This window comes from Anastrepha obliqua, chromosome 5 (assembly GCF_027943255.1).
Source record: "Anastrepha obliqua isolate idAnaObli1 chromosome 5, idAnaObli1_1.0, whole genome shotgun sequence".
NCBI classification, from domain to species: domain Eukaryota; kingdom Metazoa; phylum Arthropoda; class Insecta; order Diptera; family Tephritidae; genus Anastrepha; species Anastrepha obliqua.
In genome coordinates this window covers 70,271,608-70,343,696 of record NC_072896.1, presented here as the reverse complement: position 1 = coordinate 70,343,696, position 72,089 = coordinate 70,271,608, and the positions used below count along the sequence as shown (strand labels likewise).

The 72,089-nt window shown below is 37.6% G+C and overlaps 1 protein-coding gene across 1 annotated transcript; it reads left to right on the top strand.

Annotated features, from left to right (window-relative positions):
* The first annotated feature begins 35,610 nt into the window (after positions 1–35,610).
* On the top strand, positions 35,611–71,393 carry LOC129248039 (vesicular glutamate transporter 1). Its single transcript, XM_054887449.1, has 8 exons — positions 35,611–35,682; positions 54,934–55,258; positions 67,069–67,305; positions 68,107–68,300; positions 68,388–68,847; positions 68,908–69,093; positions 70,615–70,815; positions 71,088–71,393. The coding sequence occupies exons 1-8, from the start codon at positions 35,633–35,635 to the stop codon at positions 71,370–71,372; spliced, it is 1,938 nt and encodes a 645-aa protein (XP_054743424.1). The 5' UTR covers positions 35,611–35,632; the 3' UTR covers positions 71,373–71,393.
* The last annotated feature ends 696 nt before the right edge of the window (positions 71,394–72,089 follow it).

Here is a 72,089-nt window from a genome sequence, read left to right as displayed (position 1 = left end):
GAGTGTCACCATGGTTGGTGGAAAAAAGTGGCAACGGGTGAAAGCTTTCTTTTCAACAAAGCTTTTTTCTTTACAAGTGCATTCGGATTGTGTGCGAGGTTGGGGAGCGGGTGTGGTGAATTGTGTGGAACATCCCCTTGTAAGGACACCCACAATCAGCACGAAGTGAGGGAGTGGAGAAGTACTGCGCAGCGCCAACTTAGTTGGATACATTGTATCCAAGCGCATACAAATACACTCTTAACTGTATTGTTGCATAGTATATTACATGTACAGTGTATATCTGTATGTGTCTACTTATTGTACCAACAACACACATTCCAATTTATTTTTTAATTGTATTTATTTTTGGAAGTAACTGCGTGTATTCGAGATTTATGTATTTGTAAGTGGTTTGCGTGTGTATGGGTGACCTTTGCACTGACGTCGTTTACATGTACATTTGCAGCGACATCGCTACCCACGCCGTTGTATGTGTAAGTGCGCAAGGACATTTTGATTTGATTTATGCAAAAGGAGGAGCCAAATCTGTAGTCAGCTTTTTGACATTCATAAAAATTTGCGTTCGATAAAATAGCTCAATGAAAAGAATTGTGCAATAGAGAATGTTAAAATTTAATTGGTAAATATTTCGATGCTATGAAATTTCCTATTGTCTAAAAATAAATATTCTAATAGTACGGGATCCGGCTGCAGATTTGGTGTAGTCATCGAGTACATGCTGAAATCCACATTTTTACCCACATTTATGATTAGGAGAATAAAAATTCACCACGGTGCCAGTAGAAATGTGGCCGAAAGTATTTTTAATTAAATTATTGTTAATTGATTTTGCGGGAAAAATTTAATTAATAATTTATATTATAACTATAACCTGTATTTTTTTGTATTAAATTGAAATTTTACTTACTGTAAGTGTTTTGAATCTACCGAGGATTTTGGATATCATACAGAGTGCCATAAAAAAATTACAGTTTTAAAACAAAAAGATAAAAAAGAATTTGAAAATTTTTGCAAAACACTTACAGTAAGTAAAAATTCAATTTAATACAAAAAAATACAGGTTATAGTTGTAATATAAATTGTACAGTGCTAATTTCGAAGTATTTTTCGTTAAAAACTATTATTCTTATTTTCTTATTCTTAGCCTTAAAATGTCGTACAGCTGGCAATCGCTATCCTTGTTAGACTAGTGATGTTACGCGCTAGCTTCCTCTCACTCAACCTTCAATTTTTCCCATCTTTAACTGCTAGCAACCCTAACTTGCGGCCAGATTTAATTAGGTTGCCGTATATCATAATAATGAGAAAAAAATTAGCTATATTTTGATTTATAACAGATCAATATACGTTATGGATGTATAAATATATCGAAATCATACCTGTTTATACCTGGCTGCGGAGAGGTGCGGCCAAGCGCGCAACGGCAACTACGGTTTTTTTAAGTCTTTACACCTATTGCAGTAAACCGAACGATATTTTATCTCAAAACTTGGTTAATTAAATTTTTCCCCCAAAATCAATTAACAATAATTTAATTAAAAATACTTTCGGCCACATTTCTACTGGCACCGTGGTAAATTTTTATTCTCCTAATTATAAATGTGGGTAAAAATGTGGATTTCAGCATGTACTCGATGACTACACCAAATCTGCAGCCGGATCTTAGACTATAAAGAAACGGTAGAGACAACCATTTCTATGAAGGGAGTCTTTTTTTTATAAGCGCTTGCCTATAGAAAAATCTGCATTGTGTATATTGGCTGTTATTTATAGTAGCTACAATGCGGAGAGCCTGCATCAAATTCAACTTTGGATAGGCTTTAAATTTGGACACGCAGAAGTCTTAGATGGCATTCCGAGAAGCTTACGACGGAGAGTATTCAGTACAAGGCCGCATGTAGGGGAAAAAAGGTTGTAAAGGGGGATAGAGGAGTGTAGTCCCATGCTACAGCTGAAAACCGTATCCCTCGAAAGCTTATAGTTTTTAAGTAATTTATTGTTAAAATTGTGCATTTTAGGCCCTTGGTGATATCTTAAATCAGAACGAAAGCCGTATGCAGGTAAAATTTTACAGAGACGTTGACTAGGAAGGAGTTTGTAAATTTGTAGAATTCTTCTTTCAGCGTAGGCCGCCTTTGGCCACGCTTTAAATAAATAACCGTCATAAATTAAAACGTTATATGTACGAGGGGTGCCTTTTATTTGGCAGGATTTGGCAAGCCTGGTTTTGCAATCTGGCAACTGACAGCTGTATCGCAAAGTTTGACATTTTCTGGCTTTTACGTACTCAGAACGTTTTGAAATACGAGTACCAGCGCTATTTGTGTTGTTTACAGTAACTTAAAAGATTCATCTCGGTCCAAAAATGGAATTAAATCGTGAAAATTTTCGTGCGATTATTTTTTACAACTTTCGACGTGGATTAACTCAGCAACATTGCATGGATGAACTTAATTCATTTTTTGGCGATGAAGCTCCATCAAGGACCAGTGTTTATCGATGGTATGGTGAATTCAATCGTGGTCGTAGTTCACTCCAAGACGAATTTCGTGAAGGTCGTCCAAAATCAGTTGTTGTTCCGAAAACCATTGATGCTGTGCGCGGACTGATATTGCAAGATCGTTATGTGACCTATCGTGAGATTGAGACAATCTTAGGCATTAGTGGGACCAGCATACATTCAATATTGCATAAACATTTGACTGTCAAAAAAATTTGTTCGCGTTGGATCCCACACAATTTGTCAATCGCTCAAAAAAAGGCTCGTGTCGATTGGTCGAAGGAAATGCTCAAAAAATACGATCGCGGGGCTTCGAAACACGTCTATGACATCGTGACAGGTGATGAATCAAGGATTTACGCGTATGAGCCCGAAAGTAAACAGCAGTCGACTGTATGGGTGTTTCAAGATGAGCCAAATCCAACAAAAGTTGTTCGCGCACGAAGCACTTCCAAGCAAATGGTCGCCTGTTTTTTCGGAGAAACTGGACATGTCGCAACCGTACCACTAGAACAAAGCAGAACAGTAAATTCTGAGTGTTACGAGTACACAACCATTTGTTTGCCAGTTGTCTTCCAAGAAATTAGGAAAACCAATCGCCAAAGACGGATCACTCTTCACCAGGACAATGCGAGCTCTCACACATCGGCTCAAAAACTGCATTTTTGAGCACCCAGAACATCATAACATAATGGGTCATCCGCCGTATAGTCCTGACTTGACACCGAGTGACTTCTTTTTATTCCCGTACGTAAAAAACAAACTGAGAGGTCAACGTTTTTCGACACCTGAAGAAGCGGTTGCGGCATTCAGAATGCATGCTTTGGAGGTACCTCATTCAGAGTGGCAAAAGTGCTTCGACAATTGGTTCAAACGCATGCAAAAGTGTATAGATCTTCATGAAGAATATTTTGAAAAACAATAAAGTGATTTTCGATAATTAAAATTTATTTTTGTTCTCTAATCCCGACATATAAAAGGCACCCCTCGTATGTGTAAGAGGGTGGTTCATTAAGTACCATTTTGTTTTTTATTTTTCAACGTAGCCCCTTTTAGAAAGATACATTTCTCCCAACGCTCTGGCCATTTTTAACCCCTTCAAAAAATAGGATCGCCTCTGTCTCGGCGATGACTTCCTCGTTTGAACTAAAGGTTTTTTTTCGCGAGTCATTTCTTCATGTTAGGGAACAGAAAAAGTTGCAGGGAGCCAGATCGGGTGAATACGAAAGATGGGCAGCAATTTATAACGCAATCCATGCAATTTGGCGGTGATAACTCCGGATGAATGCGCTGGTGCGTTATCGTGGTGAAACATCACCTTATCTTTCGGCAAATGCGGCCGTGTCTCCTTCAATTTTTTGTGAAAATGGTCCAATAACTCACTGCAGTATTATCCAAAGATCGTTCTTCGTTTTTCTAAAAATTTTATATATATACTAGCGGACCCGACAGGCTTCGTTCTGCCAAATAGATTTTGAATGTGGCAGTTTATATTTCGACCTTAAGACGTTTTTACTCTGCTGACCCTCACACTCCGCCCTATCATCATGGTGACGCTTCTGTTCAGGAGAATTAAAGAAAAGGGTCAGCTCGGGTGACCTAAGTATCTTCGCTTCCACGAACTTTGGCCAGCCGTTTGGGACCCACTAAAAACTCCGACTTGGATGTTTGCCAGAGGGCTTCAAACTAAGTGGGGAACTTAAGGTTCAAACCTGATTGAAAAATAATCTAAAAGGATAGTGGGAGCCTAAAGGTGACAAATATTTATAAAGTGGGTGCTTTAATGACAAAACATTGAGATAGTTAATTATTTATTATTATTATTATTGTTATTAACATAGGGTTAATAACCGATGTAATAAAGAATAATGAAATAAAACATATATAAGTATTTTTAGTAATCGCTTTATTGTAAATCAAGTGAATTATAATTATTAACAAAAATTTGTTTTATTTTTATTGTAGTGCTTTATGATATGCAATGTTTTTTGTTTGATTACCTGGTGAATATAAAAACAAATGTGATGGTTTTCAAACACGGGAACAGGCAACATAAAATTGACCATGTGAGAAACATGGGTTTTCTAGATTAATTAATAATGTTTGTCTTTTGTTATTCGTAACATATGTTTATCTTCTGTTCTTCTTAAAATATGTTCGTCTGCATGATTATTCTTAGAATTTACTTAACTATTTCTATTTATTATTTATGAATGAAATCATTCCTTAACTCGTTCTGAAACTAAAACAAAAGAAAGAAAGATTGCGAGGCCAATCATCTGTTTTAGGGTTTTTTCGGAAATTATCCGAATTTTTCTCTCCGTAAAAACCATCCTTGGACTTCAAGGAACATTTTAAAAAAATAATTGTTAAGATTGGTCCATGCGTTGTTGAGTTATGCGCTTACCAACACATTTTGCGATTCATTTTTATATTATAGATATAAAAAGTAATCCGAAGAATTTTTGGCGATATATAAAATCGATTAAAAAGGCCTCTTCTATTCCTAATTCTGTTTTTTATAGGGACGTAACTGCCTGCTCTGTCAGTGATGCAGCGAATTTATTTGCTGATTTCTTTTCATCTAACTTCGTGTCTGATGAAGATATTCAGGAAGAACATTTGGCAGCCATTCGCCATAATTTCTTGGGGAAAGTGTCTTCTTCAGTTGACTTCGGTTCGCTTGTTCTATCAGATCATTGAGGGATTGCTTGGGATCTTGCTCTTTGGTGCAACCTCTTAAACTAATTTTTAACAAATTCTTGGCTGAAGGAATATTAATCGATGATTGGAAGCTGACTTCAGTCACTCTTATTTTTAAAAGCGGTAATAAAAGCGATATTGTAAATTACAGACCAATTTCGAAATTATCTGCTGTATCTAAACTTTTTGAATGCGTTGTTAAAGACAATTTATATTTTAGCGTTAAACATCTTATTAGTCCTCGCCAGGATGGTTTTGTAGCTGCAAGATCTACGTTATCTAATTTATCCGTTTTTTCTGATGATTGCCACGCAGGCTTTCAGAATGGTTTCCAAACTGACGCGATATACACGGATTTCTCTAAAGCTTTTGATAAAATCTCCCATACGATTTAGTAACTAAATTGGCTTGTCTCGGTTTTCATTTTACTTTCCTCATTATACTTTCCTTTGATTCAAAGCTTAATTTTATCACGCACCAAAATTATGCCGTTTCCAATTCTCTTGCTATGCTCGCTGTTGTTAGACGTCACTCATCGCACTTCACTGACCCATATACTCTTAAGATATTATACTCTGCGTTTGTTTGGTCCAAATTAGATTATGCCTCTTTTATTTGGAGACCTTGTCATGCAGTCCATATAAATCGAGTGGAGAGGGTTCAAAAAATCTTTGTGCGTTTTGAACTACCTTCACTCAATTTCTCAGACCCAAAATCATCATACGAATCTCGCTGTCGTTTGATTAGTCTCTTTCCATTAAGTGACACAGGTACTTTTCAGGCAGTATCATTTATCTTTGGTCTCATTAATGGACAAATTGACTGGCCGGTCCTTTTAGAAAGAATACAGTTTAATGTTCCTTGCAGAAATTTTCGCGTTGGATTTAGTAGGACATTATATAGTGCCAATGCGCCTCTTGTTAGAACGTTGTCTGACCTTAATTATCTCGCCACTCTTTTGGATAGACTTTTTTGGAGACAGAGCTTGGTAAACCTGTTCACGGATGACTCGAAGTTAGAGGAAAAGGTTGGCTATCAGACTCAAGCTCACGATACCGGACCACTGCATTGTGATCCAAGCAGAGGTAGTCGCAATCAAAGAAGCCGCTGATTAGCTACTCACTTGTGTATTAACTGTTACAAAAGTAAATATTTACTCCGATAGCCAAGGGCTCGATGACGTTACATTCGAAATTGACTATGAAATGCTTAGTTTCACTTTCGATCGCATCCGTATTCGTTCATAAAATACTCGTTTGGGCACTTTTTCATAGCGACATTGCGGGAAACTATGTGGTGGATGAGCTGACCCGACAAGGGACCCATGAGGTAGTTTCCCCACGAAAAGAGAGGATTGGGATCTCCTTGACCGCCTGAGGTCTGCTCCTGGAAGGGTGAGCTTTGTGTCAACTTGGTGAGTTCTGGGCAATTGCACAAACTTGTAAGGTCATCAAATCTTTCTGCCATGTGTGGATCGGAGGCATTCGAGGGATCTTCTGAGGTTGACAAAATCTTAGCTCTCGAATCCCGTGGGTATCTTCACAGGACACTATCTGGCTCTCATTTATTTGCTGTTGAGGGGCAACCGCTATTAGGAAAATGTTTTTCTTCATGTTAGTGTTTCACCGAGATTCGAACCTACGTTTTCTCTGAATTCCGAATGGTAGTCACGCACCAACCCGTTTGGCTACGGCGGCCGCCTAGACCTTGATACCATTTTTTTTATTTTTTTTTTTGCGGATGAGGGGGTGGAAAATGCCTAGTGCATCATCAATGCTGCTACCGCCGTCCCCCTCGTTTGGAACCGCCGCCCACTCTAGAACCGCTTTCGCATTCCTTCAGAGTGGCGTTCTATCATCCTCTTTACAGAGGTCTATACCTATGTGCCTGCGTCTAGATCCTGCTTTTTTATCTGGGGAGTTCTTTCCGCGAAACCACTGATGATCTCTCACGTTTCTTCGCTACTTGCTCTTGTCGATTTCATTTTTCTTGATACCATAAACCTGATGAACTTCATATCATCATAAAGGAGTTAACAAAAACGTATCTCAGACATCGTTCGTAATCAATAAATACTCAACTCATACTATTTGAAACTTGTGAAAGTAAGATTATAGGTGCAAAGAGTCTGGAATTATGGCTCTTGCGAGTTTTGATGACAAATACATACATATAACTAGTTAGTAATCGGCACTTAATTGTGAACTGCCCTAATATGCCTCATTTCTCTTGCCGATTTTTGCTCCACAACTTTATTTTCTCGATCCTTAAAGTATAAGTATAGTATTCCTGCATATCTAAATACCATTTAAAAAGCCCGTATGCTTATTCCAAATTCTCTCCATTTTTTTCTAAAATCGTGCCTACGTAGCATTTTGAAATAGAAATAGAAAATCATAAGTCCAATGACAATAACAACAACAGCTTTAGCTAAAGAATTGCTTCGTCGAGTGATTAATGCCATTAACGAAATTATCAAGGATTACGTAGATTTTCCAGCATTTTAATGCGCTGCCACCAACGAGTAGCTCTTGCCACCCGTCACTACCGAAGCAACGTTATCCCCGGCTGACAGGCGCACACTTCCTGCCTGCGTTGGGCAGAGAGTAGACGATGAGGGGGGTAAAGAAGCGGCAATGGAAGACAATACAATTTAGCGTAATTCTTTGGCTTCAATTAGTGGAGTGTTGGCGCGGTGTTGACAGTTTGCCACATTGGGTGGTGGTGCGAAAGGTGCGAGAGCATTTCCATGACGGTGCATGTGAGAGTCCCACAGCAAGTGCGTCAGGAAAGTTGGTTTGAGGGAGTATAACCCTTTGCTTTTAAAACAGATACTCGCCCACATTAAGGCCTGTGCTCACACATACGCACAAGTAGGTTTTTGTTGAGTTGCATGTGCCGTTTGTTTGGGCTTTAGCAAATGTATTATCATTGGCGGGGAAATGGAGTAGAGGTATAAAAAAGGTGTATGTACGCAGGGGGAGGTGTGTGAGACTTAAAATCTCATTTTATTAATTTGCATGAATACCAGCAAACAGCCTTAAGCCTCTTTAGTGATAATTAATAAAAGCTGCTTGCGAGCATTAAATTTTAAGTTCGCTATAAAATTATGCAAACTAGGCAAAGAAGTAAAGGTAAATTATATAAGTATAAGTAATGAAAATCCGCTATACGCAATATGAACTAACAGATGCTTTGTTCTTAGTCTGTAATGACAAACGATTTAACCTGGAATTCTTTAAGCCGCCATATTTAGGCTCCACCCTGATAAGATGCTTTTGGTCTTTTTCGCAATGAAACGTCAGTGTTTTCCTTCAAATCTCAATAATCGAGGAAGGAATTGGAAACTAAGAGTGCCCTAAATATGTATTCTTCTTCTTCTTCTTAATTGGCGCGATAACCGCTAACGCGATTGTGGCCGAATTTAACAAAGCGCGTGCTAACCGGCGCCAGTTGGACACACCAAGTGAAGCCAAGTCCTTGTCCATCTGATCTTTCCAACGCAGAGGAGGTCTTCATCTTCCTCTGCTACCACCAGCTGGTACCGCATCAGATATTTTCAGAGCCGGAGCATTTGTATCCATTCGGACGACGTACCCAGCCAGCGTAGGTTAGGTTAGGCTCAAGCGGTTGTCCTGTTGGACACACTCAGGCTCATATCCCATTGTGATGCCGCGTGGGGAGCTTTCCCTATTTTTCCTACAACTAGCGGGTGCTCTTCAAAAATTTTAGAATACCTCCTATTTCTGCGGAACTGAGATCTTCCAATTCATTAAACAATTGTCTGCCTAGAATAGCAAATCTCCGTCTGGATAGAGCAAGACAATGGCACAGAAGGTGTAAGATTGTCTCCTCCTCTTCCTCATCAAGACAACTTTTACAGAAGTCATGTGCTTGCACACCCATCCTACGTATTGGACAGTGCCCCGTTATGACTGTGCGTTTAGCATTGAGAGTCGGCCATAGTTGATGGGCGATTTTGCCGGTGGCTTCATTACGCCATCTTTCGTTTGCTTTCCTTACGACTCAGCCATCTCGTTAAGAGATGTGCGGCATTTCATGGCTACCTTGGAGGTTGTTGACTGCTTTGTGGGGATTTTATCGCCGCCTGGCTATCAGATGTCATTTCCGGATATCGCATCACACTGTACCAGTATCGCGGCTTTCGTTATTGCCATCAGTTCGGCCTGAAAGACACTACAGTAGTCGGGGAGCCGAAAACTGAATGAGATCCCCAGATGCTCGGAGTATACAACTCCACCCACCCTCCCCTCGAGCTCTGAGCCATCTGTGTATACATGGATAGACTCGCTCTGTCTTACATCGTCCCGTTCCCACTCTTTCCTTGAGGGTAAGAGGGTCGTGAACGTTGTAATGGCAAGTGTGGGCGGGAGTGTATAGTCCACCAATCCGGGAATCTTCGAAGTGCCAGCCAGGATTTTGCCGTGACCGTAGCTCTTATTTGACCACTTGCTTAGAGTGTTCAGCCCTATTGCCATGCTACGCGCGATATATTTTGCCTGCAGATCTACCGGCAGGAAGTTTAATGTCGCATACAATGCTTTCGATGGTGTGGTTGACATCGCGCCAGTTATGAGAACAGATGCTTGTCTCTGAACCTTGTCAAGTTTTTTGATGTTCACCCCCTTCTCAAGGGCATTCCACCATATTACAATACCATAGTAGAGAATAGGCCTAACCACTGCTGTGTACAGCCAGTGTATCATTCTGGGTTCAAATCCCCATTTCTTCCGCAGGAGTACAACGCCATTATAAATTTGCGTACTCTATCTGCAACTGTGAGCCCCCAATTTAGCTTCCTATCCAGTACAAGTCCTAGATATTTCGCCTTTTCTGTCACTCTAAGTGATAGGATACCAGGCTAAGGAGTAACATGGGATCGTCGGTACGGTAATCTCCGCATAGTGATGGATGGGCCACCGCTACGTTTACCGGATGGGTGGCTAGCCAATACCCATAGGGAGCTTCCCTCTTCGTTCGTGGTGGGTTAACCTCCATGATATGGAAGTTAAAGCAACACTTAAGCCTCATCCCCGCGGCAAGGATACAGTCTTGATGAGGCCAGCGTAGCCGCTGGATCTTTATTCGCTGCGCTATGTCTATGCGGTCGTAAAGCTCATACAGCTCATCGTTCCATCGCCTACGATATTCGCCGTTGCCAAAGTGCAAAGATCCAAAAATCTTGCGCATAATTTTTCTCTCAAACCCTCCAAGCAACGCTTCATCGGTTATTATCATTCCGCGCCATGCGTTAGGACGGGCATGATGAAAGCCTTGTAGAGTGTTAGTTTAGTGCGTCGAGAGAGGACTTTACTACTCATTTACATTTTACTACATATTATACTTAGTCCAAAGTAGAAGATCAATTGACGATCATCAAATGGCAGTAGTAGTAACAAACAAAAAAATCTTGCTCCAGTTGGCGTCGGCAAACGATATTATTAGGGCTTCACCTCGATCTTTTCAGCAAAGAAATACAGGTTGACTACAACTATACCTTGGCGGCTTCGTAAGGCATTGTAAGAAATTTTTACGTCCTCTCGAAAAAAACCTTTGCTAACGACAACAATAACCTATGAGGGAATGATGAAGAAAAGGTAAGATTGACAATCTTCCACTAAAGAAAAGCAATTTTTCTTTGCTCAATTGCAAAACTAACAAATTGCATTCTTCCTATAGTGTGACATGCCATGTACATGGTGGCAATAATGATAGAAACAAGATTGCGCCCATCAGAGTGCGTGACGTCACGTTGGTCAAGTTGTACAGTGTTGCCAACAATTTGCTCTTCACAATAAATTTAGTCCTTTGATATACCCAAAATGCGATTATTTTTAAGTTTGGTGTTTGTTTCCTTTTGTTTTTAATTGAAAGCTACCGAAACTGTAAATTTTAAAAAATACTGTATTATTAAAAAAAAGAATATTGAAAAGGTCACTCTGAGAAGATTTTAGTGCTAATGAGAATTTGTTGGTTCTTATAAAATTTGATATTTTAATAAAAATTTAATTTTTTGCTCCTGTTAAGTTTATGCAAGAATATTAAGTGTTCTCTCAACTCTTCTTAACATTGAAAACCTTTTTACACATTTTAAAAATGTTTGAATTTACTGAATGCGAATTAAAACCATAGAGGTGTAATCGTTTCGTCCGGTCCTCCATCCTTAGTGGGACATAGGGCATCAAGAGGTGCACTCACAGTAAAAATAAGCAACAAAATACCAGAAAATACTGAAAAAACCATAACGAAATTTTTACAAAAAGAGTACCTTATTTTGTTAGATAACCTGAAATTGCTATAAGTCGTTCACTTAACAAAAGAGTTTCTTTTAACAAAAAAACTCGTAAATTAAATTGTACATATCCATAACATATTTATTTAAAAAAAGCGCGCATTTTAAAGACAATTTTTCTCGCATACAAAGTTCTTTAAGTAATTCAAAAAAAATTTGGTATTTTTTTCTTTGAATGGGCATTTTAGTGCGTTTTTATATCCAAAGCTAGGCAACACTGCAGTAGCGGGAGAGAGATTGGACTGCTGAAAGCAGAAGAACACGAACAACAACTGCAAACGCGGGCAATGCGACCAGATGTTAAAAAATGCAAAGCTAAATAAAACTGAGTAAATTATTGAACTAATTTAAAAAAAATGTATATTTTTTCAAAATTATGGTATAAATGTCATGAAGAAAGAACTAAAACTCCGATACTCAAAAACAAACAAAAAAAATGCTGAATCAAGCTACGAAAATGGTAATCTGGACATACTGGTGCTACGAGTAAAACGACGTAACTCGTTGTCAAATTCGCTGAGAACAAAGTAACGGTACCACGATAGGCGCTATCTCATTATTCCTTCCATTATCTCGAAAATCGAGTATTCACGTCGAGAAGGTGATATTGAGTGATATACCACCTTGATCAAAAAGTTCTTGGAATACATTCAGTAAGTTCACAATATAAGTTTATTGCTCACAATTGATATTATCGCCGTCAAAGCACGCCCCATCAACTGCAACTCACTTATGTCAGCGTTTGATTCAGCTCCCAAAACATTTCAGGAACTCTATTTTCGGTATAGTCGTTAGTCCGTCCTCATTTTTTCCTTTTGGCTGTTAAAACGGGGAACGAGTTACTTGGTAGGAATTTTAATCACAGATGAGACAACCTAACAAAAAAAACAGAACTTAAATCAATTGTCTAATTTGTTACGGGAACTTTTTGATCAAGGTGCTTTATGTATCTGAATACTTTTTATTATCATTATAGAAGTTTTGCAGATATTCTCCTGCATTTTTGGTGTGCGAATGTTGTTCCGCTAATGGTGGGATCTATAGTTTTTGAGATTTTTTTTCATGGCAGAAATACACTCAGAGGTTTGGTATTGCTTGGCGAGGAGTAACCGCTTTTAGAAAAAACTTATTCTTTTATTTGATGTTCATAACGAAGATTCGAACCCATGCGGTTGAAACAGAATGATTCTTCAGCAACAAGGTTCATCTCAACTGAATGCATAAATAATTTAAAAATGTTATTAAAATTATTAAAATTTCAGAGAGTTTGAATTATAGAATCTGCTGAACTATACACTGTTGTTCGTTGCGGATTTGTAGTTGAAACATATTTTTCCATAATTTGCTAAGTTTTTGTATTTTGACACATGTCGCGTGCCATATTCAGGTTAGGTCAGGTCAAATAGTTGCCCAAAGAGAGGGCCCACCTACAAGAAAAAATCTAATTTGTTCTTTGTGATACCATTGCAATGCCGGTGCAAGTTTTTTGTATTAAGGCGATAGTCTGGCACGGTTGGTTAAAAATGTTATGGGTACATATCCATATGTGAGATCTTACAAACCCACACGCTTCTCTACGCCGAATACAAAATGCTACTTAATTGATCCTGCAACGAGACAACAGTTCAAAACATATCAGTAAAGTGGTAAAGGAATGGCCGCAGCGGAATACGATTGAATGGCTCAGCACAATCGCTAGACCTTAATCCCATGGCGAACTTATGGACTGTTGTAAAGAAAGCCGTTTGGAAATAAAAACTAACAAATGATAAAAAGCGCGGCAAAACATTCCATTGGAAAATGTGGCCGCCTTCGCCAATTCCAAGATCGAAGTACAGGCGTGTGGAGTTACAAAAATTATATTTAAGGCAATCAAATATTACCATTGTCAATAAAAACCCAAATACTGATATTTTATTGCTTCATCCATCATTCAAACAAAATATCAACTAAACAAAATTATTTTGGCTACATAAATTTCTCTTTATACTGTGATAAAAAGTTATGATTATAAAAGTAAGTAAGTTAAAAAAGTATTACGATTATAAGCACTGCTAACACAGCTTTCGAGCTTCGTTGGTGCCCTTACAGGGCACTGTTTTCCGAGTGCTTTTGAAGTCAGCTGTATGGAGGATGAGGACGAATAATCTCTGAAGTTTTGTTTAGCAGTCCTGCTTTACTGGGCTAAGATTTAGGCAACTCAGCTCACACTTCTGTGCTACACTTGTTGATGCAGCAGGCCTTGATACTAGCCACTTGATGAATTTCATCAGTAGTATGAAGCGGTTAACACAACCACAAACCAACAAAAAAAAACAGGTTTCAAAAATTTTTCAGAAGGGTATATGCTGAAATCATGAATATGCTGTTAAGAAGAGAAAGCTTGTATTTAGTGACGAAGGTGTAGTTTCAGTGCTACTATTTTTTTTATTACAAAGCAGATTTTCAATTCTCAAATATGACTTCAAAGAACTCTATAAACCGTCTATAAGGAACCAAACAATGCTGAAGTATGTCTCTATAAAGAGTGGGTCTTATATAAGACCCCAAAAGAGCTCCGAAGTTCACTGAGAATGTGTTATAAAACTCACCGAATTTATAGGATTTGCAGACGTTTTATGGTAATTTTTTAGATTGCTTTCAGCGCGCTTGCATAAAGGAAAAATCGCTCGTTTAGAGGTCCAATAAGAGCTCATGTATGAAGGAAAAGCTGTGATATAAGGAGTTTTATAGCTCATGAAAAAGCCGTGTTTTTAGCCGGGAATATATCACAAGGGGAGTTCCTCTACAGTTTGGAATGTAATTCGGCTACAAATAAAAGGCTCATTGACATTTTTCGATTACTTTTCTTCTTTTTTTTCTTGAACGAAAGGATATACAGGGTGGGCCATATAGCGTTTGCTTTTTGAACCACCTATTTTTTGAGAATGGTAACACAAATGACATGTCAAATGTGCTCATAATTTACGTAAAGGTTGACATTTACGAAATGGGACGCTATACGCTTGAACAAAATTGGGAAATACGAAATCAAAGTTGCCATTCATGAAATTGGAGCCCAAACAATCGAAAACGTGCTTAAAAATTAGGTTGATCGAATGGCCTACTGTAAAGCCAGTCGTATCAGTCATTTGAACGATACAATATTATTTTTCATTCATAAATGACAATGTTCAATCTTCAAAATAAAAAAAAAAATTTGAAAAAATGTTTTTTAATTTTTTTTTATAGCCGATAGTATGGGGACAATCAAAATCAAATCATAAAAAACAAAAACAAGCAAACACAAACCGATTTAAAGATTGTATGGAATTAAATGAAAATAATTTTAGAACCGTCAAAGGAATTCTAAAAGGGCACTAAACCATTATCTTACTAACTTGGGTATATACTCCAATAGAACTTGCAGAGTCTGTAGGGAGGAAAATGAAACTGCTGACATCGTGTCCAGCACTTATGCATAAGCGGCACAAACACCTGGGTAAACATATTTTACCAGAGGAGGAAATAAAACTCATAGGACAACTATTAAAATTTATTGATTTATACAAAATATTCTATGTAATGGAGTCAAATCGCAGTTTTAGGCAGCAAAAAATTTTGGAATTTTTCCTAACTTATTTCAAACGAAAAGCAACCCACTTTGTAAATATCTAACCATAACATAAATATCTAACATATCACGGATATTATTTTCACTGTGAAAGTCAAAAAAATTGTTATTTCAAATTCGAAACTCTAGGTGTACCAACCGGTCTTACATTTTATGATACAGAGCTGGCAATGCTATCAAATTAGCCTATAGACACACACATACTTCTACTCATTACTGGACATAAGCAACAATGTTTTCTGCATTTTATTTTTCCAAAGAAGATCAACATTTCTTTGAAAAATGTATTTATTAAATTTAGCAAAAGCATATCGTCTTTATGCTTCGAAACTATTTTGTACTTAAGCGGTTTACTTTGAAAGCCACCAAACTCCACCACCGTCAAAGAATTTCAAAGTAAAAAACTTTATTATTCAATTATCAAAGTTGCCGACTGATATGCAGATAAGAGCGGAAGGTGGGCGCAGGTGGCGTGTCCGTAACGTATCATGGCAACGGTTGCCCAGCATTCAAGGACAAAAGTTAATAATATACAACTTCATAACGGTAAATTAACTTGCAGACATTTTCATTTACGTCCGTGAGCGACGCCCACTTTACGAGCTTTGTAGCCTTGGAATGGAGAAAAGTGACGTTGGCTGAATGAGATGGCTCATTGCCGTCATTTATTGCGTTAATATATGTATGTGAGTATGTATGCGTAATTCTTGATAATAATCGGTCGCTAAGGATCATCAATGCATTGATAGCACACTCTTACTTTCATAGTAGATGTACATGTATGTATGTATGAGAAATGTATATCAGTCACCCTCTTCTACAATTATTTTCTGTTCGGTGGTGGCGGTTGTTCGCATTTATTTTTTTACGCTACTTTCCTTTTATTTGTGAATAGATGCGCCAGAGTCATTTTATACTGTAGTATCTAAATTTGCATCTAAATTTAATGAATACAATGCTTTAGTCTTTTAGTGCGGCGTAATCGCTCTACCTGAAATTAACTAGAGATGAGCAGGGAACTTTATTGGTCAGCATATATTATGTCTCGGAACTGATAGGGCATTTTTTTGGATTTAGTGTCAATGTAAAGACATTCACAATTCCATCAGCTGGTTATATGCGCCATAAATATTCCACAGAATCTTGCTCTATCCCTCTTTCGAGCACTACAAGGGCTGATCAATCAAATGTCGTCGTCCAAGCTTCTGCGTCGCTTAAACGCAAAGGTCTGAAGCGAGACTTATATAAACTTGTTTTTGTTCGACGGACTTTCGAGAAGACTTGACTGCCTGCTTAGTACAAAGTAGCACTTATAGAAAGAGATATTCTAATTACACTGTGCGACAGTGATAGAAATGGTATAGGAGAAATTTCCAATACACCCTTCAAAATCTCATTTTATGGCCATAAAACCGTTTTTCAGTAGGTTGATGTGAACAATCACTCCTAACTTCGCCAATTTCCATCCGATTTCGAATTTGTTTTTTTATTTCGAAAGAACAAAAACAAGCCTTTTTGACAGTTTGTTGACAATTTGTCTGAAATGACAACTGACGAGACTGTAGACGGAAGTATTTGGAATTTTTTTATTTTTTCTCTATTTTTTCAACTTTGACATAATTTTTACGATATTATCCGTTATTGAGGATTTTTTTTAGTACACTACTGTTATAGTAAAATTAATTTTGCGTCGTATGAGCTATATTTGACTGTAATTGAATTAAAATTAATAGAGTTGTGTGAGTTTTAAGATTTTTTTTTTTTTTACTAATTTGGTATGTAGGTAGCCGCCGTAGCCGAATGGGTTGGTGCGTGATTACCATTCGGAATTCACAGAGAGGTCGTTGGTTCGAATCTCGGTGAAACACCAAAATTAAAAAAAAAACATTTTTTTAATAGCGGTCGCCCCTCGGCAGGCAATGGCCGATTGTATTTCTGCCATGAAAAAGCTCCTCATAAAAATATCTGCCATTCGGAGTCGGCTTGAAGCTGTAGGTCCCTCCATTTGTGGAACAACATCAAGACGTACACCACAAATAGGAGGAGGAGCTCGGCCAAACACCTAACAGAAGTGTACGCGCCAATTATTTATTTATTTTTTATTTTATTGTTTCGAGTCCTGAGTCACCTGTTATACAGAAATTTCGAAAACATTTGATAGAGTATCACGTGGAATATTAATTAAAAATCCAGAGTTCGTTGGATTCATATTTGTATAATATTGTTGTTATAATTGTTGGTGTTATTGCTAGCCCGTGCATTTTATTTTCGGGGGTACCACAAGGTAGCGTATTAGGTCCACTTCTCTTCATACTTTTCATTAATGATATAAGTCGTTCACTTTCTTTTGCAAAATGTTTACTTTATGTAGATAATTTGAAGGTTTTTTTATAAATAAAACCATAGCTGAAGAAATTAGGCTTCAAGATGGTATTCATAGACTTCGCTTGTCGAACTTAAAGTCACGCCGCTCCTTGAATTTAGTAATTCTCTGCCTACCAGTTACTGTACATGTTAGAGGTTAAGGATATGAAAAATGCTGCTGAGTTATGAGATGAACGATTTCTTTCAATAATCATATTAGATAGTAATAACGTTAAATGCGTATTATATTCTAGGCGTTTTCCAAAGCTTTCTAAAGTAATGTATAACAAACAGATTGGAGTTTTCAGTGACAGTCAGGCTGCACTGAAGGCCCTGGAGAACGCGAAGCAAACCTCAAAGATTGTTCAAGAATGTAAGAAGAAGCTCAATTCTGTCGCAAGACAAAACAAGCTTGTACTTATATGGGTTCGAGGAAACGAAATCGCCACGAATTGGCCAACCGTGGATCAGCGGTGCCCACACAGGGGCCAAATCCAATAATCACAATCCGTTCCGCAGGAATCATGAATTGGATCAGCGATTATGTAGGTAATCTGCATAAAAAACGATGGTCCGGTCTAGAACGCTCCAGAACTGCAAAGTGTTTTGTGACAAGTCCGAACAGAAAACTGTCAAACTTTCTACTAAAACTTAGAAGGAAAGACATTCGGTTGATGGTCGGCATCATTTCAGGACACAACCCATGGGGTCGGCATATGACCACCATTGGAATTATTGAGGACCCAGTGTGCCTGTCTTGCTTTGAGAAGGCGGATAGCATTGAGTACTTTCTCTGTGAGTGTCCTGCCTTTTTTGTGAATGAGTAATATTCGTTCTCTAAAACAGGAGGATATTTATAGATTTGCGAAAGAATCTGAAAAATTCTCACAGGACTAACTATAATATATCTGTCTCTTTTCTTTCCTATCTCTTTCTCTGATACTTTTCTCCTTCCCTCCTTGACTATCAACCCCCTTTCCAGAGCTTTAAATACAATGGGCTTTTTAGCCTGAGTGTTTTAGGAGCCACCAAATATCCTGGTGCTCCTTGGACCGACCTTTTCAAATTTCAATTTCAAGTTACTATATTTATCCACCCTATTTAACCTATCCATTTATTCGGTAACATCTTGAGTAGGCGGTTTTTATTTGGAGGTCATTTATATTAATCGTCATGGCGCGCTTGATAGAATGCGTGCTTATAATTTTTCTTAAGGCTACCCTTCTTTCATTGAACTTTTCTGACCCTGTACCAACATCCAATGTGATTATTAAAAAATGTGAAAAGCAATTATGGTAGCAATTGATAGTGTGGCATGAACACACTAGCCAATTAAATAAAAATATTTGCAGTATCGTCACAGGAATTCTAGCATTGCATTGGAGATGGAAATTATCATCTTACTAACCTGGGAATATACGCCTATGAACTTTCGGGTTCTGTATGGAGGCCGAGGAAACTACCAAACAAACCGCCGCCTCCGATTCAGAAATAAACTTTTTTCATAATTTGGTGTTTCATGCTCTCAGTAGATTTCGAACCCGAGTTCTACCGAACGGTAGAAGCTTTCACTGGTTATCAAGCTGCGTACCTTTTTGAATTGTGAAAGTATAGAATATAAATATCGCAAAACTTTCGGAGCACTTGTAATTGAGGTTTAATGGACTCGACTTTTGCAGCTTCCAAATTTCTCTAACGGTATAGAAATATATACCGGACGGATGATTAGACAAACAAAATTTAATTTTCATGTATATGGTATATTACCTTACAGTGGCTCACACAAGTAGTTTACATATAAAACCTATTAAGTAAATTTTTGTATTTTTTATAATCGTTTTTATTTTTTATAAACTATTTCTTAAGCTATTAAAATTTACGGTTAATATAATACTATGTAAGTAATTCAGAAAAACTGAAAAATAATTATTATATTTTATATAAACTTAACTAATTAGAATAAAATTAGAATTTACTGCTCACAAAAGTGATTTGTTTCTGACTCGTAGTAGTGTATAAATATATGTAAAGGCTATTTAATATTGGACATAGATTCTACCAACTTTCGAGGAAATTCGGCAGGTATTTTTTCCCTATTTCTCGAACGAAACAGCCTTAAGGTAATTTGCGTTCCGCACTTATCCTCTAAATAGTCCAAAGATTTCTATAAGGTTTATACGAGGGGTGCCTTGTATATGTCGGGATTTGGCAACCCTGGTGTTTCAATCTGTCAACTGACAGCTGTATCGCAAAGTTTGACATTTTCGTGCGATTATTTTTTACAACTTTCGACGTGGATTAACTCAGCAACATTGCATGGATGAACTCAAATCATTTTTTGGCGATGAAGCTCCATCAAGGACCAGTGTTTATCGATGGTATGGTGAATTCAATCCTGGTCGTAGTTCACTCCAAGACGAATTTCGTGAAGGTCGTCCAAAATCAGTTGTTGTTCCGAAAACCATTGATGCTGTGCGCGAGCTGATATTGCAAGATCGTCATGTGACCTATCGTGAGATTGCGACAATCTTAGGCATTAGTGGGACCAGCATACATTCAATATTGCATAAACATTTGACTGTCAAAAAAATTTGTTCGCGTTGGATCTCACACAATTTGTCAAACGCTCAAAAAAAAGGCTCGTGTCGATTGGCCGAAGGAAATGCTCAAAAAATACGATCGCGGGGCTTCGAAACACGTCCATGACATCGTGACAGGTGATGAATCAAGGATTTACGCGTATGAGCCCGAAAGTAAACAGCAGTCGACTGTATGGGTTTTTCAAGATGAGCCAAATCCAACAAAAGTTGTTCGCGCACGAAGCACTTCCAAGCAAATGGTCGCCTGTTTTTTCGGAAAAACTAGACGTGTCGCAACCGTACCACTAGAACAACGCAGAACAGTAAATTCTGAGTGGTATACAACCATTTGTTTGCCAGTTGTCTTCCAAGAAATTAGGAAAACCAATCGCCAAAGACGGATCACTCTTCACCAGGACAATGCGAGCTCTCGCACATCGGCTCAAGCAACTGCATTTTTGAGCACCCAAAACATCGAATTAATGGGTCACCCGCCGTATAGTCCTGACTTGGCACCGAATGACTTCTTTTTAGTCCCGTACGTAAAAAAAAAAAACTGAGAGGTCAACGTTTTTCGACACTTGAAGAATCGGTTGCGGCATTCAGAATGCATGTTTTGGAGGTACCTCATTCAGAGTGGCAAAAGTGCTTCGACAATTGGTTCAAACGCATGCAAAAGTGTATAGATCTTCATGGAGAATATTTTGAAAAACAATAAAGTGATTTTCGATGATTAAAATTTGTTTTTGTTCTCTAATCCCGACATATAAAAGGCACCCTCGTGTCATGACTTTGCGGAGGTGTTTACAAATGCTTTGTGTTGAAACGTACCCACATTTTAGCTTGAAAAGATATACGCTTGGGAGCGTTATCGTGTTGAAATAAAGAACTCGTTTCTTCACATGTACCATTTTTCCGCACTGGAGTGAAAATTTCCCTTGAGAATGGACAAATAAAGCTGATTATCCATCGAGCCATTTATAAAAACTAGATTTCCGACTTCTTGTGCTGCAACATGACAGAACCTTCGACGTGAGTATTAGTGTATTTAAGATTTTTGATTTGCTGCTCGTCATTTCCCTTCGCCATTCCATACGGCGACCATCTGATCCAAAATTCTCAAACTTGCTTTTGCCACTAAGGACTATGGTTACTGGACGGTGGATACTATTACTCTTGAGTACACCTCGAACTATATGTGACATCGAGTTACTGAGGAAGGCTAATCAAGGCAGAAGGAAATGGCAATAGATCGGCCACAGCCACTGAGGAAGAGTGACGGCAACATCGCTAAACAGACGTTGAAATTCAGCCCCTTCCAACAGACAAGACGAAATGTAGGGAGATCGCGAACCATCTGGCGCCGTTCAACGGAGGTGAAAATGAGGTCTTTGAATTGGATTTGGAATGATCTTGGAGCCCTTGCCACGAAACCGTGCTCGATTGCGAAGAGAACCCCTCGACGCCGTATGCTCCAACTTGGAGCTAGGGGTTCCTCAATGTCAGTAGCAGAAATCATCCGCTAACGCAGCACAAATCATGTTCTCTGTTTGACGAATCATACATACGGTTGATTCTCACCGCCCATCTCGCGTATTCTCAGTGCCTATCAAAATTCACAAAGCCAATGACTGAAAGCCTGTAGATTAAATCTGGCGAGTCCTTGTTGGTAGTTGCTGGTATAAATAAAAATTGATTCAGCCCGATGAACAGACAGATAGATTAATTTTAACTGTGCAAAGACAGTTATTAACTCTCAGCTATAAATATACCAACTAAAAATAAGTACAGCGTTTGAAGCTTTTGCTCTGTTAAACTATAGACAGCATACAGCTGTAATATATAAATACATGAATACATTTGTGTAGCTGTAAAAACTACTTTATATGCAATTGTCTTGTTTGGCAGTCTGCACACACGTAGACACAAGTTGTAAAAATCAGTAAATGCAAGCCCATAAAACATGAAACTAGCCATAAAAAGTTAAAAATTTCCAATATATTCACATCACAAAAAACATAAGTTACATAAATCAGCAGAGGGAGGAAGATCCGAATTCAAAATGGCCGATACAAAAATCAACAAGAGCCAAGCCATACAAACAAACAGGCACGCATTATGTAACTTCTGTTCAAAAAGTACCAGGAATTTCTCATTTAAATGCAGCGCGCTTTAATACATGGAACTTTTGAGCGCAACCCATCAAATAATGTGTGTGGTCTTTTGTTGTTATATTATATAAAATTAATTTAGTGTCCTTTGAGGATGATCTTCATCGCTGAGAGCAGAGGAATAATTTATAATTTTTCCTCAATGTCAAGGTAAATAAATAAGCAGCAGTGCGAGAGAAAAAAACATTTTCGGTAAAACGAATGTTGCTGACGGTTTTATTTCCCCGAAGTCACGTGAAAACTCGACAACAAGATGAGTAAAAAATACTGCGGACGTAACTTGGATGAAAATTCAGCGGATAACATTTCTAAATATTCCCTTTATAAGATGTTCTACAGAACATCTTTTGATGGTACCGAATATTTTTGAAAAAAATTTAAATCTTTAAACTGACAGAAAAATACTAAATTAAACCGGTAGGCCAGTGTTAGCAGAAAAACTTGAAGAAATACAATTTTTACTACCTTACTATATATTTCTCTAATCTTTCAGAATTTTTAAATAAATTTTAAGAATCTAAAAGTCAATAAAGATTAAAATGAATTACTTTTAAATTTTACAATTGATTTTGAGCGAATTAGGTATGAGGTGGTTTTGAGATATGTTGATTGTGATGAAATTTATTTTTAAGGATTTATGCCACTTTATTTCAGAAGCGAAATTGAGATTTAATTAAAAAAAAAGAAAAATAAAAACAAAAAGAAAATAAAGATTATAAAATACAAAATCAAAGCTTTATAAATAAAAGTTAGGATAAAGTAATAGAATATGGAATATGTATTGGGCGTATTGTTCATCAACTAATTCTTCAACTTTTTTATAAATAACTTTTAAATTTATATTGTTAAATAGTCTCAGAAGAGACGTAAATAGGATTTGTGTTATTTTTTAACTGTTGTTTTTTTCGTTCGTTTTGTTTTTGGTTCAGTTAAGTTTTTGTTTTGTTATGACAAGACGAAATATTTCGGCACATCACACTCAAAAGAGTAGTAGCGGCATTCTTTGAAGTGGAAGCTCTATCAGAGCTCTGCAGTCATCAAAAATACTGTTAAGATATTGCATAAGCTGGCCTTATGGGTTAAATAGCCCTGCCATACCTCATCTATATATATATAAAAAATTCATGCTTAATAGAGGCTCCGCACAATATTTGCCATATGCCACCGATAGATGAACCGGTTTATTAAAGAAGATGTTTCTCGGAGTGGCCTGAATCTGGATGAAAATGGACTTAATCTATTTAATCAGAAACCGAGATGTTTCATTATAAATTCAATTTTCTTCGATTAAAGATTTTATTTTTTTCGCCATAGAAAAGAGTGCATATACTATTCAATAAACGTCTAAGAGAATTTATCTTCACGCACGATTCAAAAATAAACGGTTGAGTAAGTGCGAGAAAATATTCCGCTTGTGAGTCTACGTGATTTGAAGATAACATCTGCCATTTGCGCGATTGTAAAATTGTTCTACCCTGGCTCTAGTTCAGAATTAGCATTGCTATCTTTTCGACCAGTCTGGAAGCCAGTAGTAAGCAATCTGGGTCTCTGGTAGCATAGGGCCTCGACAAGACTATTCTATCATACACGGTGCTGGGCTACTGTTTTTGCGCCGCCCCATATGATGTTAGCTAATTCGCGCAACATGGCGCGTCTCCAAGTATTCTTTATGGACGTGTAACCTCGCTCTGTAATAATGTCAAAAGCTTTGTAAAGCAGTGCTGGGGTAAATTACGAATTTAGCTTTTCGCAAGACTAAGGAAAAGTTCCCATTTATGGGAATAGTTGCTGGTGAACTGGTTCTAACTGGTCAACTTTAAATGCCACTTAGGCAAAACAGGGTATGTAGAGGATTGTGGCCTTCCTATAGCTGTGAAAGATCTTCAACTCTTTATTGTGAAAATGGGTAAGAGGAACGTATGCGTATGCCGATTAATCGTGACTTTAAAAGGGTGCTGCGTCGGGAGCACAACATCTACAGCAAATCGTTTTTGTCTTTGTTTTATATTTCAGTTATATGTATTTACGTGTATTGAAAAGACCTTGTTTGAATTATTTGGTGTTTTAAACACTAGTTATATCAACCAACAAACTATTAGTTTGTTCAGAAGTTTTTGAGGGAGAATGTTCGCCCCATACCCTAACCGCAACAGCTCGACAAAGTTCCACTTAACTATGTGATCAGGGAAATATTAATACGCTTTTCAAGCTCTATTATCACTAAACTTAGTTCCGTGAAACCTCTTCGTGTTACCACGACGTACATGGCGCAAAAAGCTAGACGAAAAAGGAGAATTTGCAGAAGGTGATTGGAAAATCACCCCTTGAAAAATGTTTTGAGGGTATGAAAATGTGTATTATGCATTGGCTACAATGGTGTTTAAATTAGATAAAAGAGATTGACAAATTGCGCACACTTTTCGAACAGAAGTTATACTGGAAGTGGGGAAAAATAAATACAGCTAGAGCGGAACTAGAAGTCAGACTCAGGAATGAGCGAGCACTAAAATGTTGTGAAAAACAATGGAATTTCATACCATATATCAGTGCCAAGCAATAGAGTGGCATGAATGGCGCTGGAGCTGAAACAATGCGAATTGCTTGGCAACAAAATAACTATGTTTCACGCACGATTGCCCTTCAATGGAGCTGGGCGAAGTGTGGAGCACAAACATTTATCTTATATACGCTTATGCAAGCGCCATATTTATACAGGAAAGCTGTATATGTGCGTACCTATGTACGTGGCCACATTTATCGTTGTGCGTTTGTGTGTGTTTTGATTTTAGCGACGCAGCTCCACCTTGTCGCGTTTCTGATTGGTCAGTTAAGCAGGTGGTAGCCCACACTACAGCACAATGAGTGTGATTCGCTATGCACGCGTGCGTTTATGTATGTGCCGAATATCATACTGAGACAATTGAAACTGTTGCCTGTGCGCAAGCCACCCTCGCCAGGCACACACACACACATCAGCATAAACACAAGCTTACCCCAGCCTGATGTGTCTGTATGTGTGCATGCAAATAGCAGGCAGTGAAAATTCCTTAGCATCACAGCAACGAAGGAGCCAGCACAGCTTTTCACCACACTAGCGCTGCACTGCTCTTACTAACTGGCGATAGTAGGATACGCACTGGTATTGCGGTGAATTTCTTATGCCCACTGAGATGGTCCATGGCTATGGCGCAGCCATGTGTGGCCCAAAACGATACTGAGGCTAGTTCTTCGTGCGTAGTCCTGCTGTGTGGTGTGAACGGTTGAAGCGGTGATCTCTTAACGAGAAAGTTAGTGTTCAGAAAAAAATATAATATACTATACTCATATATTAATTAATTTAATTAAAGAAAAAAAAAATATACCAAGTGCTAGAAAATATTAAACGCGAAGTGCTTGCACAGAGAAAAAGTTTCATAAATAAAAATATCAACTCATGCAAAAGGTCCATTGAAGTCCTTAAAAATTTTCACTTTCACAGCTCGATAAAATAGCTCTCTATATGCAATACATACATATATATTTATATACTCTATACGCGCAGCCATGTCTATTGGAATGCAGACTTCCATTGCGCTCAGCTAATGTTCCAGTGCATTGTATTTTTAGCAACTAGGGACCTGTAGTCGAACTCGCTGCAACGTGCGCTTAGCGTGTGTGAATGAGACCAACTGTACATAAATCACGACAATCCACTAAATTCCTAACCATTCATCTCTCCCCTGCATATTCCACATCCCACCCACACTCAAATCTATCGTTTCCCTCTCTCTCTCTCTCGTTTCCCCTCCCACTGCATCTATGTGGCTTAAGCTGAGATTGCTTCTTTGTATGCATACAGGCGTAAATTCTGCATTGTCTGCCTCGATCTTCTATTTGGCTGGACTGCAATCATCATTCGCAGCGCACACAGTCCTCAGATAGAGTTCCAAACGCGTCGCTCGCGCAGCTAAACGCTCCGTTTGCGAGATGTCGCCACTGCTGCTGTCAAACTTTTAAGTTCTTTTCAGTCAAAATTTTCTGTTTGATTTTTTCCGGTTCATTTTCGAGATTTTATTTGACTTTTATTATGTGGATTTGTGCGTGACAGTCGTGGGGTTTGTGTTTTTTTTCGGTCAACAATAATACAATTTTACTAAAATTTTAATCGATTTTCGCAGCGACACCCATTTAAAACTACGGCGCCAGTATATCTTATCAATAATTGTGTCAATGTACCTTGTTTGTGATAAATCTTAAGTGAACATATTTTTCGTCTCTCACAAAACAAAATTGGCTAAAAAATTAATAACAAAATAAAACTAAATTGGTTTTGGATTACGTAACGCAAGCGCTGAAAATGGATTATGTAAGACTTGCATGTAAGTATTGGTTTTTATAAACATAACAAATAAATTTGCAAGGTTGAAAATTCAGTAAAAAATCATAAATCAATATTTTTCTATGCTTGTTTACTTTATTAGTAGGAGTAATGGCCTATTTCCAGCGAGTTTTAACTGCGGTTTACCCTTAACTAAATATTTATATATTTTATTATGTAGCAATGCGTGTTAACTCGCTTTCAGAGTGAAGTTAACTCGAGTTATCTGGCCAAACAGAAAGTGTTATGTTAACGTTAATATCGTTAACACTTTGTGTAACATACTTTGAGGCGTTACCAGGGCGATAATTAAAAGTACAAGTAAAAGTGAAAAATTATATAAGTTTTGTGTGGAAAAACTTTCGTACAGAAAATGACTTTTTCCATTACTTTCAGCATAGATCTAAATTTTATATAATAAACGAAGTAAATACTACAATAATTTAAAAACAGCAAAAAAAACCAACCAAAAACCTGAAGCTTGCTTTGCTTTTTGTCCCTTTTCACATAAAAATGCAGGCAGCTCTATTCTGAACAAACTTCAAATGAAAACAAAAAATAGCTCTTTGAGTTAACTCCATTCCTGTGCAAATGCTTGGTCCTCATGGAACTTAACAGAGCTCTTCAATGCAGTTAAACACTTGCTGAAAATAGGCTATCAGCCCTCCGACAATTGGCTGAATTTAACTTCAACCAATTGAGTGCCTCGGCTAGGCATGCAGTTGCTTTAACTGCCAAACCAGTTTGATAAGACCAGATTAACGTTTTCTGGCTCTCTCTTACCAGTGACTCTGCTGCATGTCTTTTAAAGGCTGTATCGCTTATAAATTATACGCAAAGCCCCGGCCTGTAAGACATCTAACAAAGAAGGGCTCACGTAAAAAATATCTCTGCGATGAATTTGACAGATCACTTGCGGCGACTGAATGCTAATGTAGGCACTACAAACAACAGTTATATAAATAAATTTGGAATCGTATGAAATTAAATTTATTCTTTACAATCTCAATAACCATTTGTGCTCATACCTACAGTATAGTCGACACCGTTGGCATATTCCTCTTAGGTTCTTTTTGCTTGAATGTCACGTGTGCAAGATTCCATCTTGAAACTAATACGTCTTGGGTTGCGCCTAAAGGTGTCATGCAGTTTTTCGAAATATCTTAATTCCAGTGCCACTTAGTGAATCCATTTGGTGCTCAGATATTCCTTTCCTTGTGAAACATCCATCAAAATCGGCTCAGCCATTTAGCCTGAGTTTTTAGAATTTTTGTGGAATAACTGTGCATGGACAGTCATTGTAATTTTATTTATTTGCAAAAAATAAAGCAAAATCTTATCTAACCATCTCTAATATTTTCTCATTTAATTGAAGAAGATTAGAGGAAACCGATATTAAAATTTTGTTTTAGTTAAATATTGATTTTAACTATTTTAGTGACCTCCAAATACTAATTTTCCGAAGCCCGGTTTAACAATGAATCGACAAATTAAATTATTACTATGATTTATTTGCCATTGTTGATTGAATTAGATTTCATATTCAGAAGCTCTTGGCTGAGTCTAGGCACCTTGGCACCTTGACCAGACGATCTTTGTGCTCTCTACTCATCACAGTACCTTAACATCATAATGGAAAGAATAATTAGATGGCGCCTATCGTGGTCCCGTTACTTTGCTCTCAGCGAATTTGACAACGAGTTACGTGATTTTAGCTTCAGTATGGCCAGATTACTATTTTCGTAACTTATTTAGCATTTTTTTTTTGTTATTTAGTCTGAGAGTTTTAGTTCTTTCTTCATGACATTTTTCTAGCCTGTTCTAATTAAAAGTAATGTTTATAATTTTGTAAAATATACATTTTTTTTAACTTAGTTCAATAATTCACTTAGTTTTATTTAGCTTTACTTTTTTTAACATCTGGTGGCATTGCCCGCGATTGCAGGTGTTGTTGGTGTTCTTCTGCTTTCGGCAGTTAAATCTCTCTCTCGCTACTGCAGTGTTGCCTACCTTTATATAAGAACGAACTAAAATCCCCATTCAAAGAAAATATATTAAAATTAATAATAAAAAAGTTATAAACAAAATTACGCGAAAAATTAAGGGATGCATTGTTTTAAAGCGTAATAACTTTTTTTTTATTGATTTTATGGAAAATATACATCAGAGCTTTTTTATAGAGCATTCTTTTGTGAACATTTTTGTCTAAAAGTTTTTTCCGCTATCTTTATTTAGTCGTATGATTTTGAGCTGCTAAGCGGAGCAACCAATACATTAGCGAAGCGCGTACATGATTACACAGGCCGACAAAATTTAACCAACATTCAGACCCAGAAACCAGACTATATATTTCTAAAGGTTTATGATGCGCTAAATCCAAATCTGGCCTCAGAATTGCTCTATCAGCTCTTGTTTTCGAGATATCCTAACCTAAAAGTGCAAAAAACACCATTTTTGCCCATATTTGAGGTTATGTAGCCTTGCAGATGTTTTCTTTCACCAAAATTAAAGGATGGCATCTTTAAATACAATCCTTTTTTTTCAAATGGCGTTTTGTTTGCTCAAATACCATTTTTTTCGCAGAGATATCGCATTTTGAAATTTTCGTGTTTCGAAATTTTCCTACACCTGAAAATCGATTAAGATAACATAGACATGATATATTCGATTACTAATTTTCTTGAATTGAGTCTTATTTTTCTTAAAATTTTGTCTCACACCATAAGTGTCCTGACTCACCACATCCCTACACTATCTAACCTTTGGGTACCGAGTCACACACAGCCCCAACCCCTAGAAACCACCCCTATCATACCGCGAGCAGGCTTTCCCACAAACTCCAAATTTACATACTATTAATCCCTATATTTCAGGCCCTCAAACCCAAGAAAATTAGTAAGCGACTATATCATGTCTATGTTATCTTAATCGATTTTCAGGTGTAGGAAACATGAAAATTTCAAAATGCGATATCTCTGCGAAAAAAATGATATTTGAGCAAACAAAACGCCATTTGAAAAAAAAGGATTGTATTTAAAGATGCCATCCTTTAATTTTGGTGAAAGAAAACATCTGCAAGGCTACATAACCTCAAATATGGGCAAAAATGGTGTTTTTTGCACTTTTAGGTTAGGATATCTCGAAAACCAGAGCTGATAAAGCAATTCTGAGGCCAGATTTGGATTTAGCGCATCATAAACCTTTGGAAATATATAGTCTGGTTTCTGGGTCTGAATGTTGGTTAAATTTTGTCGGCCTGTGTAATCATGTACGCGCTTCGCTAATGTATTGGTTGCTCCGCTTAGCAGCTCAAAATCATACGACTAAATAAAGATAGCGGAAAAAACTTTTAGACAAAAATGTTCACAAAAGAATGCTCTATAAAAATGCTCTGATGTATATTTTCCATAAAATCAATAAAAAAAAAGTTATTACGCTTTAAAACAATGCATCCCTTAATTTTTCGCGTAATTTTGTTTATAACTTTTTTATTATTAATTTTACAATAAAACGTTATTTCACAAAATTTTCGTAACTTTCGAAATTCACGAGATAATCGCAAAAAACCAGTTGCACCCTTATTTCCAAGATGGCGGCCGCGGGACACAACCCCCGACCCCGAAAACTCAAATTTAAGTTCACAGTGATGGGTTTCACATAATAAAACCATAAACTCGCATACTCCTAAAATTACGAAGTTGGCTATTTTTTTCGTCTCTTTTGACTGGACTATACAGAATTTCTAGTTCTTGAGCGTCCCATAGATGAATTGATTAATCGACCAACTAGTTGAACAACTTTTTAATAATTTATTTAACCAAATTCAGAACAAACATTTAATAGAAATACAAATATTTTAAAATATTAAGATTAAAAAGTACAATTAATTATTAACATTAAACCATTAAATTGCTAAAGACGCAAACAAGTTTAAATTGAATTTTGACTAAATTAATAATTATAAAAGTAAAATAACAAATATTAACGAAATAATATTTATAAATTAAATTGTTTTACTTGCGTTTGAAATACCGGTTTGGCCCAGAAAGGACCAAGCCCAAAGCGATTGAGAGAAAAGTAAAGTCAGGTAACGTTGTAACGAGTGGCGCATTAGCTCTAAATAATGCCCTAATAAAGACAACGCGAAAAATCTTAAAACGACGAAAATTTCTGCAAGCCACATCAAACTATATTCTTTCTAGAAAAACCGGACAGTCAACTTCACGAATAACAAGATCAAAGATAGTGCCTGAAGAATTCCTCTGTCACTTAATGTGAAATACTAATCAATCGATAGCCATATTCGTATGATGGTTTCGGGTCTGAGAAATTGAATGAATGAACCCTCTCCACTCGATTTATATGGACTGCATGATAAGGTCTCCAAATAAAGCAGCTTAATCTAATTTGGACCAAACATACGCAGAATATAATATCTTAAGAGAATATAAGTAAGTATTCGCCGATTTTCTGCTTTTTTGGCCCTAGTTCTCTTGGAGTCTTCCTTTGAGATGATTGGGCTTTGGTTTCGATGTCATAACCATATACCCATGATTTGTCACCAGTTATGACCCTTTTAGGAGAATCTGCATCATCGTTGACGTCTTTCAACAATTCCTGAACGATGCTCATGCAACGTTGTTTTTGGTCACAATTCAGCAATTTTGGAAGGAACTACGCTGCCATATGCTTCATGCCCTAATTTCCGAAAAGATTGTATGGCATGAGCCAACCGATGTGTCGACCTCCTCAGCAACTTCTCTAATTATGATTCAACGATTCTCCATAACAATTTTCTTCACTTTCTCATTATTTTCATCGGTTGTTGATGTGCTGGGGCGTCCAGAGCAAGCGTTGTCATTCACATCTTCTCGACCTTCTGTGAAAAGCTTGTACTACGTGTAAACTATTTTTTGCCTCAGACTACTGTATGCCACTGTCAACATTTCAAGTGTTCTTGAGCACTTAATTCTATTTTTACACAAAATTTGATATAACTTCTTTGATCCATTTTTTCGATAGCAGAAAATTACCGAACACGCAAAACATTTGTCTTATTTGTGCCTCTCACAAACAAACTAAAAGTACGTTCACAATGCAGTAATTAGCAATACGTCCAGAAAAAGTAATCAACTCGTTCACATATAGCAGATTTCTCGCAAAATTGACAATCAGCTGTCAAGACTGTTTTGAAAGGTTTTCCTTCATAGAAATTGGATTGGTGGAATATTTTGGAGTTTTTGGTGTCTGGTTCTCAAATTTTCGAGCCGTCGTTCTTAAAGCAAATCTCTCAAAGCCCACTTCTCAGTAAGAACACAAAACCAGTTTTTGGTACAAAGGTTCCAGTCGTTGTACTTAGAGACTAAGCAATTCACTTTCTTGTGAAGGGTCATCCTTACAACTTAACGGCCAGATGTAGCGAAACGGCTTTTAATTACCAGCTTTCCAAGTCTAAGAGAGTAGTAGAGAATGCTTTCGGTCACTTGAAAGCAAGGTTTAGAAAAATTTCTAAGCCAAAGAAATTTCGAATTCAAATTTCAAATGGGAGATTTTATCGAATGCTTTAGGGAAGTCCGTTTATGCGTGACGCGATGTCAATTTGGTGTTCAAAATGGAAGCCTGCTTGGTAATCTTCAGAAAAAACTGAAAAGTTAGATAACGTAGACCTTGCAACTACAAAACCATACTCTCTAGGACTAATCAGATGTTTAACGTTAAAATATAACTTGTCTTTGACAACACAATCAAAGAGTTTAGAGACAGCCGATAATTTGGAAATTGGTTTGTGTTTCGCAATATCTCTCTAATTGCCGCTTTTGATAATTGGAGTGACTGAAGTGAGCTTCCAATCACTGAGACGTATTCCTTCAGCCAAGGATTTATTAAAAATTAGAAAGAGCGCCAATTTTTAAGCAATGTTATAGAAAGACCATCGACATTCGATTGAGTGTTTTTAATCTTTAACAATCCCTCAGTGATATCATCATCTGAAAGAACAAGTGAACCGAAGTCGACTGCAATTTCCTCGAAAAATTTTGGCGATTGGCTGCCAAATATTCCTCCGGAATATCTTCATCAGACACGAAGTTAGATGAGGAAAAATCCGCAAATAAGTTTGCTGCATCACTGACAGAGCAAGAAGCAACGTCTTTATAAAAAACAGTATTAGGAATACAATAAATTCTTCGAATTACTTTTAACGAAGTTTATTGCACATCAATGCACTTATAAATACATCACATGATTGTACGAGTTTGTTTCGGCAATTGCCAAGACTAGGCGAAGACAATTTTCACTAAAAATAAATTTTCAAGCGCTTATAAAGGCTATATAAAACTTAAAAAATGCTTTTAATAAACTGCAAAAAATACAAATAAATATTTATTTTCATCGAATAAATTAGACAGTATAAAGTAAAATAAAAATGAAGCTGCGTGAGTTAGCTGACATCGTAAAGATATCAAAAGAACGTTTTGGCTTTATATTGAATGAGCATTTGACTATGAGAAATCTCTGTTCAAAGTATGTAGGTGCCGCATTTGCTTACTGTTGAACAAAGACGTGTTGGTGATTCTGAACAATGGCAAAACTACATGAAATGAACTTCGATTTCGACCATCGAATTCGCAAGATTTGAAGATTTGGCTTTGAGCTGTTCATATAGGTATGTATATATATTAGGCCGGGTCGATTTGTGGGGAGGCAAAAAAATCGCCCATTGCTCTGTGAAAAACATATTCTAGGGATCAAAATAAGAAACTTTGCCGAAGGAATCATACCTCTAAAACGAATTCTGATGTCCCCCAATTTGGGTCGAACTTTTTAGTTTCTTTTCTCATGTAAAGGCCAAAAATGGTGATATTTTGAAATGACTGTATGGGGAACCCCCCAGGGGAGTTCCAGGGGGAGTGTCACTGGCATGGGTGGATCGGCCGTCTAAAGTTAGTGGGGGTCGTTCATATATTTGGGCTCGATTGGAGCACTCTAAATGGGTCAAAGTGGGATTTTTCGTTCGACCCAAATTGGGGGACATCAGAATTCGTTTTAGAGGTATGGTTCCTTCGACAAAGTTTCTTATTTTGATCCCTAGAATACGATTTTCACAGAGCAATGAGCGATTTTTAAATCGACCCGCCCTAATATATATATATATAATTGGCGCGTACACCAGTTTTGGGTATTTGGCCGAGCTCCTCAACCTATTTGTGGCGTGCGTCTTGATGTTGTTCCACAAATGAAGGGACCTACAGTTTCAATCCGACTCCGAACGGCAAATATTTTTTTTGCGAGGCAGAAATACACTCGGAGGTTTGCCATTGCCTGCCGAGGGGCGACCGCTATTGGAAAAAACTTTTACTTCATTTAGGTGTTTCACCGAGATTCGAACCTACGTTCTCTCTTAATTCCGAATGGTAGCACACCAACCCATTCGGGAACGGCGGCCGCCAGAACTGTTCGCAGAACCAAAAAACAGGTCGCCGGTAAGAAGAAGAGGTTATTGTTGAAGCTGTGGCCTATTTTGAGGTAATGGTATGGAAATGTTAGAGCGGGGCTGGAATGATTGCGTTGTTTTTGATGGAAAATACGTTAATGAATAAAGCAAATTTTGAGTAAATAAGCGTGTTTTCTTTGTTAGGTTCGGGACTTTTCAGCCCATGTGTTACAATAACAACAACAATAAAACTCCTTTCTAATTACAAAAAATCGACAGTATTACTTGATTTTTGTAGGGCTTCAGATATTAAATCGTTGTGGTATGGGAATGTGGTCCAATTTGAGTGACACTCTTTAATGGTTTTAAGGGATACAATAAACTCTTCCGTATTTTACAAACGTTCCAGCCCAGCATTTGCTAGTTTTCCTCAAACTCACCTGCCCAAAAGCAGTAGACTAGTGGAAAAGTAACCCTACTGCTCATTAAATCCAATTTAAAGGCACAATTTTATTAAATAAACGAGCACAACATAATTTTATGTATGTGAAATTTTTTGTAATGATAAATATTTCCGCCTTCCGAAAGAATTATGCTGATTCTATTGCCTTAAACTTCAGTAAACTACTCCTTTTGCACCTAAAAATACGTAGTTGCGCACAATTTTGCACAACTCATCACATTTGCAGACAGTAGAAAAATTTATTACTATAATCCGCTTATGATAAGTAGAGCAGTGGTATGATGAAGAAGAGGTTGCAACAAACAAATTGTACTCAGCAAACTTTACCGTTTCCTTATCAGCAAATGAACACGCTTCACTGAAATATGAAATTCATTCCAATTTCTCGTTTTCCCTATGTATTTGCAGAAATGGAAAATGACCCCAAAACAGCATCCGATGCCACTGCTGCTGTCTTTGTTGCTGGACCAGAAACAAACAGAAACCCAACACATAAGGCGAACAGCAACAACAACAACAACAACAAATTACAACAGAAAACCTGCAAAGCGAATGGAATTATGAATTCCTACAAATGAAATGGAATGAAATAAAATTAATGCTTATGTGAATATATGCATGTATGTGTGTATGTGCAACGTACGCATTGAGGTCGTAAACAGCGAATTAGCGTAAAAACTGGGCGTGAACGCCTTGCTGTGTTCAGCTTTGAAATCGAAAATTGTAGCATAACTTTGGGCGCACAAGTATGGTGTTGTGAAATTAACGCACGCTGGTACGGGAATTAGTGTGAAAAGGTGATAAAATAAAAATTGAAACTCTCCCAGTGAAGCTAGAAAACCGTGTAGTCCTTAACAATTGGAGGGCTTGGACCACCAACGATGCGGTAATCAACTTTCCCAACCATCCGTGCAACATAACGCGACCAACCAAGAGTGTGCAAAAACAATAATCATCTATTCAACAACAAATAACGTGAGCGTAAACAACAACAACAAAAACAACAATTTAACGGCTTACCAGCATCAACACCAGCAAAAAGCGCAATCACAGCAGCTACAACAACAACAAACAACAGTAACCAGTAGAGAGTAGTGAAAGTAGAAGCAGCAGCAGGGCAGCATCCTCATCACCATGAAGGGCTTAACAGCGTTTAAGGAGAAGGCATCGAGCGCTTTTAGTGGGTGAGTTTGCAATAAAAACAAACAAAAAAAAATCCACATAAAGTTCAAAATTTAATTTAACGGACCAGTGACTGGACGTAGACCGTGTAGTTGGGGGACCAAGAAACAAGCGAATGGCAAACAAATTGCATTTTTGGTGAAGTCAAATCAGTGAAGCTATTTGAGCTTGCGGTAAATGGATTCATTTGTTACGGTTTATTATTGCATCGAATTTCTGCCATTCATCACTTTTAAGGTTGTGCAGAGTGAGGTTGGATAGTGGAAAGAGTGTGGGTTGCATAAATCAAAAGCAATAACTTTTAGATATGGGCTGTAATTAGAAGTTCGATTTGTTTTGTTAGCATTAAAAAAAATAGTATAGAGATCCAAGTTTTGGAATAAACTGGTGTTGTTTTATTGTGAAATAACTGAAATTGAAATTTGAAAAAGACGAACCCAGAAGCTGATTTTGTAATTCCTAAAACACTCAGGCCAAAAAGGTCATTGCATTTAAAGCTCTGGAAAATGAGAGAAGTAACAGAAGGGAAAAGATAGGATAGAATAGAAACATAGAGGTAATTAGACCTGTGAGATTTTTCCAGATTCTTTGGTAAATCTGGAAATATCCTCCAGTTTGAGAGAACGAGTATTAGAGACACATTCTCATGACCTCGGAATCAAAATTTGCAACCTTCTTTCTGCAGAACTGATTCCGATTATTGGCTCGGGTTCCTATGGGGTAACCGTGGATCCCCAGTTGGTTAGGTTAGGTTAGGTTTGGCAGCCGCATCGCACATAGAGACAACGATGCCACTTAGACCACGAAATGGGTCCGTTGTGAAGCCGCGGGGGCTGAGCTACATTTCCCTCTCCATATTAAACCATCCTGAGCTTTTGACAAAGCGTAAAAGGTTGTTGATACCTAAAATGTATAGATTATCTATATTCGTTAAGAAGTAGGATTTTAAAAATCGGTTCCTGCTTCTGGCTAGAGCTGGGCATGTGCAAAAAAGGTGTTGAATTGTTTCCAACTCCTCCTCATTTCTGCAGCTACGACAGAAATCATGCGTGTAAACGCCTAATCTCCTTGCGTGATTTCCTATGAGACAATGTCCTGTGAGGGCCCCTACTAAGGTCCTGATTTGAAGTCTATTCAGTTTTATAATGCTCTTGGACAGACGTAAATTTAGCCTTGGCCATGTTTGCCTAGCAATTTCACAAGTGTTAGCGCTAATCCATCTTTGATTTGCAGAATTGATTAGTGCGTCCTTAATGAGAAGCTTACAAGTTGCGAGAGGTATCTCCATAAAATTACTTATGTCTGGCAAACAGGTACCTTCTCTTGCAAGTTGGTCGGCCCTACAGTTCCCTGGTATATCTCTGTGGCCTGGAACCCAGCACAAGATTATACGATATTGTTTGGCCATCTCGTTTAGAGATTGGCGACAACGTAAGACACTCCTTGATGTTGTTTGGAATGCATCCAGGGCTCGTAGGGCAGCTTGGCTGTCTGATAGAATGCAGATATCCGTTGATGATATTCTGTTTATCTTTAACCATTTTAAGGCTTCATGAATAGCGTTTATTTCCGCTTGAAAAACACTACAGTGATCCGGTAGTTTAAAGGATTCACTAATAGAAAGCTCTTCGCAAAATAACCCTGATCCTACACCGGTATCCATTTTAGACCCGTCCGTGTAGATCTTAACGGGTGTGTTGGGTGTTGGATCTTCTTCCAACCATTCCAGTCTAGAAGGGATTTTCATTAGGAAATTCCTTTCGAAGCAGAGAATGGGAGGATGATAATCGCAGTCACTGGGTATATCCGTGTAGGAGTCTAAGATGGTCGAATGTCCCTGTGTGACAGTCTTCCATTGTGAGCTCGCTTTGAGCCTTACAGCGGAGCAGGCCGCTAAGTATTTGCAGAAGAGATCTAGGGGTGGCAGATGTAGTATGATATCCAAGGCCATGGATGGCGTGGTTTTCATGACGCCACATATTGCTAATTCCGCTGATCTCTGCACCTTATTCAATAAATTAGAATAGGTTTTTTTCTGCATAGCACATCACCAGACAACATTTCCATATAGAAGAATGGGTCTGACGACAGCAGTGTAGAGCCAATGAGCAACCTTAGGTTTAATTCCCCAGGTCTTACCTAAAGCTCTCTTACAGGCATAACAGGTTCGCTTTCCTGACTCTTTCTAAGATGTTTGACTTCCAAGTCAGCTTCCTATCTATGATTAGTCCCAAGTACTTGGTTTCTTCCGAAATCACAAGAGCTTCCCCCTTGAGCATAATTGGACTTAGTTGAGGGATTTTGTGTTTCCTAGTGAACAATATAAGTTGTGTTTTGTCTGGGTTGACTCCTAGACCACACTTTCCTGCCCACCTAGAAAGTATTTCTAGAGCATTTTGTATTAGGTCTCTTAATGTAGATACAAATTTACCAGAGACAGAAATGACAACATCATCGGCGTAAGCTATCACCTTACAGCCCACCGATTCCAGTATTAACAGAAGTTTATTTACAACTGCGTTCCATAGAAACGGTGAGAGGACTCCGCCTTGCGGTGTACCTCTACTTACCAATCTCCTGAGCACCGATTCTCCTAGTTCCGCTTCAATGATTCTGCTATTTTGCATTTTGCCAATGAAGCCTACCAAGCCCGGTTCTACCCCAAGATCAGTGAGTGCTGCAGTAATTGCCCCCCCTTCGACATTGTTAAAGGCCCCTTCAATATCAAGGAAAGCGGCTAAAGTAAATTCCTGTTTGTTTAGTGAACTCTCTGCCGTGTAGATAAGGTTATGTAGAGCCGTCTCTACCGATTTCCCAGTTGGTTAACTCATCGGCAATTTCATTTTATTGAACACCGCAGTGTCCTGGAACCCATATAAGTACGAGCTTATTCTATGTTGCAACAGAATTAAACATATTCTTACATTCTTCAACAAGCTTTGAGGTTTGCTTCGCGTTCTCCAGAGCCTTTAGTGCAGCCTGACTTTCACTAAATACTCCAATCTGTTTCCCGTTCCTTTTCTCTCCATTATTCATTCTGCTACTTTCAGAATGGCAAAAATTTCCTTTTGGAAAACAGTTTCTATTCCTCCCATAGCGTAATGATACATATTACTATCGTTTAAGTACCATCCTGCTATAGAAGCTATTTCTTTCATGCGCTTGGAGACTGGTGAATCTTGCTCTCCAAAATGGCCCAAAGAGAATAATCCATCGGATTCGGAGAATAATCCCACCACAATGTAGCATTATAATGAGTTCCCCGTAGGCGCAAGAGGGCTTTTCAGGGCCTTCTAAAAAACAATTGCCAACCCATACTTCAATTGCGGAAAACTCCATTTAAACTTAGATGTGTATACACATAGTTCTGGGCTAAGAGACTAAGTCGAGAACCTGTGTGATTGTAGTTGAAGATATTGAAATAACATCTACAATTTTTGAGTGCTCAAATCTAAGTTCTCTTAAGGTCTCTAAGCTTAGTTGCATTACAGTTGAACTAAAGTTGACAGCGAAATCTAAGAAGGCCTCACAGAGCCTTTGCTGGAATAGAAAGCAGAAAAACTTGCTTACTTCTGCACAGGTGGTGCTTTTGAAGCTGATCTGGCCAGAAACTTTGACAGCAGGAGCAAACCTTCTTTGTCATATAAAAGATAATACTCTGTCTGATAAGCAATCAGTAAGTTATCATAATGACTTTTCTAATAAATAACAAAAGAAAATACATATCTCGAAAATTTGTCCACCCCGGGCATGAAACACCAAACGATAGCAAAAGGTTTTCTTATAAGCTGTCGTCCCTCGGCTGCCAATGGGTGACTGCCAAGAAAAGCTCCTCATAAAAAAAGCATCTCCTGTTCGGGGGCGGCATAAAACTGCAGGTTTTTCGATTTGTAGGAAAACATCAAGACGCACCCCCTAAGTTGGAGGAGAAGCTCGGCCAAATACCCAATACACGTCTGCATTTTCTTAAAACAATTTTACAAACATTTTTGACACTCAGAAGTGGATACCTCCAAAACGAGCGATTTGAAGGCTCTAACTGCTTCTTCAGGTGTTGGAACACGTTGACCTTTGACTTTCAGGCGTTGACATGTTTGGTGTTTGGGAACAAAAAGAAATCATTAGGCGCTCAATCAGGGCTGTATGACGGATGACGTAGTAATTCACTTTTTTGAGTGCTAAAAAACTTTATTGTGTGTTCCGATACGCAAGAGTTCGCATTGTCTTTGTGAAGGATCTTTCGTCTTCCGCGCTTGGTTTTCCTTAATTCTGCGAAAAGTTCTTCTTTTGATGGATTAAACTCGTGTTGGAGTAGCCACACTGCAGTTTACGGTTTTGTGTCTGCGGCTGAATTCAACATTTCTTTACATCAATCGACACGGGTCCTTTTTGTGTAATTACCAAATTATGCGGTATCCAACGAAAAAAAAATCTTATTGACGATCAAACACTCATGCAATATTGACTGTGCGTTGGACTCACTAATTCCAAGGATGCCTGCATCTCGCGATATGCCACATGACGACAAGGATCGATGGCCACACTGAAACTTGTAGTGGCTTTTCACATTGCTTAAGTGAGGTGCCTTAACGCCATAAGTTGAAGTAAGTTGATCAATTCGAAAAATTCGGAAAATCTTAAGAAATCATCGCATGAAAATTTTAATGAATTAATTCCATCTTTTGGGCGAGATGAATTTTTCAACTCACTGGAAAGAAAACAAACAAAGCTCATAGGTGAAAATGTATTATGTAAGTTTATGCTAAAAAGAATCAAACTTTTCGATAAAAGTGTCGCATTACAGCTCATCACACGTAGTGTGATATATTAAAGGCTACTCACGTATATACATATATAAAATGTACTCGATTCTCGGAATCAGTGAGCGATTTTCCATATAGGAATTGACAGGAGCATCGGAATACTAAAAAAAGATCTTTCAGGATAATTACAGGTTGAGGTATTCAAAATGAATCCGTTACAAATATTGAACTAAATAAAATATGAACTGAAATGCAACAATTCATGCATGTCGCCGGAAAGTTGTAAAATTATTGACATACCAATAATAATAACTCACTCTTGGGTGACAACTTTCTTAAAGCGAAGAACGAACTGAGGGCACAGCAATAAAGCAAGAAAATAATCGAGCTGTGAATGTAAAAATTCCAAATGTGTGACATTGAACGCACTGGCATGCGGGCTATGCCAGGCGAAACGCGTCACCAGGAAGGGCTGATGTCTCGCACTTGTGGAGCCGGAATTCCGGACACGTTCCATGCACGTGCGACCAGAGGAGAGTCGGAAATGGTTATGAAGTGCGAGTTTTATGAGCAGAAGTTTATTTGCTAGGTAACAAAAGCTGCGCTGGCGAGTACGAGTTTATGAAGTATGGAGCGGGAAGAGGGAAGTAATAGGAATGTAATTTAGTGCAACGAGATCTATTGAGCTTTCACAGAAGTGATTGAGCAGTTTGAGATGGAATTCGAAAAATATTAAATAAAGGTGAATTTGTATGAGTTGTAATTTAGTAAAAGAGCGATGCAGGTGACGAGGTGATTTTTATGGTTTCAAGGAATTTGCAGTAGCGAATGCAGAGAATTGTGCTGGGAGGTATAGAAGTGATGTAACAATGTACAAAATTTCAATAATTCACTATTCACCACAATTTAACTTGATGCAGCGTAATTGCGGCTATTAACGATACACCAAGTACCCATTTTGAGTGTAGGAGTGAAGAGAAGTGGCGTTGCTAGAATCAAAAGCACAAAGCAGACATTGAGTATTTTCAGCCACTCAATTGCAAACAAAAGAAAATGAAATTGAAAAGTGTGCAAAGCGTGGAAATGTTATTCATATCAAAAACAGAAAAGGCGAAAGTAAGTGAAAAGAGTGAAGCCGCATAGCTACTCTTACATCAGCATCCTGACAGCCGCCACTCAACAAGGAGGCCGCCGCAAGAAGATGCGCACAAGTGTCTGTCAGACAAGACCATTGTTCCAGCAAAGCGCGTGAAGACTTTTCCGCGCTTTCACGCACTGCTACCGACACCATAAATTCATATTGAACTTTCGTACGCGTGCACAGCTGTGTTTCGCCTATGGTTCGTACGCCTAAACGCCGCACAACAAATCGACCTGCATTGAATGTGAAATTAAAATTAGAATAAAAGTAAGCAACCATTCGATTCATTTAAATGTGGATTGAATTTGCTATTGTTGTTGGCACTTTCTTTCATTTTCACTCACTTTTCACGCTCACAATCACATCTTAGTAACGCAGCGTCAAGTGTTTGCTTCGTGCGACCGTCTTCTGCTTCTGTTGTAGATCTTCAAGTGCGTTCTTGGCAGCGTGGCGGCAATTGATAGCTACGAAAATTCTACGAGTATGCCAAGCCTAAAGCTACTTTTATTGTTGTCCTCTACGTACCGGCGCTGGCTCTTTCATTCACGTATTGGTATTGTAATTGAAATTGCTTTACTCATTCACTACAACACAACACTTTCATCTTAATGGTTTCTTAATGTGCGTCTTTATATTCCTTTGTTGGTATGAAGCATAGCATACTTTGTGACTTAGCAGGAGTGTGAATGTGAGGAGCGTTTTTCGTTTATATTTATATCTATGCAGATATATGATGAATGTTTCAGGGGAGTTGGAATTTTTCAAATATAATTAATATATTCATGCACTTGTGTTTACATAATTAAGTTACTTTACCATTTTACCATGCAATAATTTACAGTATTTTTCAGCTAAATTTTTTAAAATAGTATATGTAGTTCATAATATAACAAAAACATCAAAGTTTGTACGAAATCCAAAAATTTTTTTAACATATTTAAAAAGATTTCAAAAAATTGTAATCAAAATTTTCAGAATCTTTCGAAACCTTCTGGGTACGCAGTTTTCAATTCCCATTCCATTCAATTCTAGTGCAAAGGGTGTAATCTTGAAGTCGATCCAAATCGATTTGATAATATTGATGATGGTTTGGTAATTTTTTGTTTTGGTATACGATGTTGAGCATTTTCTTTCATATAACGCACAAGTTCGGAAGTATTTTATATGGGTGGCAGTAAAATCCCCTCTCTTCAATTAAAAACTGCAATTTCTAAGCTTTTCAACATGCCTAGCCTCATGTATAGGTTGGATGATGACTACATATGATCAAGTCTGTTCGAATAAAGAGAAGTTGTAAAGTTTGTTCGTTGGCTAAGGCGAGTTTCGAGACGCACAGTGGTCGAAAGGAGCGATCTTAGGAAATTTTATTAAAGTTTAAAGTTATAAAATACCGCTAAAATTGTTTGTCTTTATTAACCAATAATCCACTACATGGAATTCCACTATCTATTTTTTTTGCTTTGAACATTCGCAAAAAAACATTACAAGTGCAGACCAAAACTTTCTCGCCTTTTTGCACTGCATACTTAACCTCACTACATTAGTAAGCAAATTCAAATTCGGTTTAATCAAAGTGTTATAGTAAACCTAAAGGTATGAAATAACTAAAAAAATACGATTTTGTGATATGTGTGTATATTATTAATTATAAATTGTAGCCAAAGTTAACACTGTTAATAATCTTGAAAAATAACGAAATGCGAGTCTTTAGGAGATTGGAACTTACGAAGTTCGAAATGTCGGCTATCAAACGAGACTTATTTGTTTAATGGCACGATGAGGAAATTCGCTAAAAAAATGGTTTACCATGGAGTCATTTATATGCATTTGCTAATAACGAAATATAGGTAAGAGATTAAGAAAATTCAATGGCAAATTAGTAGAGAAGTGGAAAAGTAGCCATAAAATTCGTCAACAATTTGAGGAAAAACCAGGAAGTGGTTAGATAGCCCTCTTCTGATAGTTGATTCGACAAATAGTCCTGCTGGAAAGGAAAAGGAGTTCACACATTGCATATCCAAAACACAAGTTTCTTCCATTATTAATGAAGCCTCTAGTGATGAGCTTATTGTGGCAGCGAGCTCCAGCCTATATAAAGCTGGAAAACGAAATGCGTCCGATACGCCGATGCGACGCTAATGAAGGTGTGGTTAAAAAAAAAAGGCATATCTTTGTTCAAATATCCACGTTTCCATTAAGTAGATAGCAGAAAAAGCATGCAAGCCGGTGCCAAAGGGCTAAATTCAAACATATATCTAGCATATGATGCTCTGCTGGCAGCAAAGAAGTGCTATCCAATGCTATGGTGTACATTAGGGACGATCGAAAGTTGTATGGAGAATATTTTTTTTGAAATTTTTATTTCGGACCATGAAGGAAAGTTGCCTCATATAAAGACAATCAAATGTTTATATGGATATATATTATATATATATACCACATGTCCTTCAAAATTCTTTCAAATGAGTAAAATTCTGACATAGTTGCAAAGAACTTCGATTGTGTTCATATTAAAAAAAAAAAAAAAAAAATTGTATACTAACATTGTGAAGCTATTTACATATGTGTGAAACACTCCTACAAACGACATTTTTGTCTATTTTCAATATTTATCGAAATATATTGAAAAATATGAAAATTCAACTGCCTTTTAATACCAAGAACCTTTATATCATAGTCAAGAAATCAATAACAATTCCTACATATTTATCAAAAAAGAAATAAGTGTAACAGTAATAATAAGTGTAAAAGTAAGGTGAATTTATTTGTCAAACTTCGCGGGATTAAAATTTCGCTCTAGTTATTTTTTTCATGAGTTGGCAGCACTGTTAATAACATCTGGGCCAACTTTCATGTAAATGTCATTATCAGTAATATATTTACGCTTGTGTTTACCAAACGACCAAGAGTGCATTTTTCGATTTTTACAATGTCTGATTTGATTGAGCAGAGAAGTGCCATCAAATTTTGTTTGCGGAATGAAATTTCGGCTGCGGTAACGTTTAGTATGTTGCAGAAGGCATTTGGTGATTCGACCATGTCGCAGAACAGTGTTTATAAGTGGTACAAAGACTTCAAAGAGGGTCGAAAACGTGTTGATGACTTGGAGCGCTCCGGACGACCATCGACGTCAACAGATGACCAATACGTCAATAAAGTGAAGGAGTTAGTGCTCAAACATCGTCGGTTGACTATTAAAGACCTTACTGATGTGATCGGAATATCAGAGGGATCTGTGAAAACCATTTTGAAAGACCATTTGGGCCTACGAAAAGTCAAATCTCGTTTGGTACCGAAAACTCTCAATCTCTTGGAAAAAAGTCGTCGCGTTGATGTGTGTGAAACAATGCTTTCAGACTAGCAGGACAAGCTCAAATGCATCATTACGGGAGATGAGACTTGGATTTATTCTTACGACCCTGAAACAACCGATCAATCGAGCGAATATCGTGCTAAAGCCGAGGCCAGACCGAAAAGAGCACGTCAAAGTCGTTCAAAAATAAAGGTCATGATGACAGTTTTTTTCGATTTTCGTGGTGTGGTGCACCATGAATTCCTTTCACCTGGCCAAACTGTTAATAAGGAATATTATTTGAGCGTTATGCGTCGTTTACGTGAAGCAATTCGTCTAAAAAGACCAGAATTATGGGCCAACAACTCTTGGTTTTTGCACCACGATAATGCACCGTCTCACACTGCACTCGTTCTTTGTGACCATTTCGCCTAAAAACCTCGCATATCGTTCCGCAACCACCATATTCGCCTGATTTGGCTCCGTGTGACTTCTGGTTATTCCCAAAACTCAAGAGACCACTCTGGGGAACGCGTTTCGAGTCGATTGAGGAGATAAAAGCTGAATCGAAGAAGGTGCTGATGGCTATACCGGAAATGGACTATTTGGCATTTTTCGGGGATTGGAAAAATCGTTGGCGTAAGTGTATTTTATCGAGAGGGGATTATTTTGAATTGATTTATAAGAATAAATAAAGATTTTTCACTGTACAACCAAATTCACCTTACTTTTTGCCCACAGTAGTAAGTGTATTTGGATTTCCTGTATGCACAAGCGACTAAAAGGAGTAGCAGCGGAATTCCCTCAGGCTCCCAAAAACGAATACACAATTACTCATGTAAATGCTAACTGAGCAAAGTACAAATGGTCAAACATAAGACCGCCAGGTTCGGTGCTAATCATGCAGAGCCGCAAAGACCAGGGAGATATTACTTTCTGTGCGAGTCTCCCGCAGCACATTCCTGCCTATTTCTAAGAAGAGCTGAACAAACTTGTCGCAGTCTTATTGTAGGCGCTAATTGGTTTCATCAAAAATTGGGATGGTTTAAATGCCTCGTTGAAACCATGATGCAGATTTTTAAGTTCAATTTGGCCGAAAAAAGGGTTTATTTGTTTATTTAATCTGTAAGTTAGAAAATGTATACAAAACATAAAAAAATCAACTAATGTATACAAAAAATAAATTGAAATCATTTTACATCGGGTGCATTGCAAATCATATTAAAATAGGCGTCATCGAATCGACGAAGATGGGTTTTGGCGCGTAAAATTAGGAAGAGGGTTGAGATTGGGATTTGGGAAATCTTTTCTAGATATTACAAGGAGCCCATGTGGCTGCCGTTTGAACTACGTCTTTTTAACTCTACTTAACCTAGCCTAATCTACAAGAATAGTGCTAGCCAGTATTTTTTTACTAGTCTATCCTATTCATAAACACTTTTTTCAATATTAAACTTTCCTACATTTAAATGTAAAGTGAATAAAAGTCAAGGACGAGACTTTTCCTCTACGTAGTTTCCAAAAATTTTCAAAGCTATGTCCGATTTCTACGTATAAAAACTACACATGCTTTTATGTGTGAATGTGTCATACCACAAACTATTTGTACCCGCATCTCCAAAAAACTATAATATCATCCTTCACCAGTTAGTTTTGTGCAGCGCCTCAAATCTAGCCATGCCATTCGTTTCACAGACAACCTTACAACGGATACCAATGTGGCTTTAAGTCGCTGGCGCCACAGCTTTTAATCTATTGGACGCCTGAAAGTCTGCAAAATTTTTACTGTTACGACACAAACGAAACTGCGAGAATAACATAACAATCATTCAAAGATATTTAGTGGAGATACGAAATATTATTGGCGTCAGACTAACTGGCTGGCGTTAAAGGGCAACTAAACACACGCACACACACATTTATATGCAAGGAATTTTATAGATATGGAGAAAAAATGCCCATAAAAGTTGCCAAAAAAAAGTTGCGGGGTGAAATGCTGAAAATAGGAAATATGCGAAAGCTGTCAGGACATGGCAAACGAACTACTGAAATACGAAAACAGGAACATTAACAAGAAAGCGGAGTAGTGAGGAAGTGAGTGAGTGAGTGAGTGGCAGAGAAAAATGGCAGATATTTGAATTATGAGACAACAGACAAATATTTGAAAAAAGCAACGGAAGAATGGGGGAAAATGGGTAGCTGGGGCATTTTATGCAGTAAAAGTTGGCCGACCAGTGGCTTGTAAGTGGGTTGATTAGTGGCTAAAGCATGACATTGCGGGTCATTTATATGTATGTATGCGCATTTGTAAGTATCCATTGCAGTCAGCAAGCACAAGTGCTAAGAGGTTGTGGACGAAAATGCACGCTTTTCCGTTGATGCTTGATAATGAAATGTATGCCAATATTAGTCTTCATATCTTCATATTCCACTGCGATGGATATGAATGAGAGAAAACTTGTGTAGTTTCTTCATGAGTGAATAAATTCAACCTTTGGCATTCATCAGCAGCGCTGATTGCCAAAATAGAGAAATAGAATAAAGTTTGAAATGGCTAACAAGCCCACCGAACACATTTTTCTGGGCAATTAGTAAGGTTTCATGACCAGTTTATTTATCAAATTGAGAAAAAATTTCTAATAAGGTATTTACATTTTTTTGTAAGAAATATTTGAGGGAATTTACTCCTCTCTTTATCATCTAGCATCTTTATGGTGTGGTAAAGTTTATGCCGTTCACTCGTAAATACCCAAATAATTGGCAGTAAGACGGCAGAAAAGTACAAAAGCCAATTGAAGCACTTCAAATGGCGCCGAATACAGGATTATTTGTGTTGCTGTTATGACGACAGTCTTTTGTGTAGTTAATTGATTTTGCATCCAAAGGCTTCGTGCTAGAGGAGGGGTAAGTAAAAGAGGTACAAAACCAAAAGGCATTAAAGAGAATTCGGAGTGGTATTTAAATTGAGTTTTTACCATTTCGATTAACTTCTATAGTTATGGTTATGCATATGATTTGAACATCCAAGAGGTGTGTTACGTGAATAACGTGACTAACGCTGCTATAAAAGTACGCCAGCGACTGCCAGTTGTTTAGCTTGAAGTCTTCTCTGCGAAAATACAGCACCTCTCGGCGCTATAAACAAATCAGAATTGTCTAAAACTGTATTCGAGTTGCTTTTTGTGATGTCGGCATAATGTCAATGCGTGCCAAAATAGTGCCTAAATTTTTGCGCTTGAACAACCAAATTTTTGAACTGATTTATTCAGTATCATTAATTAAGACGAAAACTTATTGGAGAGAATGATAACATTCGAATCGTACAACTTTTGAACCTATAACAAAGCGTTTATCCTCGCCGTGCTAATATATATATTTACCTAAGTAAAGGGCCTTTTAAAAGACGCGTATAGATTTTGTTTCAAAATCAAATATGCAAAAATTTGGATTCTTTCAGGTTTCCCTATTTTATTCAAAATGCGACTCTTAACAATTATCTGAGAAAAACTGCATCATTTAAATGCCCATCGTGCGCAGGGCTACAGGTTGACATATGAAATTTTCAGGGACTCGCTCACACATTGTCGCATTAAGCTCAGTAATCTCGATTCAATTATTGTGTTTTAGTACAGCGATTGTTGTTGGGTTATTCATATCTACTTTACTTCTCAAAAACCCCAGTCTGGTCTGTCAGTCCTTTTTTTATCCTCAAAAGAACTAGTTTCTTTAACTTTTTCACCAACCTTTGAAATGTCGATTCATTTGGATGATAATTTGCACCAAAAATTCCACGAATTTTGCGATTTGTTGGTCTTAAAGATCCACACTTTTCATAATGAGCTTCAAAAATTTTAACGAATTGTTCTATCGTTCTATTAACGAATTTGTACATCTGCCTACTTGAAAATGTCAAAGATGCCATGAAAAAAGAGCTACCAACTATGAATTATTCACTACTAATATCTAGGCGTCCTGTTTGAAAGACGCTTTATATGCCAGGTGCAGAAATTTAGAATGGAATCAGCGAATGCCTTTGAACATAGAAAGACAAATAGGTTTCAAGGCTCCCTTAAAGGACTTAGGTTCACACTAAACAACATCGAGAATTCTGGACGACTGAAAAAGTCGTTTTAGAAAGGGCTGGAAAACTCCCAAAGTGACGTTTGCATGGTTTCGAACTATTCTGCTTAATATCCAACTACCGAGAAATTGGAAGGAATCTTAGTTTTTCGCCCACCGATGAAAGAAGAGTTGCAAGACAAGGGGAGAAGTGCAATGCATTAGGTTCATGACATCTTCTCAGAGGATATGTGCACGACTTCAAAATTTAACTGGGAGCATCTCTTAATTTTTCTCTGACTGAAGGCAATAAGTTAAGAATACTTCTTGGTATGGAAGAACTTACTGGAGAAACAAGGTGTAGGCTCTCGGTGAGGTAAAATATAATAAAAAAGGTATAGGATAAGGCATAGACTTTAATACTTTGAAGAGCCACTATCGTCTCTATACAAAATCTAAATACTAGCTTTTTCAAAGCGCTAAATTTCGAACGAATTTCGGGAGATGAGTTTCCCAAAGTTCTTTTTTCGGATGTACTTAAGAATCTGTTCTTTCTGCCATGGCTGATAGATAAAGATGCCTGCCGCCAGCTCAGGGAGCTCTGGGCGAAAGCATTGACTTACAGAAAAGAGTTCCTTAAGCGACAGTTGAGAGACTTTTGTAGGAGAATAAAGTTGCAAATAACATTAGTTGTCAGGGTCTAGGTTTGAAATGCATATGAACACTGTGACAATAAATTCAGGTCACTTGAACAGTAGATGTATGAAAGCTGGTAAGTTGGAATCATTTCAACACCTAATGTCAAGCTTTCCAATTTTCACGAAGATACGATTTAGGCATTTATAGGTATACATTGGAGAAAGAATATTCTACGAGGGGTTCCCTATCAATCCTAAATTCAGGCTACCGGACGACTGCAATGTATTTTAAGTGGATGTAGCCGCAATGAAAGAAGCAGTTGCTTGTTTAACTAGTGTCAGTGTAGAGCCTTGGGACCGATGTTGGTTCGCTCGAAAGTTGTAGGGGAATGCCTAACTTCCCTTTCGATTGCAACCGAATACTTTTATATTAGGCTAATATGGGCACCTACTAATAGGGCGAGTACGGGAAACTGTGGATGAGATAGATAGGCAGGGGATCTGCGAGATGGTTTCTGTGTGAAATGAGAGGATTGGGGTAACTCTGAAACATGTGAGCGCTGGGCAAGTACAGCAAGGTATATTACAAAGCCGCGAGTTTCTTCTTGTCACGGAGGAAATTTCTAGGGTTATCAAGGCCTACGCTCTCGAATTTTGTGCGTATGCTTACCGGACATTGTCCTTTAGGTATCCACGCAGTGAGATTTGTTTATTATTATTATTATTATTACTATTAGTTTGAGTATTTTCTACAGTAGCCCACTGGACGGTGAAGTGGCCGTATCTTAGCCCCTTCTAGTCAGCTGTGTTGATCTCTTGAGGCTGAGATATAGGCATCTAGGCTCTCCCTGTTTTACTAAACTTGTGGAATTAATTTATTTTAGATTTACCCACCTGATGAATTTCTTCAGTATTATGAAGCATTTAACACAACCGTAAATTGTTATAATCCGGTCATCTCCATTACCCTCAAGACCTACTACACCAAATGATAAATAATCGAAAAAATATTGACCGATACCAAGCACTAATTTTTATGGTATTAAGGAAATCACTACATTTAAGAGATAGAGAACTCAATGATCGAGATGAGGCCAAAGAAGCTTGAGGATTACAAGAAAACAACCAAAATAACAACATACGTGTAAAACTATTCCCTAGTATTGATACGCACTTAATAAAATTGAATTTTATTCCAATTGGACACGTATGTTTCAGTTCTTACGCAACATACATACACCGGAGCAAGTGAGTTAAGAAAAAATCCACCAACACCATCCACCCTTATTCGACCCCAGCAATTGAGAAATACAATCTGATTTGTTTGCCTGCAACAAATTCACACTCACTTATTTACTTGCCGTTGCTGCTGTCAGCTCCTTTGGGAGTTCGGTTTGCCTTGGCTGGCTAGCCACTGTGGTAAACAACAATAATCGCTTTCTCAACCTGGTGTTGTTATTATTGGTGGTGGGTGGATGCTTCCATATTGGCCGCTGATTGCCGGTATCGCACTTTTGCCGATAAGTTCTCTGCGGTGTGTGTGGATGTAGACAATGTGGGTTTGTGATGCGTTTTCCACATGTTTTCGCATTTCTCAGATTTTATTGCTCAATTACGTTGAAAGCTTCCAATCAACAGGTATTTTAGTGGCTTCACGGATCTGGTATGGCCAGTTGGCCATTATGGTGTAATTTATATGGCCTTTGGGAATGACCAGCATTTGTCAGCGAATGTCATAATCAAGGTGTGGGAGAATTTTTGATTAGAAAATAATAAATAAGAAAAAAATGAGTAATGGCTATAAGAGAAATAATTTCTTCTTCTAACACACTTCGCTCATTTGCTGCAAGAGTGTCCTAATCCATAAAAAAATATCTAGATATACATATTTGCATCTAATACTGTTTAATTGATATCGACATGAATTTTTTAGATACATTTTTTAAAAGGAGAGCTTGGGGTTAATTACAAAATGAAGTTACTAAATGTTATTCAATATGAATAAAATAAAATTAAATTAAATTAAAATTAAAATTAAATAAATTAATAAAAAGCTGTTTAAGCCCTTATGCTACCTTACGGGAAATTAAAAATCAAACGAAAAGAAGTTTTGTAAATAGTATATAAAATGTAAGAACCTAACTTTTTCAATAAGTATCAGCATTTTTTGAAGAAAATGAGCTATCTAAATCAATTTTTATATAGAAGCTATACTCTTAGAGCGGAATTGAAAATCAAATCGAGCGTTAAGGCCTTCTGGTACGTCATTAAATCTATTAACACTGCTTTGGTGTCCTACCGGTGGTTTACTTCGTAAAAAAATTGTTAACTCACCGCTTGATGTAAACGATTTATATGCGAATTCTTTACATCGAATTTTTTTTGTTATGAAGTCAGTATTTTTTATTCTTTGTATTACTCTTTCTCCGAATATAATCAACCCACAGCTTTAAATTTTGATTACTTCTTCAAATATAATTAATGATGTTAGTGGTTTCAAGCAATCCACTTAGCCGGATGTTGATGGACTTCGTACAGGAATTTTCGTTGAAGATTGGAAAGAAGCACCTATGTATCTTCAAAAGTGGAATAAAGAATGGCGTCACTAGTTATAGGCCTATCTCTAAGCTCTCGACTATCTCCAAACTTTTTAGAGGATACTTAAAGGAAAAAAGCACTTTTAAGCTTCAGAAGTCAGCATGGTTTTGTTGCTGGGCAATCGAAACTCACTGTAGCCTTTTCAGGGAATATTAATTTTTTCAAAGTCTTCGATAAGATAACCCTCCTTACTATTTGTTCTTTATATCATTGAAACATCTTGAGGGTCATTGCCTGTGGGCGCAATGACTACAAGTCGGGATGAAAGATCTAGTCCCATATAGTAAAATCTCAAAATTCTTTTGCATTCTTTGCTCAAATGACCATTTTAAATTTGCAATATTTTGCCTAAGTGTTTTTAGAATAAAGGAAAAACAGAGCTAAAATGCATATCGGAGAAAAATGTGTAATTAAGGTGCATATAGTAAAGGAATGATTTTTTAAAACATTTTAACCCATCATAACCCATCCGCACGGGCGTCACCTACCTGTTAGTTGGCTAAATGATAGTCCAGAGTATTGTTTACAAGCGCGCGGAATCATTTTTGCCGCGAAAAAAGAAAATGGATTTCAAATGTAATAATCTGTTTGCATTATATTTGAAGAAGCGACTTGAGCGAAAGTGCCAATCAAATGGTGGAAGAACTGAAAATATCTGACCGTAGCATCCGCCGCATAGTGAAAAATTATCTCAAAGTCAAATACTACAAGATCCACAAGGCGCATGATCTCACACCAAAGCAGCAATAAGTCAGACTTGAGAGCCGAAAGCGGTAAATTTTCGAACATTGTGTTTTCTGACGAGAAAATTTTTAAAATTTAGCAATTCGTAAACTCCAAAAACGATGTGATTTATTTTGACAACCGTTCATACGAGAACTGAAGTCACCGATTGCCACCAGGAGGCAGCACCCGCCACAGCACCCCGCCTCTGTAACCGCAGATGGGTGCTCTTCAATCGTTTTCATATATTAGCGGGGTAGACAAACGTTTCAGTGGCAGACCAAGGACTTTTCAACAGGACTCAACACCATCTCACAAAGCTCGAGTGAATCAAGAATGGCTTAAAAACAACATTCTAAACTTCATAACGTCCACCAAATGGCTCTCCAAATTCACCAGACACGAATTCGATGGATTTTTCTCTTTGAGACATTTTGGAGAGCAAGGTCCGAACTAGAAGATTCACCAGTCTCGAGGCGCTGAAGGAAACCATTGTCTGCGAGTGGGCTAAAATACCTGAAAGTCACATTCGGGCAGCTTTCGATTCGTTTCTGGACCGTCTCAAAGCCATAACCAAGGCAAAAGGTGATCATATCGAGTTACTTTTGCTTTGATTCTTAATTTTGTATTATTTTCACACATTTTTTACTTTGAAGTGAATAAAATTTATGGTTTATTTAATTGGTTACACTTCGAGTGCCGGACCCTGTATTTAAATGCGATATATTTTTTTATTTTCTGTGACTTACAAAGTCTTTGCACAAAGATTTTGTGGTTAATGGTACTATTCTATGCAGTTGCAGTCTGGAGGACGTCAGTTGGTAATTGTAGGCAAGACTAGGCTTACTAAGGTATCCAGGACATAGTATCATATGCCAACAAAATACTGTCTGTTAGCTTTTCAAATATTCTCAACGACTGTTAAACGAATTTACGACATTCAGACTATTCAACATCGCCTTTGAATTACGGGAATATCTTCTCCGCACAAATCGTCTCCAAGAACGGCGAGGGCTGCAATTTAGTATGCACCTACGAGCTAACTTTACAGTCATTAGCACCGGCGAAGTGTTGCACTCGTACACTTACTTAACCTCTTATTTAACCTTAGTTTTCGGCTGCAGGGCTATGTTGTATTTTTCAAGCTGTCTTCTCGCCAAATTAAACATTCTCTATTTCTGAAAGTATCTCTCAATCCGCAATCAATCACTATTTACAATGTGTGTAAAACTGTCGTTACATCACTGGACTGTTGCAAAAACCTCATTGAGAACGATGTAGATAAACTCTATATGAGCAAAAGGTATGGGACCCAGTCATTACAAATAAACAAGGTAACTGGGTAGCAGACAAATTATAAAGGAAACGAAGCTGACTCTCCAACATCAATACTTCTCATAATCAGGACGTACCGTTAATTTCTTGTCAACACTGTCTCAGAACTGACTTATAAAAGCAACAGATGATGAAAATTTGGCATAAAATCGAGGAGATTTTATCTTCTCAACCACTCTTCCCTTGGTCATGCTACTGGACTATTACTGGTCGCTGCTTAATTGGAGCACAGCTGCCATGAGGACGAAAAAAGCGAAGCCGCAGAAATCTATTTTTTCCACGGCTCTGACGAACGGAAGAAGGCTCTTCTTTCTTTGGTTGTCTAGTGGGCCGACGTTTTCCGTAATTTTGATAAGCGAGTATCGACTTAATCCTATTTATAGGTCTTTATGTCAATATTTCAACTATTTCAGTAGAATTACCTATTATATTATATTATATTTAAATCAATTTAAATTTTTTATGTCGAAATTTGGTAGCTAGATGCTAGATCGCAATTCTCATTAAAAAAAATGTCAGCTACTTCTTGGCATACTTTCGCTAATTAGGACTCTGACCAGGTATCGCCATAGACTAAACTGGTCTCTGCGTAGCTTCGGCCAGCCAGAATAAGCTAACCTAACTTTTACTAACTATTTACTTTAAAATAATTAACAGCTCGACTCATCCCACTCTCTTTTTTCATTTGCTTTTCTTATTTCCAGCATTAAACCGAACATCGAAAAATTTGAGATCTCGAAAAACCATCATGGCGGCTATGGTGGCTATGAGGAAATGGAGGATGGTGAGAAGATTGGCGATGGACCAGGCGGTGGCATTCGGTACGATGACGATAGACCCGATTCGCCAGCCTCATTTGAGGAAATCGAACGCCCGCCATTACGAAAGATCGATAAATATTGTAAAGCGGAGTGTCCTTGTTTGCCGGCACGTTACACGATTGCGGTGATGGCGTGTGTGGGATTTATGATATCCTTTGGTATGCGTTGCAATATGTCGGCGGCGAAGCTGAAAGGCGAACAGAATCATGTGAGTAAAACCAAGGGAATATCAAAGATGAAATTCAATAACATTAAACACATACATACATATATGAATATATAGTAATGCTCAGATAAAAGTTACCATTGTAGAGATTTGTCAAATTACATAGATATAAATACGCTCAAAAGTATATTTTTTATTCATATTGTATATGTCGGCCGCCGTAGCCGAATGGGTTGGTGCGTGACTACCTTTCGGAATTCAGAGAGAACGTAAGTTCGAATCTCGGTGAAACACCAAAATGAATAAAAAGCGGTAAAAGCTCGGCAGGCAGTGGTAAACCTCCGAGTGTATTTATGCTTTGATAAAGCTCCTCTGCCGTTCGGAGTGGGCTTACAACTGAAGTGTATGTGCCAATTATTTATTTCATTTATTAACACATTTTCATTTGCAATCTAGTATGGAAAATGATAACTTCAAGCACTCAATACTCCAAACGAGATTATAAAAAGTAATAACACAGTGCAACAGAATGAAGAAAATGTGTAATCCCTGGGGCCTTATAGTATTTTTATGGTAGGTATTTTAAAATATTTGTATCAATATTTCTTTTTTCATTTCATCCCACCTCAAATTTTATAGTTCTCATTGTATATGAAATTCTGAGATATTATAGCAAAAAGCATTTCTAAAATCATATAAAACTTTTAAAGTTATCATTATTCTTACTCTAAAGTGTTGTTTAGGTCTTTGCGTATAATTTAAGCTATAGAACTTGAAACTCGCTTTATAGTTTTTGTTTTATAAGCAAAACTATAAACATTGTACTTTTTCTGTAGATAAAAGAGTCTTAATATATATTTTAATTTTATAACCTATCAGAAAAATGAGCTCCTAGGGATTAATATTTTTTTAATTATGTTGCACTGTGGAACTTTTAAGTCAAATGAGGTAGTGTGGAATGAAGTACAACCGTGTCTGGATATTATACATATATATACATATATATACCTATAATTGGCGCGTACACCCTTTTTGGGTGTTTGGCCGAGTTCCTCCTCGTATTTGTGGTGTGAGTCTTGATGTTGTTCCCCAAATGGAGGGACCTACATTTTCAAGCCGACTCCGAACGGCAGATATTTTTGTGAGGAGCTTTTTCATGGCAGAAATACACTCGGAGGTTTGACATTGCCTGCCAAGGGGCGACCGCTATTAGAAAAAAGTTTTTCTTAATTTTGGTGTTTTCACCGAGATTCGAACCAACGTTCTCTCTGTGAATTCCGAATGGTAGTCGCCCACCAACTTCAGGTATTTCAGCACTTCTGCACGGCTCAAGTCCATCACCGATAGCCAAATGCGAGCGCGAGGAGGGCAAGGGATGTCCTTAGTCGGAACGAGCTTAAGTTTTAAGCCTTCCAGTGTGCTGCTGATCTCAGCAACACACTTTTCTAGGACAACCCTTGACCAGTCGTCGTCACACGTGATAACCCTACAGCCGCGAAGTACTCCTGCAGAATCGAAGGAAAGGAGGGTTCCGCCCTGTGCTCCAACCACATGCTTGTCTAGCACGAGCTTGGACAGTTTGGCCTCCACTTGCCCCCACTTCTGCATGACCACTTTGCCAGTGTTTGTGGTCTCGTCGATTAGTGCATAGAGGAGGTTATCCTTAACCACCTCACTGAACGGTCGTTGCTTTGTGTTGCTGGACACCTTAGGTCTCTTCGGTGCCTGATCGATCACGTCCTGTGACCTGTTTCTCTTCATCGCATCGCCTTTTTTCTTATTGTCCTATTTAGGTTTGTTGGATAAGAAGTCTTCGTACTTCTTAACCACCTGCTGGTATTTTAATTTGTCAGCCGCGTCGCGCTCGTCAGTCGCTCCAGCGAGTTCATTTTTGGCAATTTTGCTTAGAATGAACCTCGCCTTCGTGTAGCGAGACTTCATGAGGGCACCCTCGGATTTGTGTTTTCTTGCGGCCTGACTCTCGCTCTGAGTGCCGCCTGCCGCCTTTTGCGATGTTTGTGGTAGAACTTTTTGTTGTTGTTGTTCCTTGCTTGGTAAGGGTGTGCTATGGCTGGTACTTCCCTTACTCTTTGCTGACTCAGCCGTATCTTGGCTGGAGGCCAGCAGGGTATCCTCCTCGGAGGATAGTATTGTGTCGCAGCGCGGCACGAATTTTTTGTTTTTTTCGTTTTGTTGTGAATTCTTTATCATCTGTTTCTTACGGTTGCTTCGCCTGACTGTGTCAAGCTCCACAACCCACGAGTATTAAGGGGAAGTAATGGGATCCCCCGCGGCAGCGCCCCTTACCACGGTAAGGCCACAGTTACTCTCGAAGGCGGCCAGGTATTCGAGAGGGAAAACTCCGTTCGCGATGCACATGTTTTAATTCCCTGCACCATTCAGTCCTCGGCACGATTCCAAGCACACCTTGACTTGGGAATGTGTTGGTACGGTACTCTCCGTATAGATGATTGGACGAGCATCGCACACGCCGTTTCGCGTAAGGGTGTTCGACCAGTCCCCATACGGAGCTTCCCTCTTAGTTCATGACAGGTTAAATTCCTAAATGGAATTTAGCCTTCATTTAAGCTCCATCCCCGCGGCAAGGAGACCAACCACGATATTTGTGTACTGCGTTAACAATTATCTGAGCAATACTCTATCTATATATGTAAATATGTACTTATAGATGTATATGGGAGTATGTTCATATGTATGCACTATTAATGAGTGCGATATCATTGTTAGGCAGCTGAAATTTAACTAATTTGTAAAACCATATGAGTGCCATGAATATCTGTCAATTAATTTTTGATATATGCCAAACATGCCGAAGGCTAAAGTCACGTCCTCAAAATCGACATGCTGGAATTCAAAGCATTTTATTTGTAAGCCGACAACTTTTCTTATACTAGCATCTACCTCGTGTTTCCCATTTCACATTCGAAGCTTCATATCTCACAATTCAAATTGTGAATTTTAGATTTTTCACCCTCTTCTCTCCCATGATTATGCATATTTTTTTTATTTGTACGTTTTGTAAATGTTTTTAGATTCGTTTGGCGGTTATGGGCGTAATTCCGTCACGCTCGTTAATAATGCCTTGAGGGCTTCATTTGGACTTTCGGCTGGCGCCAACTTTTGCAACAGCAACAGGATGTTTTTGCACTTATTTTCCGTTTCTTTCACCGCACTCTCCTCCATTTCTTCTTCTTCTATTCCTTTTGTTACTCATTTCGCAACTTTTTCCATGTCATTGTTGCTATGCACTTAGCCCTTATGATTCCGCATCATTTGTTGCAAATGTGCATTGTGGTTTCATATTTATATAGGTATTTACATTTATGTATATTGGGGAGTCCAAAAAAGTTCGGTAATAAATTTGAGAAAAGCTAAAATATTGTTTTTATGTGTTTTCGATCAAATTTATTGCATAAAATATGTGCCATTTTAATCGTTGATGCTTTGACATTTTTTAGATCGATTTTTATAGAATTCTAAGCGATTTTTAAGCGCTCCCGGTATATTTTCAAGATCTATTGAGTTCTAATAACACTCTATTGAATTCTAATTGAATACATTTTTTCTCAATCTAATCTATCAGAGTTTGGCTATCCGAAGCAAAATTGTGAGAGCAAGTAAATTGTGAGCTACATTACCGGGTACTTGGCAGCTGAATTCACACATATTCACACTCTCGTCTAATCAGTCATTGTTCAGATGGCAACGAAACACCGCTTTCAAGACCTCGGTTACGCCAGCTAATTAGCTGATTCCTTCCAAATCGCTGAGAGAGTCGCTGAACGACTGCACTAAGTAGTACAAAAAGCCTAAAGTTGATGATTTATTTTAAAAGAGTTAAAACAAGAAAAGCTATTATTTTTTATTATTCTAACGCCAAATTGGCGGTGGCAGAGCCAACCTTTACAAACGATTCTTCTTAAAACCCTTTTCTGGCGGCCGGATTCCTCTTCTATAAAAAAAGTAAGAATAAAAAGTTTATATTCAGAAATTGTGGACCTACTTTTCAAATTCTAATTTAAGCTTACAATATCTATCCGACGACAACGAGTTCAAAGTTTACGGATATTTATGAGCTGCACGGAGGCGCCGCGGCAAATCGTGAATTAAAAAAATATATATTATATATTAAATTAAATTAATGGTATCACAATAGAGCCTAAATTTGTCTCTTTCCTTAAGTGAAGGCAGCCCTTATATTTTGATGTTATCTTGTTGAATCTCTTAAAAATACGTGGGTCGTTTGGAAACTCTGTTCAAAGTCAGAGAGATAGCACTACTGACGTCTATCAAGGTTATGTTTAATTAATGGAGTCCCTTGGAAGAACATACACTAAGTTTCAGCCAGATTGGCCCATTTCTTTGTGTTTTGCATTCATTTGAATCGAAGAAGTCGAGTTATTTTCGTTTTCCATCACGACAACGCACCAGCTCCCACCACAGCAGTTGTGCTCGCAAAATTAATGGAAATAGGGTTCCAACTCATTTTGAATCCTCCTATTCTCCAGGGGAGAAGATTTTATTCAAACGAGGAGGTGATTGCAGAAACGAATGGATCAACTAACTAGAACAGAACTAGACCTATAATAAATTTCTTACAATCCAGAAAATATTAATAGTATAGCCTTAAAAAGTTGAATTTTTTTTTAAACAGATACACGTCGATCGCCATAACCGAATGGGCTAATGTGTGACTACCATTCAACCATTACCAAATGATATAAACAGTTTCTCTTAATAGCCGTCGCCCTTCGGCAGATAATGGCAACCTTGGAGTGTATTTCTACTATGAAAAAGCTATTCATAAAAAAATCGATTCTCGTTCGGAGGCGGCATAAAACTATAGGTCCTTCCATTTGTGCGAAAACAGAAAGACGCACACTAGAAATAGCAGGAGGAGCTCGTCCAACCATTCAGCAATGGGTGTAAGCACCAATTATATGTATATATATATATATATGGTACACATTATGAGAGATTAGATTCACGTGACTAAACAGGGTTGGTTAGCTAAGGTAGCAATCCTTGGACGAATCAGAATTCGATCAGAATAATTTCTTTTTAATATAAAGCCAGTATACACTTGACGGCCTGGGTGACTCCTTTAGCGTTTTATGATTAAACTTCTTTGAAATTTAAACATATCCAAAAAAAAAAAAAAACTTTAAGAAATAATATTTATTACAATTAAAACAAAAATCATATTTTACAATATTATTTTTTATTTAAAAAAAGGATTTCCGTAATTTCTAGAATAAAACAAGTGTTTATTCTTAATTGATGTGTATTAAGATCTTATCTCATTTCATCAATAGTTAATAATAGAGATCAGAATGAATTGATTGGCCTGCCCAAAGCGGCTCAAAACGTACTACTCTTTTTTTTTTTCCATTTAAACCAATTTTCACATTTGATTCCCTTTTCATCAGCAGTCATCCCCAGGTGGTGCGCTTGTTTACATTTCAGCAGCATTTCCCAGGCTTGAATTCGGCTCATTTAATTCTTCACTTTTGACTCATACGTCACCTATACAGCAGAGAGTATTTTAATCCATTTAAATGGTTGAAACTTCTTGTGATGGATGTTTGATTCCCTATCAATATGATAATCTCTTAAGTATCCAAATTCCATAAAGTTTTTCTTTTGATTTTTTAGTTATTGGTCGCCATGAGCAGTTGCAAACGAACCATTTAGACTACCCAATATTTGAATTTCAATGCCGAGTGCCTGAATGCGTCGAGTTTTTTTGTTATTCTTGTTTGAATCAGCAGTCTGTATTGTTGTTGCGAGTTCTATTGATGCAGCTGCTAATGGATACATTTTTTCATAGATGAATGTTTGACGAGACAAATAGAACGGCAGTAGGTGCTTTATACACATTTTATTAAACAGAGAAGCAAAAATGTTTAGAAATTTTATGTTCGTATGCGTAAAATATAATTAAAAAAATTATTTACTTGTGGACTACGAGTATTAGAGAATTAGAGATGTCTTAGCAATTGCGTTAATAATGTTCATTTGCAATAATTTCAAAGGAAGTTTTTAAACGTACAAATGAAGACCTTGTCGCGATGAAGTAAACTTATTATTATATCATTTACTTTTTGTATTATTTTTTTTTATTTATTTATTTAAAAGAAAAACAATTATAAATAATTATTCCACTTAAATACTGAAGCTCTGGCTGCCAGGACCTTCGGCTTATTTGTATTATTCATTTTATTAAAAACTAGCAAACCCGGCCCCCTTCGCTGGGCACACTAAAATAGAATAGATATGGTTTAGAACAGAAAATATATGCTTTTCATATTATTTATTTCTTTATTCTTTATTCAAGCGCTTTGGCATTAACAATATTTTTTGTTTTTCTATTTGCTTTTGAGTAAATATAAAATATAAATTGAAAATCAGGAAAAAAGAAGATTGTTTTTAAATTTCAAATCAACGCATATGATCATCCATGAATTTTTCGTTTCAATTTATATGTTTTATTAAGCATTGGAGCTTTTTTAACCATTATCCATTTATATTTTTCAAAAAAAAAAAAACGAAAAAAATTTTTTTTCCACGAACACATAATTTCATTCGGATTTCACATTAAATTCTCAAATTTCGTAAGAAATTATTCACTGTTCCAAAATCCACTCCAAAAAAATTCACAAACAATTTTTACATGTTGCACTTACTTTTTCCTTATGGCATCCAAATCAGAAAGAAATATTGACACATTGTAACTCACACTGTCAATTTGACAGTTCAGTTCCGCCCCAAGCGTTAAAAAAGTAAGCGACATTATGGCTGGTTCAAAAGAACGATGTACCCGTTGCCAGTGCTCCGAATTACAACCACACTTTACGAAACCCATTTTCAATACTTACTTAACAATGTGTGTAAGTTTGGTTTAATTCGGTGCAAAGACACGGCGGGTCCACGTTTTGGCATATATTTCGAGACCCTAGTCATCAATAGGTATGAAAATTACCCCGTATTAAAGCACTTATCAACAGCTTTCATTTGATACCCATATTGTACATACACAACTAAAGGTTACCCGGGTCCACGTTTTGACCTATATCTCGAGACCCCAGTCACGTAGCGGCATGAAAAATACTTTGTACTAAAGTAGTCACCAACAGCTTTCATTTGATACCCATATTGTACATACACGTCCGAAGGTTACCCGGGTCCACGTTTTGACCTATATCTCGGGACCCTATCTACCAATAGGTATTCAAACTATACGGAAATCATCTTCAATACCTACTTAACAATGTGTGTAAGTTTGGTTTAATTCGGTTCAAAGACACGGCGAGTCCACGTTTTGGCATATATTTCGAGACCCTAGTCATCAATAGGTATGAAAATTACCCCGTATGAAAGCACTTATCAACAGCTTTCATTTGATACCCATATTGTACATACACAACCAAAGGTTACCCGGGTCCACGTTTTGACCTATATCTCGAGACCCCAGTCACGTAGCGGCATGAAAAATACTTTGTACTAAAGTAGTCACCAACAGCTTTCATTTGATACCCATATTGTACATACACGTCCGAAGGTTACCCGGGTCCACGTTTTGACCTATATTTCGGGACCCTATCTACCAATAGGTATTCAAACTATACGGAAATCATCTTCAATACCTACTTAACAATGTGTGTAAGTTTGGTTTAATTCGGTTCAAAGACACGGCGAGTCCACGTTTTGGCATATATTTCGAGACCCTAGTCATCAATAGGTATGAAAATTACCCCGTATTAAAGCACTTATCAACAGCTTTCATTTGATACCCATATTGTACATACACAACCAAAGGTTACCCGGGTCCACGTTTTGACCTATATCTCGAGACCCCAGTCACAGAGCGGCATGAAAAATACTCTGGACTAAAGCATTCAACAACAGCTTCCATTTGATACCCATATTGTACATACACAACCAAAGGTTACCCGGGTCCACGTTTCGACCTATATCTCGAGACCCCAGTCACAGAGCGGCATGAAAAATACTCTGGACTAAAGCATTCACCAACAGCTTCCATTTGATGCCCATATTGTACATACACATCCGAAGGTTACCCGGGTCCACGTTTTGACCTATATCTCGAGCCCTATTTCCAAAATAAAATATAATCCATGTTACTCGTGGATGATGTAGCTTTCGAATGGTGAAAGAATTTTTAAAATCGGTCCAGTAGTTTTTGAGCCTATTCGTAACAAACAAACAAACAAAGTTTTCCTCTTTATAATATTAGTATAGATGTTTGATTTCTGCTTTTTATAAGTATTTGCACCCAATAAAATCCTGAGCTCTTTTTTCTTAAAATTTAGGGTTAATCTTTAGGGTCTCCTCATGGGATGTGCCCATTGCCGAGGCGTCTGCGTTACGAAAGGGAATGAGTATGTTAAGTGGCCTATAAAATGAAAGTTTTGTTCGTCGAGAAAGGAATTTAATGCTCAATTGTCTATTCATTCCATAGTTCATATTCATCGTGTTATGCTTGTTGACATGGACTATATTTTTCACTCAACGCCACAGAAAGCAGCTCAATGTTGGCGATCGCAAGATCTCGTTGCTCCATGAGAATGCGCCTTGGGAATTTTGTTGGCAATAGGGTCATAGTTTCATCTCCTGTGTGGCAAGTAGCAAGACACGTAGGTCTTCATCACCACAAGTGCGGTAGTTTTGCCGTTTAGGCGAAAATGTGCCTCAATGCTTGCGCAATGCGCGTAATAAGTCATGACAAAGTTCGCCAAAGCTTGCAGTACCAATTGCCTAAAAAAAAAAATTAGCATCTCAAAAACATTTTTTATTAAAGAACTACATCAGCATTGAATCACTCTGTTATTGTTGATAGTAGATTTATCAGGCATAAAATCCCACCTGCAAGGCCAAATCTGCTTATTGACGGTGAAGGCTAGTTAGTAACTAGACGCAAAATTCAAAATATTGATTCTGTGATAATAGTCGCATATCGCAGGATCATTCTTTGTGCAGCTTGGGCAGAGCACAGTTAAATTCCGAGCGGCAAGCAACCATTGGTTTGGGCAAATTTTGCATGTACCTTATCAGATTCTGGCTGCTTTATATAAAGAGCATGGCCGGTAGTCCGCTGTCTTCTGCAGTTCTGCAGTTCTTTGGGCGCACTATTATTAATAATAAGTAAAAGCGTATAAGAGATTCAAGGCTTGAGAGATTTTCATTGCGAGAAAGACTAGATTCATCTTCATCCTATTTTTTTTTTGTTTTCCCCCTTAGCAAAAAAATATTCATTTTTCTCTTAGAAAACCAATACGAAGTATGGCTTTACCACACAACCTTAGTAAATACTTCCCCAAACACATTATTCTGAAATACATTCCCAGGAGCAAAGAAAATTTCAATGCAATGATGCAGTTGAAGCGGGTACGAAAGCGCTTAAGTTTTAGTCATAGAGATTATATACATGAAATTCGAGGCTACTTTTATACCAAACAAGAACCTGACCTAGGTTACGACTATGGTAGTTCTTTTCTACACATACATAATATTAATCCGTAAAAGTATTTTAGTACTGCAAAAATATGAGTAAAGAAACTGCATTGGCCTAAAACTACCAGATATGATTTTTAATTGGAATGTGTTACAATTGTCAGCAGTTTATGAAATAGATTACCATTAACGATAAATAATGACACAATATTAGTTTTTTTCATATAGATATAGCAAATACCCGGCATCCGCTGTTCTGCCACTGAGGCCAAGAATATACGATAGAGTAGTGAGCAACATAATAATAAATCAGCCGTATACACTTTCGCCTTTTGCGGCAAGCGTACACGCCTTTACAATGTTCCTTTTGTTTTTAAATTTTTAATAGTAATCAGACATTCCATTAATAAAAAAGGTCTCTAAATAGATGATTCAGCTTTCGAAACGTTTCTGGAACTACTTGTATATTTTCGGTATTTACATCAGAGCCGTATTCGCTTTTGCCATACTTGCTTCAACGAGTTCTCCGTAGTGGTTTTTTGGCTCGATCAAACAGAAAAAAATCGCAAGCAAATTCGATGGCTGCTGGATGGTATTCGTATGGATCTTGGCCAAAGATTCACGAATAATGATGGCACTGTGCGACGGTGCGTTATTACGTTGCAAAACCTACGAGATGTTTTCCCACCAATCATTTCTTTTTTGACGAATTGCTTCACGTAAACATCTCATAACGCACAAATGTGTAGTTGCCTTTATTAGGTGTCTGATCCGCTAACAAACGGTGTACAATACCGTTGTAATCCATAAAAACTATGACAACGCTTTCTTTTGAAATAAATTGACAGAGTTGTTGATCTTGGTTCATTCGGAGCTCTTCACTCACTCGCCTGATGTATGGATTGAGTGTCGTACTCTTAAACTAACGCCTCGTCTCTAGTAATAATGCGTTTGATGAATGTTGAGTCGGATTCAGCCTTGCAAATGCTGTCTTTGGCGATCTCAACTTGTTCCGTTTTTTGCATTCAGGTCCTTAGTGACCAATTTGGAAGCAACACAGCGCATGATGGTTAATTTGCAGTTGTTGGTCCACTCTACTTTTACTTCATTGATATTTTCATAAGTTCTCGATGTCGACGGCCTGCCATTACGTGCGTCATACAATTTCCCAACATTACTAAGGTTTCCGCATCATTGAATCAATTTTTTACGGAAAATTTTATACAAACTCGTTGTTGTAAATTCAAATCTATTTCTAAAACTGTAAAAAATCGAAAACACGTGAATAGGTAAATTTACTCAAAACATCGTAGCTTTTACAAATGTCAAGCAATGACAAACAAATTTTGGTAGGAATGTTAATCACAGATGTGGCAACCTAACAAAAAAAAAAAACAAAACAGAACTGAAACTGAAATTGACTTTGAGCGCCACCTGGCGGTTATTCTGGGTGGTAATTGGCAAACCTGGTGGTTGATCAGGGTGATAAATGGCAAATTTGATTTATGCTGACTGATAGTAAACACTTTATAGAAAAACTTTTATAGAAAAAAAGTACTTAAAATTAATTGTATATTTGGTGCGAGTTAATATATATATTACATACGTATTTACGACTTTAGTTTATAATATACAGTCTGCTGCGTGACCGCCGTAACTTGCAAACTATTCGACCGATTCGATTCTGCTTTACATGGGCTTATAATATTTTTTATACGCAATGTTTTCAATAAAATATATAGTTTTTTTAATATAAGATAATGAGAGGAGCGGTTTTTTCAGTGTGCTTCTGAATTTGTACTCTCCTGCACGTTCTGTACGTCTCCGCATCGTGTCTTTGGAACATTAATACTACTTTTCCTTAAAACTGGTTCAGCAGCGATAAGGTCGGCTTTATCACAAACAAATTAATAACCTTTTGATCTTGACTTGTAGAGATATTTTCGTTTTTGTTTTTTTTTTGGGCCGGGGCGGAGAAGTCGTCAACGTTTTTAACTTCGGTATACCGTCACACATTTATTTATGAACGCCTTCGATTTCTTCAAATATTTTGCTGCAGGTGTACTTGACGTTTTTGGTGACAACTCATTTTGTAAAAGCAATCTACGCTTTTTTAAATTTCTCACCAAACTAACAAATTGCATAACGCGTATTGCGCAAGGGATACGCCTGTTCGCAGCATTTAATTTTTTTTATAACGGAGCTCAAAGTTTGAATTTCGCCAGTCACGCTTTCACTAGGCAGACTGTGTTTAGATATACTACTATGGATGTATATTATCTTCAATACTATTAAAAAATATGCTTTTATGCATTTCATAATAACATAGCTATTATATAATAATCTATTTATTTCAGACGAAGTTCATGAATTGGAGTGTCGCCGTGGAGAGCCATGTGGATTCGTCATTCTTTTGGGGCTATTTGATTACACAAATACCGGGTGGTTTCATAGCGTCGAGATTTCCGGCTAATAAAATCTTCGGATTGTCTATTGTATGCTCGGCAACATTGCATTTGTTAGTGCCGCTGGTGATGGCTCTGTGCCATGGTTATGTGTTAATAGGTGTGCGTGTAACGCAGGGACTATTCGAGGTGAGCGTATATAAAAGCTTTGAAATAAGCTGTGTAGAAAAAGGGTCAGTCAATTTATGAAAGAAAATATGACATATACACACTTATACATAGTAATGTTTGTCACATATTCCTAAAAATGAAATGCTACTTTTTGAATGAAATTCGATTTGCCTTAAGCAGATCAAAGCCACTTGAATTTGCCTGCCTGCGTATGGCCCATCAGGCGTATGATTTAGAGGCATTCAAAATGAAATTGAATCATATGAAAGTATTTGAATTGCACGTATTATACTTTCTATATTGTAAATGCGACAAGCATATGTATAAGTGTATGTGCGAGAACACATACATACATATGTATAAGCTCCTGTGCGTATTATTAATGCGCTTGTTTTGTTGCTGCCAAAATGAAAACATGCTGTAATCTGCTTTCGGGCGCCAAGGGTTGCTACAGCTATATCCTTTGCCAGCTTTTGATGAGTAACTCTATTTTTCCTTTTATATTATTTTTATTTTATTTTCTTATATATTTTTATTTGATTTCTATTTTTTTGAAGCGTTTATCAAAGCTTCGTCATCTGTAAATCCGGCGTTTCCTGCCTCCACTGATTTTTTCTGCAAATCATATGAAAATAAAAATACAAAAATAACAAAAGCAGGAAAAGTAATAAATGTGCTGTATAATTTACTTGCGTGATTTCTCTGTGCTAACGAAATTTTCTTGTATAAACTGTCTCTTGTATGACCATTAATGCCATCTTCTTTACAATACAAATGCAAATTATTTTTCCATTTTCTTTGGCCACTAACCCTCAACAGGGTGTCACCTATCCGGCTTGCCATGGCATTTGGAGATTTTGGGCGCCACCCATGGAGCGTTCACGTCTTGCCACATTAGCATTCAGCGGTTCATATGCGGGTGTTGTAGTGGGTCTTCCGATGTCTGGTCTGCTCGCCGATGCGATTGGCTATCAGGCGCCTTTCTACGCTTACGGCACGTTCGGCATTACATGGTAGGCACTTCGAAATTCGAAGATTAATAGATAATACTCGTTATATAAAAACAATCACTTATCACTTATCATTTCTTCTCATACAAGGTACATCTTTTGGTTGTGGCTCTGCTTTGAGAATCCGCGCAAACATCCTGCCATCAGCATACCCGAACTGAAGTATATCGAGAAGTCTTTGGGTGAGACTTCTATGCAGCCCTCAATGCCTTCGTTGAGCACCACACCCTGGCGTGAAATGATGCGCTCCATGCCTGTTTATGCCATTATTGTTGCAAATTTTTGTCGTTCTTGGAACTTTTATTTGCTAGTGCTCTTCCAGTCGTCCTTCTTGAAAAATAAATTCGGTTTTCAGGTGGAAGAGGCGGGTTTTATCGGTTCGCTGCCTCACTTGATTATGACGACTATAGTGCCATTTGGTGGCATGTTGGCTGATCATTTGCGTAAAAACGGTATTATGTCTACAACAAATGTGAGAAAACTCTTTAATTGTGGCGGGTTCGGTATGGAGGGATTATTCTTTCTATTTGTGGCGCATTCCGACACGGCGGTAAGTTTGCTTGATGGTTATTGTGGATTTCCAATTTTTATTTTGTTTTTTATTTTTCAGACTGGCGCCATGTTTGCTCTCACTTGTGGCGTTGCCTTCAGCGGGTTTGCCATTTCGGGCTACAATGTAAATCACTTGGATATTGCACCGCGCTATGCCAGTATTTTGATGGGTCTCTCGAACGGTATTGGCACTTTGGCTGGTATAATTGTGCCCTATGCGCTCGATGGATTGATTGACAGAGATGTAAGTAGTCAAGTATATAAAGGATAAGTATTAGGGTGCGTAATTTGTTAAAAAGAAAACGAACTTTCTTGTTCCGGTGTCTGTGTACTCTACTGATGCTTCTGAGTAAAAAAAAAAAAAATACGTGGGAGCAAAGTCAGCTTTAATTTACATAAAGAGTCTTTCTACATTGACGCCAAGATGTCAGGAGTGAATAATTCCTAGATAGTACCTTTTTATGTTGTCTTTCACATTTGTTTGGTAGACAGGTATACAATTAACAGGATAGAACAACGCATAAAATTTATTGAAACTTATTATGAATATGCTCAAAACTAGGAATAAGGCAGCCTATCAAGCTGCCAGACCACAACATTATTTTCCAAGCGGAAGTTTTTGCTGTGGGGAAGGCCGCGGAGCTAGCCTACTCTAGAACAAGAAAGAACTCAACTATTAATATATACGTGGACAGTCAAGCAGCAATAAGAGCAATAAGCTCATATTGTATTAAGTCCAAAAATGTTCGACGGAGCAAGAGAACGACATACCAAAACCGCTAAACACAATATACAACGAAATGGACGACCACATGAAAAGGAAAGTGGAAGCTAGGTGGACTAACTTGACCACATGCAAAACAGCAAAAGTCATGTGTAGAACTAACGACAAAAAACTGACTCCATTCGTACTTACGCTCTCGCGAAAGGAATGCAGAACTATCATAGGTATGCTAACAGGCCACAATCTATTGGCTGCATATGCGTACAAGATAGGGATTGCTAACACGGACAAATGCAGAAAATGCAGAGAGGATGCTGAGGAGACTTTAGAACACCTTCTGTGCGTTTGTCCGGCATTATTAAAAACGCGACTAAAATGCCTGAGAGCCCCACTGTTTGAGGGTCTGGAAGACGTCTTAAAAGCGGAGCTCCCAGCCCTACTTAGATTCGCCAAAAGCGCTGACATCCTACATGATGTCTACTTCAGGTATTCATAGAGGTCGGTCTCCATCTGGTATTGCTAGGGACCAAAAGGTCTATGCGCGGCTTATTGCCAACCAGGCTAACCTACCCTAACCTATTATGAATATGGTCGATCGCCAAGGACAACATATCGCAAAATTCTTGGGATCAAAGGTTGGTGAAAAAATTTGAAGAAACTGATTCTTTGAAAAGGATAGAAAAGCGACCGGAACGCCAAAAACTAGACGTTCATTGAGAATTTTGCTGCTGTAGCTCAATGTGTTGCTGAACAACCTTCAAAATTCAACATCGATATCTCGCCATTCTCAACAATTACGTATTCATCAATCGACTGTTTTTCGAATTTTACTTAGCGCCGAATTTTGAAAAAAAAAAAGTTAAACCTGAAAGAATCTGAAGTTTTACATATTTTATTTTAAAACAACATCTAGGCGCGTCATTTGAAAGATCCTTTATTAATACTCAATCATGAGAAAACGGCTCCAATTGCATACTTACGTTTTTTTTTAATACTCAAAAATCCATACCAATATTAAAGTGCCAATTCTCCTTACTTTAGCCTCATGGCTGTTGGACCACCGTTTTCACTCTTGCCTCTTGCGTCCATTTAATCGGCTGCACTTTTTATGGCATCTTTGCTTCTGGCGAACTGCAACCCTGGGCCGAGCCAGTACATGAAGAGAAGCAAGTGTGGGCGCCACCAATGGGCGCTATTGCTGAAGATCCCAGCCAGGCTGGTTATACCAAAGAGACGTCATTCGTAAGTTTGAAAAAAATCGTTATTTTGGATTTTAATGCAACTACCGTTATAAATACAAATTGACATGCCATAGCAACATTAAATGCATAAAAATAAATAAATCATTTTCATTACTTTCCATTGAAAACGAACTGAAAAAAAGCATTTTGTCACAACAAAAGATGCATTAACCTTTTCTTGTAGTTTTTTCATTGGAATTGCCATTTAATGCATTTCCATTATACGTATTTTTATCTTGTTCTATTTTTCATTTTGTTTTTCAACAAAAAAAGGGTGCACTCCCTCAATACACCGAGCAGAGTCAAATGCAAAAACCGAATGCCATCAATTATGGTGCGACTGGTCACGTGGCTAACAATCCCTTCGCCGCCATGACGGGCACCATACCAGAGGAGAGCGCAGTGCCTGAGCCCACAGCTGATGCCAACATGTATGGGACGTATGATTACACGCAACAGCAACAACAACCGTCACAAATGCCAAGCTATGACCAACAATACCAGCAGCCGGCATACACAACACAGCAAAACTACCAACAACCCTATCAGCCACAGTAGGAAGTGGCGGCGGATTTAATAGCAGAGAAGTAGTCAAAATAAATAGTAAAAAAATGTAATAACATATACATAAATAGCGAAGTTCGATAGAAAAATGAGTAAGGCAGCAAAATCAGGCAGTGCAATGGTGGAATAGATTGGGAAAGTAATAATAGAAAATATCAGCAAATCATTAAAAGTCAAAACCAAACATTCGTGAGAACTAACCTAATTTTGTTGACATGGTGACTATTTTTCTTTAGATAAATTCAAATCACTTACAAATTACTGCAACCAAAGTACGAAAGAATGCATAAAACTAAATGGCATACAACAACAACTACATATATTAAAATAAAAATAAAAAAATTAACAAGAAAAAAAGGAAAGAGTAAAACAATAACAATTCTGAGAACTATTTGCTCAGAAAATGATATCAAATTTGTTTTAAATGACACTTAAAACATTAGAAAATTGATAAAATCGATAGAAAAGCACACAACTCCTTACATGCACAGCTGCAAAGTATGCGAATAGTTACAAATTCACAAAAAAAAAATAACAAAATCCTATTAAACGAAATACTTGACAAATATTCAAAACTTTATTTAACTTCAAAGAAATTATATTACTGTTATAAAATGTATGTATGTGAAAATACATGTCACATACAAAATTTTATTTTACTGTTGTTGAAACGTATGTATTTTAAAAATATTATATATTATTAGGGTGGGT

What these genes read in the sequence shown, in the direction of transcription:
- LOC129248039 (XM_054887449.1), top strand. Translation starts at nt 35,633, where the DNA reads ATGAAGGGCTTAACAGCGTTTAAGGAGAAGGCATCGAGCGCTTTTAGT. An exon ending in GGCACGTTCGGCATTACATG is followed by an intron (nt 68,301 to 68,387) that starts GTAGGCACTTCG and finishes TTCTCATACAAG; the next exon opens with GTACATCTTTTGGTTGTGGC. An exon ending in TGGCGCATTCCGACACGGCG is followed by an intron (nt 68,848 to 68,907) that starts GTAAGTTTGCTT and finishes TTTATTTTTCAG; the next exon opens with ACTGGCGCCATGTTTGCTCT.